We start from the raw sequence: 72,089 nt of genomic DNA on the forward strand, positions 1-72,089 counted from the left end.
GGAATCTTCTCAGGTTTTTGCCTGCCATATGAGTTCTGTTATACTCACAGACACCATTCAAACAGTTTTAGAAACTTTAGGGTATTTTCTATCCAAAGCCAATAATTATATGCATATTCTAGTTACTGGGCAGGAGTAGTAACCAGATTAAATCGGGTACGTTTTTTATCCGGCCGTGTCAATACTGCCCCCTAGCCCTAACAGGTTAACACGGTACTTCATTTTGTTTATCTGTCGGCCCCAGCCTCGAACTCAGGCCGGCCCTGTATGTAGCTAACTGACCCTCTCGGCCCATTCATTGCCATTTACCCGTTGATGTTGTCCTAGCTGTTTACCCGTTGTTGTCTCACCCGTTGTTGTCTTAGCTCTCCCAATGAACACCTTATGCCTTTCTCTAGTGTCAATATGTATACTGTTGTTTAGGGCAGCACTCATTGTTTTATTTTACTGCAGAGCCCCTAGTCCTGCTCAACATGCCTCAGATAGCCCCCTTGTCCCACCCCCCACACATGCGGAGACCGCACCTAGCTTAACTGGTGCCTCCAGAGATGTAACCTCTCTCATCGTCACTCAATGCCTAGGTTTACCCTCACTGTACACTTACCCTACCATACCATTGTCTATACACTATGCCCTGAATCTACCCTACCACGCTCAGAAATGCGCTCCTTTTATTCTCTGTTCCCAAAGCACTAGACGACCAGTTCTTATATCTGTCAGGTCGCGTCAATTCGAATCTGGTATCAGAACAAAGAGAAACTCTGGTCGCTAGTACTGTTTCACAGCTGTTTATTAAGCTATGTAGATAGTGATAAATGCAATGTTCGTATATACGGGCTCACTGTAACACCTCGCAGGGCAGACAGAGAACTGAGTGACACACCCTTTTCTTTTCATTAAATACTCTGACAGAGTATTATTATTACATTCTCCTCTTCTGTCTCTGCTGCTAAAGCCACTTTCTACCACTCTAAATTCCAAGCATCTGCCTCTAACCCTAGGAAGCTCTTTGCTACCTTCTCCTCCCTCCTGAATCCTCCTCCCCTCCCCCCCCTCCTCCCTCTCTGCGGATGACTTCGTCAACCATTTTGAAAAGAAGGTTGACGATATCCGATCCTCGTTTGCTAAGTCAAACGACACCGCTGGTCCTGCTCACACTGCCCTACCCTGTGCTTTGACCTCTTTCTCCCCTCTCTCTCCAGATGAAATCTTGCGTCTTGTGACGGCGGCCGCCCAACAACCTGCCCACATGACCCTATCCCCTCCTCTCTTCTCCAGACCATTTCCGGAGACCTTCTCCCCTTCCTCACCTCGCTCATCAACTCATCCTTGACCGCTGGCTATGTCCCTTCCGTCTTCAAGAGAGCGAGAGTTGCACCCCTTCTGAAAAAACCTACACTCGATCCCTCCGATGTCAACAACTACAGACCAGTATCCCTTCTTTCTTTTCTCTCCAAAACTCTTGAACGTGCCGTCCTTGGCCAGCTCTCCTGCTATCTCTCTCAGAATGACCTTCTTGATCCTAATCAGTCAGGTTTCAAGACTGGGCATTCAACTGAGACTGCTCTTCTCTGTGTCACGGAGGCTCTCCGCACTGCTAAAGCTAACTCTCTCTCCTCTGCTCTCATCCTTCTAGACCTATCTGCTGCCTTTGATACTGTGAACCATCAGATCCTCCTCTCCACCCTCTCCGAGTTGGGCATCTCCGGCGCGGCCCACACTTGGATTGCGTCCTACCTGACAGGTCGCTCCTACCAGGTGGCGTGGCGAGAATCTGTCTCCGCACCATGCGCTCTCACCACTGGTGTCCCCCAGGGCTCTGTTCTAGGCCCTCTCCTATTCTCGCTATACACCAAGTCACTTGGCTCTGTCATATCCTCACATGGTCTCTCCTATCATTGCTATGCAGACGACACACAATTAATCTTCTCCTTTCCCCCTTCTGATAACCAGGCGGCGAATCGCATCTCTGCATGTCTGTCAGACATATCAGTGTGGATGACGGATCACCAGCTCAAGCTGAACCTCGGCAAGACGGAGCTGCTCTTCCTCCCGGGGAAGGACTGCCCGTTCCATGATCTCGCCATCACGGTTGACAACTCCCTTGTGTCCTCCTCCCAGAGTGCTAAGAACCTTGGCGTGATCCTGGACAACACCCTGTCGTTCTCCACTAACATCAAGGCGGTGACCCGATCCTGTAGGTTCATGCTCTACAACATTCGCAGAGTACGACCCTGCCTCACACAGGAAGCGGCGCAGGTCCTAATCCAGGCACTTGTCATCTCCCGTCTGGATTACTGCAACTCGCTGTTGGCTGGGCTCCCTGCCTGTGCCATTAAACCCCTATAACTCATCCAGAATGCCGCAGCCCGTCTGGTGTTCAACCTTCCCAAGTTCTCTCACGTCACCCCGCTCCTCCGCTCTCTCCACTGGCTTCCAGTTGAAGCTCGCATCCACTACAAGACCATGGTGATTGCCTACGGAGCTGTGAAGGGAACGGCACCTCCATACCTTCAGGCTCTGATCAGGCCCTACACCCAAACAAGGGCACTGCGTTCATCCACCACTGGCCTGCTGGCCCCCCTACCTCTGAGGAAGCACAGTTCCCGCTCAGCCCAGTCAAAACTGTTCGCTGCTCTGGCACCCCAATGGTGGAACAAGCTCCCTCACGACGCCAGGACAGCGGAGTCAATCACCACCTTCCGGAGACACCTGAAACCCCACCTCTTTAAGGAATACCTAGGATAGGATAAAGTAATCCTTCTAACCCCCCCCCCCCCCCCCTTAAAAGATTTAGATGCACTATTGTAAAGTGGTTGTTCCACTAGATATCATAAAGTGAATGCACCATTTTATCCATAACAGGTTAATGGCTGAAAGGTAATTGTTAATGTGACTGACTTAGGTTTGAAAGCACAGGAGAAAATGTTTAACCTCATAGCACCTATAACTGATGTAGGGTGGGCTAGTACCAGCAAAGGACGCATACGACAGAAATTACCACAAAGGGTGGTTAGGAGCTTGCGCCCTGGGGTTATAGGTCCAACCAATTCAAGTTAGTCATCAGAGGCCAGTTATAGGAGGCTAAAGTAGGCACAGGAGGAGTTTTGACCAGGATGGGAGTAGGTTTGTCTAGATGGATGCTATTGGCATCCTCAGGGAAGTTACAGATGAATACAAAGGTTTGAATCAAATATGTGAAGGCTTTAACACTACATTATTTTGGTGGTTGACAATAAATAAAAATGTGGATTGGATTAATGACTTAATATTTTACAATCAACAGAGATTCATGAATGAAACCGGGGATGCAGTAAAGAGGTTCTCTGACCAATTATCCGCCACCTCCCTCATGACCTGATAAAATAGACTGACTCTCGATATGTTACTGGTAAAAGAGGATGGTGTAGGTAGAATGATTAGGTTCATTGCTGTACATACATTCCTGATAACACAGCTCATGTTTGGGAAATGGAAAAGTGTTGTAAGAACTGTATTATGGGCTGCTTTCACCTGTATGAGTGTGTTTGCGTTGTGTGGTTGTTGTTTGGTCCCTTGTGCGAGAGGTCTCATTTCCAGAACTCTAGAGAGATCGATAACGGAGCAGATGGTGAGATAAGGACCGAGTCAAAGTTCAGACCAGTGGGACGACAAATACCTACCGCCAAGCCTGGTGGAGGATTTATTAAATTATGAGGAGCCCATGATAAGATGAGACTATCTTTAGAGTTTCCTGAATTAGTTTGATTTTGTGTGAAAATTTCTGAATCCAATAAAAATAGATGTGTTATAATGTATGTGAAATATTTAGCCAATCGGGTGGATGTAATGAAAGGTTAGACTAAAAGATTTCACTCAGAAACCTTACAACCTGTTGAAATGTATTTGAAATACAGCTATAATAATGGGTTAAAAACTATATTCCAATACTGTGTGAGTAAGACACTGTTACCAGAATCAGCAGGGCAGAGTTGATAAGACGACCTTGAGAAGGGAACAGGAGAAGAAGCCTCCCTAAATTAGGGAGAGTAACAACGGCCTGGGAACGGCTAGTGGGCAGGAGATTAGAAGACAGGTGGCAAGGTTGTTAAGGAATGTATGTGTACTGTGGGAAAAATACAGCCGCCTAAAGCTGGGTTGAGTTCTTTACTGATGTGTGTGTAACAGAGATTTGTTAACTATACTCGCACTGCACTGACAGGTATGGCTGAGCAACTAGAGGCTACCACTAGAACCGCTAGACAAAATAGATTGGAGTTGGATATGATATTGGCTAATAATGGGGGGTGTATAAAACGTTTGGTGAACAATGCTGTACTTTTATCCCTAATAACACCAGCCCTATGGTAGCATTACCAAAGCCCTACTGGGACTTGACAAGCTATCTGCTGAAATGAAGGGTGTAGCGGGGGTATACGAGGAGAATTGGCTGAATACCTTTTTTGGTAAGTACACATCTATGGTGGTTACTGGATTTCTGACCCTAGTGCTTGTGTTCTTATTATTGTTGTGTTGTGTTGCCTGTATAATCCTTTTTTGGTAAGTACACATCTATGGTGGTTACTGGATTTCTGACCCTAGTGCTTGTGTTCTTATTATTGTTGTGTTGTGTTGCCTGTATATCTTACAGAAGTTGTCAGAGCAACCGGAATGATGTCTTTGATGGAAGTGACCCCAGTGGATACTGAATCAACCTCTGGGCAAAAGACGGGTCTGTCTGAGGATGATCCTTGGTTTACTGTTGAGGAAGTGGTCGAATAAACCTTATCTAAAATGTACTCATATGTAATGTAGTGGCAGGTGGATGTGAAGGTTTTAAGTACTGGGACAAAAAGTCTGTCCCATACATGTTAGGTGTAGCCACTGTCGCAGGAAGGTCTTATTTTTCTAAGTTTTTTAATTAGTATGTTCTGAATGAATCCTGTGTACTATTTGTCTTTCCTTATGTGAAGGTTTGAAGTTCCTGGGTGGCTGGTAGTCAACCTAGTACAAGTGAGGTGTAGCCGGAAGGACTTGAGGGTTTTTTAAACTAATCATTTAATCATTAAAATGTGAATTTATAATTGTGTTGAGTGACACCCTAGGGGGTGTCAAAAGGGGGAATCTCAAAATTTCCCTGAAATTTTAAGAAATTATGTATTCACACCTATCAGGTGTGAAAAGGGGGATTGTTAGGGTTTGACCAACTATTTGTTTGCATAACCTATATAATATAACAAAGAAGCTATGCTATAATATTAAGTTTATACTCTATATGATAAGAGCATACTGCTGTGTGAGAGGAAGGGGCTCATGGGATGTTGAGTCATATGGAAAGAATGCAGATGCTGTAAATCAGGGATATGGAAGAGCTTGTTAAAAGATAAGGGCAGGATATGGGTGAAATGTATATGCAGAGGGGTGTCGGGGTTTTAGAGAACTGTGCATTGTGCAGTCACAAGATAAATCGACTGCCAAAGATAATAACTACGCCCGGCAACAGGAGGCGTCTCGAAGTTGGGACCAACCTGCACGCCAACGATAGGATGAGTAAGTTTAAACCACGCTCATCCTCCCTCTGACAGGCCAGCAGTGAGCGGGAACTATCTCTGTCAGAGTATTTAATGAAAAGCAAAGGATGTGTAACTCAGTTCTCTGTTTGCCCTGCGTGGTGACACAGCGACCCCGTATATACTAACCACATATTTACCATTCAAGTGTTTGCATTAATTAAAGTACAAAGAAATCAGAAGTTACTATGTGCTGACTATTTTGTTCTGATACCAGATTCGAATTGACGCGACCTAACACTAAGTTTGCTTTATTCACTGCTTTAGCACACTCCGCCAACCCAGATGTCCTAGCCGTGTCTGAATCCTGGCTTAGGAAGGCCACCAAAAATTCGGAAATTTTCATCCCCAATTACATTTTCCGTCAAGACAGAACTGCTAAAAGCAGCGGAATTACAATCTACTGTAGAGATAGCCTGCAGAGTTATTTCATACTATCCAGGTCTATGCCCAAACAGTTCAAGCTTCTACTTTTAAATATCCATCTCCCCAGAAATAAGTCCCTCACTGTTGCAGCTTGTTATAGACCCCCCTCAGCTCCCAGCTGTGCCCTGGACACCATGTGTGAATTGATTGCCCCCCATCTATTGTCAGAGTTCGTTACTGCTAGGTGACATAAATAAGGATATGTTTAACACCCCGGCCGTCGTACAATCTAAGCTAGATAACTCAATCCAAGATGGCGTAGCAGTGCAGATGTGTTTTTGTTCGACCTCTAGTGTACTTTTGTACATTTCATGAATTTGTACGATGTAGCCAGTAGCCACGATTTTGACTTTGTGGCTGTGGTATAGAGTGACAACCGTTGAGGAACGAGGACGTTAAACGATGGCCAAAACTCTCCAGCACAGTAGGTGTCGGTAATGCGCCATTATGTTGGATGCCAACCGCCCCAAAAAAACACCTAGGAAGAAGAATTACCACTGACATCATTCAGCGTCAACTTGGTAACAGGTTGTCACTGAGTGGCCTATTAGTACTGCATGTAGCGGTGGCTATCGTAATAGAATAATTCAAAAATATAGTTACATCATTCACTATGCCTCCGAAGAAACCAGTTCAAGCTGCCGCGGGTAGTAAAAAAACGCAAGAAAAGAAGAAGGAAAAGATCATTGAGGTGAAATCCCATTTGCGCACGAGATCCAAATTACATGGGATAATGCTAAGCTAGTTTACTAGCTACCGGTAGTTAGTTAAGTTACAGTAACGTTCAAATGTTATTTTGTGAAGCTAGTAAGTTAGACGCTAGCTAGTTATACCAAGTATTGTTGAAAGCAGAACACTTTCCAACCGTTGTATTTGCTAGGTACCAACCTAACGAACGTTAGCGTTCTTATGCTAACCCCTTTTTAAGAACGTGGTAGCTACTGGTAGCTAACTTGTGCTTGCATGATGTAGCTTGTTAGCTGCAGACAGTAGTTAGCAAAGGTTACAATCGTATTTATTCAAATTAATGTTAAGTGTAGATAAGTTGTGTGATCGTCTGGCCACGGCTTGAATGAACTGCTTAGTTAGTAGTTGTAACACAGATGAAAGGTTGGCTAGCTAGTTATCATCTATAATCTTTGTCGGTAAAGTAAGTTATCTAGTTAGTCAGGTACTGTAACTACTTAGATAGCTAGCGCCAGAAATCTTATTATTTTGTCGTTGAGGTTTCTTCTTGGTAGCCTGCCAACTAACGTTAACGTTATGTCCATTATTCAATTGCTGATATTCAATTTGTTTATCTATATAGGACAAGACATTTGGTTTGAAGAACAAAAAGGGTGGAAAACAACAGAAATTTATCAAGAATGTCTCTCAGCAAGTCAAGCAAGTTCCTGGTAGTAAGGTAAGATTGAGCAGCTAGGCCTACAGTCTTATTGTTTCTGTTAATTGTCCTAATGACCACTGGTTTGACTTGTAATTTCTACAGAGATGTTTGCCACATCAACCTAAAGCCATAATAACCCGGCTTTTGTTCATGTCTTCTCTCTAGTCAGAATGTACCCAATTCATAGACATTAATTGCTTTAGCGCCTATTGACAATAGTATCTTGTCACAGGGGGAGTTTTGTTAAGAGCCCGGCGCTTGCTGTAAACATTAACACACATCGCTTGTGGTACTGTTTTGGAAACATAACGAACATATCGTGTATATCAGCTAAGAAAAATAAACTAAATGTTGAAAAAATACACACTTTTTATATGGTTAGGGTTAGTGTTCCCACACAGCCATTTCTCCATGTTACGGCACTTGTTTATTGAAGACGGGCTTCTGTCCAAACACTTAAAAGACACACCCTCGCCCACTTACCCTCACCTTATGCCCTTGGGGAAATCCCTGTTGCCGTCTTGGAGTGGTGTCCAAATGATTAGCCAAGCAAGGGAACTTTGCAACGTAAGCCCCTCAGCCCTTGTTTTTAGTCGGCTTTGCTAGTGTACAATTATGTTCACTCTGGGGCCTGAAACTCCCAATAATTCAATTTGTGACAATTATACATCTGATAAGAAATCTGTGAAAACTTAAACAACATCAATGGAGAAGTCAACATACAAGTGTAAGTAAAAACGAATGCAAATAAGTTAGAAATTGTGCTACTAATGCACATGACGGCCCAAACACATCTCGTAAAATGTAAATATGCTTTTGTTTGGTTATCTTTTGGAAATTGTAGAAGTAAAACATTTTCCTGCAGAAGTTCTAGCTAGGCAGTCTAACGTTAGTTAGCAAATTAATTTGCTAGCTATCATACAGTAGGTGTACATTAACAATTATATATTTAATTTAAATAGACATGCACTCATAATTGACAGTAGGGCATATAAATAACCCACAAGCTACTGATGGCTGAAAACACAATCATCGCGGGATGAATGAGTGACGAATTTCTGACCAAGGGTGGTCCATTTAAAATTCATTCCTTCCTCCCTTGCCCTGCAAGTGTATACTCATCAGACGTCATGATACGTCATCAGAAGTGTCCACTTAATTTGAGGGCTGAGGGGATAGGGTGGGTCTTTTAAGTGTTTGGACTGCAACCACAGACGCGACCACCTGTGCTAATTAGCTATCTAGCGTGCTCCAAACACTTGTGTGTAAGCGTAACTCAGGAGGTGTAGTTAGGTCGGATGGAGCCACACATAGCTGTATGGATCTGTGCAACACTGCTTAAGTAATTGCATATTTTTATTTGAATGATTCTTTCTCACTAAGGGCTAAATGTTTCGAAAGCTGTATCGCAAGCAACGATTATTTACGTTTCTAAACTTCAAAACAGTCGGGATTGTAGGTCACACGAGCCAGTTGTGGGTGACGCTGAAAACTGTAAGGAGAAGGCAAAATGCTTCCTAGAGTTTTTGAGAGCTAGTCGGAACACTGTGTTATGCCAGAATGTGGACAGCTAATGTTAAAGCAACCCGTTGGATTTTACAACACTTAAGGTAGCTACTACTCACCCCAATGCTAAGCGTTGCATTTTCTTGGGATTCAATGGACTGCTATAGCATTTTTGTAGCCTATCAGGCTGACGAAAAAGGCAGTTTAATACAAAATGGGCAATATTTCAATCTTATCAATTAAACATTTATCATTTTTGGGAAATTAAGAGTACAGCGACATATTCTATTCCTGGATTGAGGTATATTTTCCTAGCCATATTACGTGCTGTCCACGTTCTGGCATAGCTCTGTTCCAACTAGAGAAGAAATTTTCGTAAGTCAGATTCTTATGGCGAAATCAATCTATATATGTTTCCTCGCTAATTTACTTTGAATTGACACATCTAGCCTAATTTCTGCCTGGATCTAGCATCTTAATTCTGAGTGTGGACTTCCCACTCTAGTTGCTAACAATAACATATAGATTCCAGAAGACTGAACAGTCCCTTTACAAGTCAGAATGTTGAATAAACTTCAGTTGATCTTACTCTGCTGGTTGTCCTCTGAGTTCGTCCTTATTACAGGCTAACTACACCGCTCACGTCACGTGCACGAGCGTTGTAAAATAAATTTTGAAATCTATATTATTCAATTATTGCACCCACATTGCTCGCGCGCGCCAATGAGCGTCTGCCTCTCCCATCTCATTGGTTTATAGAAGCAGGTACCCACGTGCCATCTCCTTGGTTATACCGATGTGGGTGACTGAAAGATGAAATAGGTCAGAGGCGGTAATCCACCTAATTTATGAAAGTTGCCAATCGCAATATAAAGTCAAGAGAAGAAGAAGCCTGGAAGGAGGAGAGATGACTAGAAATGATTTGGTTGACCATTTTATGTTTAGATTAATTGGTGGAGTAGAGGACCTTGTGCATTTCAGGTAAAATAACTCAATGTTTATATCCCAGGACAAATTAGCTAGCAACAGCAAGGTAGCTAAATAGGACGAATTAGCTAGCAAGTGCAAGCTAGCTAGCTAAATTGCCATAAATGTTTAATGCTTTTCGACCTGTCCCCAAATTAATATAATTGGTTGAGTTTGTTTTGATATTTTAACCTGTGTGTTGTGATCGCGTTTGGTGTGGGGTGACAAAATACATTTATGCACGATAGCGCACGCGCGTACCCGGTTTGGGTTCCGTGTTATGCTGTTGGAAATTTGAGACAGAATATCCACAGAAAAGTATTAAAGACATGCTCCGGAACTTTGGCGAAACCTCCCACTTTAGGCTGGATGTGTCAATGTGCAGTTCATGCATGCATAATAAATAAGCAGAATAAGTCTTACCTCAATTAGCCACGAAATGCCTAGTTTGAAAGACACTTTTCTGGAAGCTGGGCAGTGCCGTTTTCCCCCACCTAGGCCAGCCCCCTAGCAATCGAGCTTCAGCCCTCAGTTTTGAGTGACAGCTAGCAAGATGCACAGACAGCAGAGCGAGAGAGCAATGATGGGGTACACGTGACGTAGTATGACCTTTTTGCGGCCATTTTTGGCTCGTGAGCATTACCTTCAGAACTATTGGCTAAAAAGTATACAACAGCTCATGAAAATCCAGCAAAAGTCATGGAATTTTGAAATGGTGTTGTCAAGGCCTGAAAGTCATGGACATTTCTGTTAATGTAATTTATTTAGTCAGTTTTTAAAAATATTTTATCAATCAAATAAAAATCTACATATCAGCCAGGATCGGCATGTCACTTTAGCGTGTTTGTGGGCATCACTTGTATCTGTGCGAGACGAGTGGGCCGTTGCTCAAGGAGAGCGAGACAGTCGGACATTGCAGAAGCAGGCCTAACATATAAAATAGGATAAAGAACAGACTAGTAACTAAGTACCCAATTCAAACATATATTGTACCCTCTAGGTAACTGTTTAGCTATTATTAGCATGTATTAATTTTGGGGGGAAATGACCAAAACCTTTCCACTGCCTACACTCACGAATATGGCGATACAAGTTGATTTACGGTTTTGAACGATTCATGTGATTAATTTAAACTATTCTTTGACAAAACAAATGATTGTATTAGTTGGTATTTGGTTAAATCGTGGTGAATGGAATTATGTGAATCAAAATAATTGGAACTGCGAACTGCAATTTTAGGAAAAAATATTAATGTAGGCTTTTGGTTTATGTGGTTTCAACTTGTTTAGTAGATACTTCCATTTTAATTGTATCATCCAATGTCGGGACATTGCATCTCTAGATGCTAGTCAGCCTGCAAATTAAATACTTCTAAGGAAGCTAAGATGAATGACTAAACTAGAAAATGTTAATTTACTGAATTTGTGGGCTTGCTTCAGTTGAATAAAAATATTTGTAACTAGGGTTGCACATTTTGGGGAATATTCAGAGGTGGCACTTTCCGTGGGAATTAAAGGGAATATATGGGAATTAACGGAAATATATGCAAATTAATATTAATACCATTTAAATGTAGATGTTTTTTGCGTTGTATATATTTACCATATAATATGGAGACATAAACCTTTTACCTTATCATAAGTAGACATAATTGCAAATTATTAAATCCTTCCAATAGAAATAAGTAAATGTAGTTACAAATTGAACTTGAATTGAGTTGACTCTTCACATGGGATGATTTCACTGAACAACAAAAGGGAATATTGAATAGAGGTCGCCCAATTATGATTTTTCAATACCGATTATTGGGGGATCAAAAAAGCCGATACCGATTAATCGGCCGATTATTATTATGCATTTTTTTGTTGTGTGTGTATGCAGGAAATCCTATTTTAATAATGGGCATGGTAAGAATTGACTACCAAAGTGCGAGTCACAATTCCCATGACACCTTCTAGCAAAATCTGAAAAGCGGTTCCTTCATTTATTCCATAGGATATTTTTAGATTAATTTAAAATAAGGTCTGTGTTTGGTTTAGGCTTACACCACCTTGCCAATTTTATAACTGTGTAGATATCCATAGGATATAACTCTGATCAATATAAGCAAAGATAAAAAAAATTTGGAGAGTGGATTTATGAAAATATAATGACAAACGTTAGCTAGTAAGATTTACACGGGTATCAAAATGCTGAGGCGGTTTAAGCACAAAACACAGACCTTATTTGAAGTAGATCAAGACATTCTCTATGGAAGACATGAATGGTAAAATAACGAAGGAACCCCTTTCAAGTTCAGCCGCAAGTTATTACAGGAATTATGACGCGTCGAATATTTCTCTCTAAACCATATACCTTTGACTATTACGAGCCTGCTTCTGCCTACCACCGCTCAGTCAGACTGCGCTATCAAATATCAAATCATAGACTTAACTATAATATAATACACCTTAGGTCATTAATATGGTCAAATCCGGAAACTATCATCTCGAAAACATTATTCTTTCAGTGACATACAGAACCGTTCCGTATTTTATCTAACGGGTGGCATCCATAAGTCTAAATATTCCTGTTACATCGCACAACCTACAATGTTATTTCATAGTTCCGTACAATTCTGGCAAATTAGTTCGCAACGAGCCAGATTCTGTATACCCTGATTCTGCGTGCAACGAACGCAAGAGAACTGACACAATTTCACCTGGTTAATATTGCCTGCTAACCTGGATTTCTTTTAGCTAAATATGCAGGTTTAAAAATATATACTTCTGTGTATTGATTTTAAGAAAGGCATTGATGTTTATGGTTAGGTACAGTCGTGCAACGATTGTGCTTTTTTTCACAAATGCGCTTTTGTTAAATCATCCCCGTTTGGCGAAGTCTGCTGTCTTTGTTAGGAGAAATAGTCTTCACAGTTCGCAACAAGCCAGGCGGCCCAAACTGCTGCATATACCCAGACTCTGTTTGCAAGAGAAGTGACACATTTTCTTTCCCTAGTTAAAAGAAATTCATGTTAGCAGGCAATATTAACCTGTTATGGCTAGGGGGCAGTATTTTCACAGCCGGATAAAAAAACGTACCCGATTTAATCTGATTATTACTCCTGCCCAGAAACTAGAATATGCATATAATTATTAGCTTTGGATAGAAAACACTCCAAAGTTTCTAAAACTGTTTGAATGGTGTCTGTGAGTATAACAGAACTCATTTGGCAGGCCAAAACCTGAGAAGATTCCATGTAGGAAGTGCCCTGTCTGACAATTTCTTGCCCTTCTTGATTATCTCTATCCATTACAGAGGATCTCTGCTGTTACGTGACACTTCCTATGGCTCCCATGGGCTCTCAGAAGGCGGCAAAAAGCTGAATCGTGGCTTTGCAGGCTCTGGCTGAAAAAAAGTAGCGCGTTTGGATAGTGGCTGGTTACAGTACTGTGAGACTCAGGCTCGTGCCCGCGTCGACCCCATGCTTTGTTTTCTTTCGTCTGTTTACCTAAACGCAGATTCCCGGTCGGAATATTATCGCTTTTTTATGAGGAAAAATGGCATAAAAATTGATTTTAAACAGCGGTTGACATGCTTCGAAGTACGGTAATGGAATATTTAGAAATCTTTTGTCACGAAATGCGCCATGCTCGTGACCCTTCGGATAGTGTCTTGAACGCACGAACAAAATGCCGCTGTTTGGATATAACTATGGATTATTTTGAACCAAACCAACATTTGTTATTGAAGTAGCAGTCCTGGGAGTGCATTCTGACGAAGACAGCAAAGGTAATAAAAATGTTCTTATAGTAAATCTGACTTTGATGAGTGCTACATTTGCTGGGTGTCTAAATAGCTAGCCGTGATGGCTGGGCTATCTACTCAGAATATTGCAAAATGTGCTTTCACCGAAAAGCTATTTTAAAATCGGACACCTCGATTGCACAAAGGAGTTCTGTATCTATAATTATTAAAATAATTTGTTTTTTGTGAACGTTTATCGTGAGTAATTTAGTAAATTCACCAGAGGTTTGCGGGGGGTATGCTAGTTCTGAACGTCACATGCTAATGTAAAAAGCTGGTTTTTGATGTAAATATGAACTTGATTGAACAAAACATGCATGTATTGTATAACATAATGTCCTAGGTGTGTCATCTGATGAAGATCATCAAAGGTTAGTGCTGCATTTAGCTGTAGTTTTGTTTTTTGTGACATTATATGCTAGCTTGAAAAATGGGTGTCTGATTATTTCTGGCTTGGTACTCTGCTGACATAATCTAATGTTTTGCTTTCGCTGTAAAGCCTTTTTGAAATCGGACAGTGGTTAGATAAAGGAGAGTCTTGTCTTTAAAATGCTGTGAAATAGTCATATGTTTGAAAAATGGAAGTTTTTGTATTTTAGAGGAATTTGTAATTCGCGCCACGCCCATCATTGGATATTGGAGCAGGTGTTCCGCTAGCGGAACGTCTAGATGTAAGAGGTTAACTAAATATGCAGGTTTAAAAATATATACTTGTGTATTGATTTTAAGAAAGACATTGATGTTTATGGTTAGGTACGCGTCGGAGCAAAGACAGTCCTTTTTCGCGAATGCGCACCACATCGATTATATGCAAAGCAGGACAGGCTAGATAAACTAGTAATATCATCAACCATGTGTAGTTAACTAGTGTTTATGATTGATTGATAGTTTTTTTTATAAGATAAGTTTAATGCTAGCTAGCAACTTACCTTGGCAACGTAAAGCAGGTGGTTAGAGCGTTGGGCTAGTTAACCTGTTATGGCTAGGGGGGCAGTATTTTCACGGCTGGATAAAAAACCGTACCCGATTTAATCTGGTTACCACTCCTACCCAGTAACTAGAATATGCATATAATTATTGGCTTTGGATAGAAAACACCCTAAAGTTTCTAAAACTGTTTGAATGGTGTCTGTGAGTATAACAGAACTCGTATGGCAGGCCAAAATCTGAGAAGGTTTCATTCAGGAAGTGGCCTGTCTGACAAGGTGTCGTTCTTCTTGTCTCTGTTTATTGAAGAGTGAGGATCTTAGCTGTCCCGTGACACTTCCTACGGCTGCCATAGGTTCTCAGAAGGCGGTAAAAAGCTGAATCGTGGCTTTGCAGGCTCTGGCTGAAACAAAGTAGCGCGTTTGGGTAGTGGCTGGTTACAGTACTGTGAGACTCAGGCTCGTGCCCGCGTCGACCGAAAGCTTTGTTTACTTTCCTCTGTTTAGCTAAATGGACATTCCCGGTCGGAATATTAGCGCTTTTTTACGAGAAAAATGGCATAAAAATGGATTTTAAACAGCGGTTGACATGCTTCGAAGTACGGTAATGGAATATTTAGATTTTTTTTGTCACGAATTGCGCCATGCGAGCGACCCTTATTTACCCTTTCAGATAGTGTCTGGAACGCACGAACAAAACGCCGCAATTTGGATATAACGATGGATTATTTTGGACCAAACCAACATTTGTTATTGAAGTAGCAGTCCTGGGAGTGCATTCTGACGAAGACAACAAAAGGTAATCAAACTTTTATAATAGTAAATCTGATTTTGGTGAAGGCTAAACCTGCCGGGTGTCTAAATAGCTAGCCCGTGATGCCTGGGCTATATACTTAGAATATTGCAAAATGTGCTTTCACCAAAAAGCTATTTTAAAATCGGACATATCGAGTGCATAGAGGAGTTCTGTATCTATAATTCTTAAAATAATTGTTATGCTTTTTGTGAACGTTTATCGTGAGTAATTTAGTAAAATGTTAGCAAATTCCTCCGGAAGTTTGCGGGGGGTATGCTAGTTCTGAACGTCACATGCTAATGTAAAAAGCTGTTTTTTGATATAAATATGAACTTGATTGAACAAAACATGCATGTATTGTATAACATAATGTCCTAGGTGTGTCATCTGATGAAGATCATCAAAGGTTAGTGCTGCATTTAGCTGTCTTCTGGGTTTTTGTGACATTATATGCTTGCTTGAAAAATGGGTGTCTGATTATTTCTGGCTTGGTACTCTGCTGACATAATCTAATGTTTTGCTTTCGCTGTAATGCCTTTTTGAAATCGGACAGTGTGGTTAGATAAAGGAGAGTCTTGTCTTTAAAATGCTGTGAAATAGTCATATGTTTGAAAAATGGAAGTTTTTGTATTTTTGAGGAATTTGTAATTCGCGCCACGCCTATCATTGGATATTGGAGCAGGTGTTCCGCTAGCGGAACGTCTAGATGTAAGAGGTTAACGTAAGGTTGCATCCCCAAGCTGACAAGGTAAAAATCTGTCGTTCTGCCCCTGAACAAGGCAGTTAACCCACTGTTCCTAGGCTGTCATTGAAAATAAGAATGTGTTCTTAACTGACTTGCCTAGTTAAATAAAGGTAAAAAAAACAAAAAAAAAAGCAAATCGGTGGCCAAAAATACCGATTACCGATTGTTATGAAAACTTGAAATCGGCCCTAATTTATCGGCCATTCCGATTAATCGGCCGACCTCTAATATTGAATGATCCATCGCATCTCCCAAAAACGTTTTCAACATGCATCTGTCAAATTATTGTCTAGAAACTAAAGCTTTGCTTCTCTTCCACTCAGGCTTTCATGTCTTCTCCCTGGACCGCCTCAATGTCCACCTCTTGAACATCAGACTCTGAGGCCTCATCTTCACTGTCACTTTCCAACCTTTCTGAGGATGGCTCGTTGTCAGGCTCAAAAAGTGCAAATTTGCCTGGATGGCCACCAATTTTTCAACCCCTGTATTGGTCAGCCTGTTGCGTGCTTTGGTGTGTGTGTTCCCAAACAAGGACCAGTTGCGCTCTGAGGCGGCTGATGTTGGTGGGAATTGGAGGGTGTTGGAGGCAACAAGGGAAAAGAGTCTCAGATACAGTGCCTTCCACCAGGGGGCTGATGAGATGTTGGCACGACTGCAAAAAATGAGTAGAAAAACAAACAAATACAATTCCATGTACAGATAAATAGTTTAGCAGTTAGATTAAACAACTCTTAAACAACTCTTTGTAAGATAAATGTTTTAAAATGAAACATGTATGGAAACAGGTGAATTAACACTTCTCAGTTAGCAGGCTCAAGCAAGCTAAAACCCACATGGTAGTAGAAACTAACTATCAGAAATTGTTAACAAGTTAGAAATGAATTAAACACACTTTTCTGTAGGCTACTATTTACTAGTTAACAAAAAATCATGTTTGTCATATAAAATAAATTCACCCCACCCAGTATTGCAATCAAAACTTACCATAAGGCATGGAGTCCTTGGCTCAGACAGTGTAGTACTGTGAGAATCAGCTGCACGTGATGGAAGAATGCACTGTGCATGCAGAGGGTTGCAATTCCATTGAATTGGGGATAGTTTAACCCAAATATGCCATAAGACCTAGTATTGCCTTATGTATATCCCACAAAAAAGGTTCACTGTTATAAGCTAACTTCCCATGGAAAATTTCCAGACAAATTCTGGAAATTTACTGGAAAGTTTCCAACCCTTTGCAACCATATTTCTAACCTACCATAGCCATTTGATATATTGAATGAGATCATTATTTCAAGAGGTAAAACCTATTTGGTTGCAATGTTATACATCAGAGGTGGTCAAATCAAATGTTATTGGTCACATACACGTGTTTAGCAGATGTTATTGCGGGTGTAGCGAAATGCTTGTTTCTCTAGCTCCAACAGTGCAGTAATATCTAACAATTTCACAACAATACACACATCTAAGCAAAGGAATGGAATTAAGAATATATAGATATTTGGACGAGCAATGTCAGCGGTACATAGACTAGGATACAGTACAATAGAGTAGAGTACAGTATATACATATGAGATGGGTAATGCAAAATATGTAAACATTAAAGTGGCCAGTGATTTCAAGTCTGTATATAGGGCAGCAGCCTCTGTGCTAGTGATTGCTATTTAACAGTCTGATGGCCTTGAGATAGAAGCTGTTTTTCAGTTTCTTGGTCCCAGCTTTGGTGCACCTGTTCTGACCTCACCTTCTGGATTATAGCGGTGTGAACAGGCAGTGACTCGGGTGTCCTTGATCTTTTTGGCCTTCTTGTTACATCGGGTGCTGTTGGTGTCCTGGAGGGCAGGTAGTTTGCCTCCGGTGATGCGTTGGGCAGACCGCACCACCCTCTGCAGAGCCCTGCGGTTGCGGGCGGTGCAGTTGACGTACCAGGCGGTGATACAGCCCGACAATATGCTCTCAATTGTGCACCTGTAAAAGTTTGAGAGTTTTGGGTGCCAAGCCAAATGTCTTTAGCCTCCTGAGGTTGAAAAGGCGCTTTTGCGCCTTCTTCACCACGCTGTCTGTGTGGGTGGACCATTTCAGTTTCAGTGATGTGTACGCCAAGGAACTTGAAACTTTCCACCTTTTCCGCTGCAGTCCTGTCAATGTGGATAGGGGGGGTGCTCCCTGTGCTGTTCCCTGAAGTTCACAATCAGCTCCTTTGGTTGATTTTGAGTGAGAGGTTATTTTCCTGGCACCAAACACCCAGGGCCCTCACCACCTCCCTGTAGGCTGTCTTGTCATTGTTGGTAATCAGGCCTACTACGGTTGTCGTCTGCAAACTTGATGATTGAGTTGGAGGCGTGCCTGACCATGCAGTCATGGGTGTACAGGAGAGGGCTGAGCAAGCACTCTTGTGGGGGCCCAGTGTTGAGGATCAGTGAAGTGGAGGTGTTGTTTCCTACCTTCACCACCTTGGTGGGCCAGTCAGGAAGTCCAGGACCCATTTGCACAGGGTGGGGTTCAGACCCAGGGCCTCAAGCTTAATGATGAGCTTGGAGGGTACTATGGTGTTGAATGCTGAGCTATAGTTAATGAACAGCATCATTCTTATGTAGGTAATCCTCTTGTTCAGATGGGGTAGGGCAGTGTGATGGCAATTGCATAATCTGCGTCATTGGGGCGGTAAGCAAATTGAAGTGGGTCTACGGTGTCAGGTAAGGTAGAGGTGACGTGATCCTTGACTAGTCTCTCAAAGCACTTCATGATAGAAATGAGTGAGTGCTCCAGGAGAGCCAATGGGTGTGCAGGCTTTTATTCCAGTCCCCATCCAACAAACATTTTAGAAATAAGCTCCTACACTGGACCTTGATAAACTGGCTCTGTGTTTGAGCAGAGCTTGAACAAAAGCCTACACACCCAGTAGCTCTCCAGACTGAGGGTTGACCACGTGTTTTATACAGTTGCCTGACATGTTTTCTACTTTGGCGTGGGGGGTGTTAAGTGCCTTGCACAATGACAGAAGATGCTACATAGCATCAGAGAGTAGCCTTCCAGTGTCTACCACTTTATGCATTCTTTTTTTATACATGCGTAAAGACACCACCAATTGTTGGTCAAGGAAATTTGGTTAAAAGTCATAAACTTCCGTCTGTCAAAATGTGTATGAACCCTGATACAAAAGTACAGAAGAATCTCTTTAAACTGACTTCAAACCTCATGTCTCTGTGCCTAGCTCTCATGATTTGTTTTTTCATCCCGAGGCATGCGCGTAAGACATAAATACATGCACACGTTGCATGCATACTAACTGAGCTCGTGCAGGTGTTTTACATGTTTTTTTAAATAATTATTTATTACAAAAAACACAAGGAAGGGGTAACATTAAAGTATTAGAACATGAAGGACAAACAATACAGTATCAAGACACTATCAAACATGTATCGGTCTTTCAGCAACAGAGCCATCGTTGCATGAAAGTGATATAAAATATTTGTCATAGTTTCCTTTTTCATGATCACAATCTTGTGAAACCCGAACCCTCCAAGATCCCCCCACAGTTCCCCAATAGCTGTCCCTCAACCATTCGAGACCCCTCCCACAGCCCCAGGAAGAATACAATAAAATACAATTAATTCCATTCCCACCCCCAAGAACCCCCCAATGCACCAACAACCAAGAGAATGAACTAAAGAGAAAAAAGGAAAAGACAGAAGAAAACAACAATGCAAAAAATAAAACAAAATAATAAATTTAAAACAAAGGACATCAAGGACAACTGAAATCATAACAGTAATGCCTACTTTGTTTGTGTGCATGTCTGGCACTTACATGTATGTGTGTGTTCTTGTATGTGTTTATTTGAATGAGAGTGTGTGTATATTGTGACAGCCCTGAATTTGTCTGAACCGTCTGTGCTTCTCCTTCCAATAGGGCGCTTGCCCTTTAATTACCAATTAAATAGCCAGCCTCAGCTGGGCAAAAGTGGGGTTGTGATGGAGACGCGAACAAGGATGTGTTCAACCCTCAGTTCCGAAGCTTCTCGCTTCCGTTTGTTGTATTTAAGTGTGCTTTGTAGCCTAATAGCAAGTGTTCTTAGTGGCCTTTCTCAGCTGGAGATCTGTTGGCGGATTGTCTGACTGACTGACCGACTGACTACAACCTTTTTGTATACGGTATTTCATTTGTTTTGGTGTGATGTATACCGTGATGATTTATGTAGTTGAGGACTTATTAAGATTTGATACGCTTTATGGTTGTGTGGTAAAATAATTGTTATTTTGATTGTATGATTCATACTGGGTTTACGCTACACTTGTATGAACGGACAAACATTGCGTGACTAAGATCACTTGAGTTCCCTGAACTGTGATGTACTCTTTTAGGCCCGAGGTACAGGACTTTCTGGAGGAACCAGAGCTCATTAATTGTTATATTATTATGTGTGTGGGATCATTTGTTGGGAATACAACCCACGCAAAATAATAGTTGTTTTGAAGTTATTTCCAATGTTTTAAGGGTTTATGAAAAGTGTATGTCCATCCTGACTTTTACATGAGTCCTTTGTATCGGTGTAGACTTGACAGACCAGATAAGACCCATTAGGCCCCAGTGGCCTAATGGATAAGGCACTGTCCTCCTAAGCCAGTGATCGTGGGTTCAAGTCCCATCTGGGGGGTCTTCCCTGTGGCTCAGTTGGTAGAGCATGGTGTTTGCAACACCAGCATGGTGTGTGCAATGCCAGGGTTGTGGGTTAGATTCCCACAGGGGCCAGTACAGAAAAAAAGGCATGAAATGTATGCATTCACTACTGTAAGTCGCTCTGGATAAGAGCGTCTGCTAAATGACTAAAATATAAATGGGGTGCCATTTTTTTATGTAACAGTTTTGACTTGAGGTTATTGTTTATAGGGGTGCCAGGTAGGTTGTGCCTACCAGAGAAAATATTGATTTCTCCTTTTGGTTTGGGAGGGAATGAGTCCTTGCTACTTAGTGTCATTCAAATGTACTTTTATTATGTTTTATTTTAACTTTTTTTACCCTTTATCTTTTGACCATCGTTCTCTCTCTGACACAGCAACTCCACTCCCACTTGTCTCCAATTCCACATACCAACACTCAGCTTCCCTCAGCCCATCCCATCTATCTCTGCTGGCCACCCATTTCGTGTTTCTATGCAACACACATCTTTCAACTGTGCTATGATGTTTAATCTACAATTTCAATCTATCTAATCGAATAGAATCTACAGATTGCGTGTTGAAGATAAATACTTTTACTAAGAGTATTAGTATATTAGTAATTGACTGACCCGGTCTCTCCAGATCTCCTAACAGTACTATTTCTAGGGTCAATTTTAGATCAATGCTATGCATTTTCAGCCATTCCTGAACCTGAGACCAGAAACAGGCTACCTGAGGGCAATACCAAAATAAATGGTCTATTGATTCTGTATCCTCACAACAAAATCTGCAGAGCTTCGATGATTTTATGCCCCAAATATTCAAAATTTTTGTGGTGGCAAGAATTCTATATAATTATTTTAGCTGAAAAGCACGAAGTCTTGAATCTTGCGTTTTTATATATCAACTCATACACCCTGTACCATGGAATTTGGTAATACTTTCCTGTGGATATTTTGTCAAAAATGTCCAATGGCATAGGACCAACAAAGTGGACAATTGGCAGAGTAAGTCCAAATGACAGTACATTCAACATTCTGGCAAAACAAGGCACCTTCTGGAAAATGTAAATGTATGTAAAGCTGACCTAAACAAATCACAGTTTGTCACGTGCGCCGAATACAACGGGTGTAGACATTACAGTGAAATGCTTATTTACAGGCCCTAACCAACAGTGCAATTTTTAAGTAAAAAATAGGTATTAGGTGAACAATAGATAAGTAAAGAAATAAAAAACAACAGTGAAAAGACTGAAAAATAGCAGTAGGCGATATACAGTAGCTAGGCTATATACAGGCACCGGTTAGTCGGGCTAATTGAGGTAAGCTTAAGCTATAAGCTATAGCTTGCTATTAGGTCAGGAGACCAGCAAACCTGGTTCCTGTTGTGGACTTGTGACTAACTAGATCCTGTTTCCTAGGTTGCTGCTGAAGGGGACAAGAACAGAAAGGGTGACAAGAAGAAAGAGTTAGATGAGCTGAACGAGCTTTTCAAGCCAGTGGTGGCTGCTCAGAAAGTCGCTAAAGGTGAGGATGGAAATGTCTTCTGTATTCAGCTACAAAGTTTCCTCTGGTACATATTCTGAAAAATGCTCTGTTTAATATGAAAGGACATTTTGCAACCTTACCCTATTGAATGCTTAGCTAACTCCTATTGTCAGGCTTAATCACTGATTAGGCCTATATGGACTTCCCACTACTGTTTGTCAAGAATTAGAACAGGGCAAAGGTGCAAAAAGTATTATGATATAAACTGAGCAATTTCAGACAGTCTTTGTGCACCAGGCAAACTACTGTGTTTATCCTCAATCTAGAAAAGCCATCAAGTGTGCATAGAGTTGCATCATTGCGGTCTTGTATCGGAGATACTATAAGATATTTTATTTTTAAGTTCTTATTTACAATGACTGATGTTAAAATTCTAAATTATTCATTCCATTAGTGAATAGTTTTCTCTGGAGGGTTATATCAGGTTTCAATTAACACAATTTGCGATGTTTGCTCTAAGTTGTCTCTGAAGAAAAGTTTATTGCAATGCATCAAATTACAAGATTAACGCTAACATGTAAAAGCGTTTGTAACACCTTTAACAAATGAGATATTTACTGTTATGTTAAATGAAGTTCTTACAGATTGTATTGCATGTTTCAATGAATGAGTTTGTAATGAATGTTAATGTTTATGTTGTACAGTACCAGTCAAAGGTTTGGACACACCTACTCATTCAAGGGTTTTTCTTTATTTTGACTAGTTTCTAAGTTGTAGAATAATAGTGAAGACATCAAAACTATGAAATAACACATGGAATCATGTAGTAACTAAAAAAGTGTTAAACAAATCAGATATATTTTAGATTCTTCGAAGTAGCCACCCTTTGCCCTGATGACAGCTATGCACCCTCTTTGCATTCTCTCAATCACCTTCATGGGGCTGTCACCTGGAATGCATTTCAATTAACAGGTGTGCCTTGGTAAAAGTTAATTTGTGGAATTTATTTTCTCCTTAATGCGTTTAAGCCAATCAGTTGTGTTGTGACATGGTAGGGGTGGTATACAGAAGATGGCCTTATTTGGTAAAAGACCAAGTCCATATTATGGTGTGAACAGCTTAAATAAGAACTTTGAAAGGTTCTTCAAGTGCAGTCGCAAAAACCATCAAACACTATGATGAAACTGGCTCTCATGAGGACCGCCACAGGAAAGGAAGCACCAGAGTTACCTCTGCTACAGAGGATAAGTTCATTAAAGTTACCAGCCTCAGAAATTGCAGCCTAAATAAATGCTAGAGTTCAAGTAACAGACACATCTCAACATCAACTGTTCAGGGGAGGCTGTGTGAATCAGGAATTCATGGTTGAATTGCTGCAAAGAAACCACTACTAAAGGACACCAATAAGAAGAAAATAATTGCTTTGGCCAAGAAACACAAGCAATGGATATTAGACCAGTGGAAATCTGTCCTTTTGGTCTGAGTCAAAATTTGAGATTCTTTGTTCCAACCGCATTGTCTTTATCAGATGCAGAGTAGTTGAACGGATGATTTCCGCATGTGTGGTTCCCACTGTGAAGTGTGGAGGTGGTGGTGTGGGGGTGCTTTGCTGGTGACACTGTCGGTGATTTATTTAGAATTCAAGGCACACTTAACCAGCATGGCTAGTACAGCATTCTGCAGCGATATGCCATCTCGTCTGGTTCGGGCTTAGTCCCACTATCATTTGTTTTTCAACAGGACAATGACCCAACACATCTCCAGGTTGTTTAACCTGTTAGGGCTAGGGGGCAGTATTGACACGGCCGGATAAAAAACGTACCCGATTTAATCTGGTTACTACTCCTGCCCAGTAACTAGAATATGCATATAATTATTGGCTTTGGATAGAAAACACCCTAAAGTTTCTAAAACTGTTTGAATGGTGTCTGTGAGTATAACAGAACTCAAATGGCAGGCCAAAACCTGAGAAGATTCCATGTAGGAAGTGGCCTGTCTGACAAGTTGTGTTTCATCTTGGCTCTTTTTATTGAAGACTGAGGATCTTTGCTCTAACGTGACACTTCCTACGGCTCCCATAGGCTCTCAGAGCCCGGGAAAAAGCTGAACGATATCGAGGCAGCCTCTGGCTGAAACACTTTATCGCGTTTGGCAAGTGGCCGATCAGAGTACTATGGGCTTAGGCGCGTGCCCGAGTCGACCCCATGCTTTATTTTCTTTCGTCTGTTTACCTAAACGCAGATTCCCGGTCGGAATATTATCGCTTTTTTATGAGAAAATGGCCTAAAAATTGATCTTAAACAGCGGTTGACATGCTTCGAAGTACGGTAATGGAATATTTAGAATTTTTTTGTCACGAATTGCGCTATGCTCGTGACCCTTATTTACCCTTTCGGATAGTGTCTTGAACGCACGAACAAAACGCCGCTGTTTGGATATAACTATGGATTATTTTGAACCAAACCAACATTTGTTATTGAAGTAGAAGTCCTGGGAGTGCATTCTGACGAAGACCGCAAAGGTAATAACATTTTTCTTATAGTAAATGTGACTTTGCTGAGTGCTAATCTTGCTGGGTGTCTAAATAGCTAGCCCTGTGATGCCGGGCTATCTACTGAGAATATTGCAAAATGTGCTTTCACCGAAAAGCTATTTTAAAATCGGACATATCGAGTGCATAGAGGAGTTCTGTATCTATAATTCTTTAAAAAATGGTTGTGCTTTTTGTGAACGTTTATCGTGAGTAATTTAGTAAATTCACCGGCAGTGTTCGGTGGGAATGCTAGTCACATGCTAATGTAAAAAGCTGGTTTTTGATATAAATATGAACTTGATTGAACAAAACATCCATGTATTGTATAACATAATGTCCTAGGCTTGTCATCTGATGATCATCAAAGGTTAGTGCTACATTTAGCTGTGGTTTGGGTTTATGTGACATTATATGCTAGCTTGAAAAATGGGTGTCTGATTATTTCTGGCTGGGTACTCTGCTGACATAATCTAATGTTTTGCTTTCATTGTAAAGCCTTTTTGAAATCGGACAGTGTGGTTAGATTAATGAGAGTCTTGTCTTTAAAATGGTGTAAAATAGTCATATGTTACAGCAGAGATCCCCTGTTTTGGATAGAGATGATCAAGAAGGCCATGAAATGGTCAGAGAGGGCGCTTCCTGTTTGGAATCTTCTCAGGTTTTGGCCTGCCAAATGAGTTCTGTTATACTCACAGACACCATTCAAACAGTTTTAGAAACTTTGGAGTGTTTTCTATCCAAAGCTAATAATTATATGCATATTCTAGTTTCTGGGCAGGAGTAATAATCAGATGAAATCGGGTACGTTTTTTTATCCAGCCGTGAAAATACTGCCCCCTATCCATAACAAGTTAATGTGTAGTTATTCTATTAAATCCACCTAACTGGCAACAGTGGCAGGAAAGACCCTGAGGTAATGAGCGCAAGAAGAAATATTCAGTACTTATTATGTTTTCCTCTTAATTCTGCAGGGGTGGACCCAAAGTCAGTTCTCTGTGCTTTCTTCAAGCAAGGCCAATGCACCAAAGGAGACAAGTGCAAGTTCTCCCACGATTTAACACTCGAGAGGAAGTGTGAAAAACGGAGCCTCTACGTCGACAAGAGAGATGACGAGCTTGAGAAAGGTTAGTGTCTTCTAACCATTAGTGTTGTCAGCAGTGAAGAAACAGCTGATATCTCTGCTGGGTTTTGTAGAGCTGATTATTTATCCTGTTTTGTATAGACACCATGGATAATTGGGATGAGAAGAAGTTGGAGGAGGTTGTGAACCAGAAGCACGGAGAAGCTGAAAAGAAAAAAGAAAAAAGCTCAAAAACTCAAATTGTATGTTTTGGCACATCCCTCTAAGAGCTAATATTCATCACTACTATATAATGCATTCAGAAAATGTTCAGACCCCTTCCCTTTTTCCACATTTTGTTACAGCCTTATTCTAAAATGGATTCAATTTAAAAAATCGTCATCAATTTACACTCAATACCCCATAATAACAAAGCGAAAACAGGTTTTTCAATTTTACATAAGTATTCAGACCCCTTGCTGTGAGACTCAATTGAGCTCGGGTGCATCCTGTTTCCATTGATCATCCATAAAATTATTCTACAACTTGGAGTCCACCTGTGAAAAATGATATTGATTGGACATGAAAGGCACACACCTGTCTATATAAGGTCCCACAGTTGACAGTGCATGTCGGAGCAAAAACCAAGCCATGAGGACGAAGGAATTGTCCGTAGAGTTCCGAGACAGGATTGTGTCGAGGCACAGATCTGGGGAAGGGTACCAAAACATTTCTGCAGCATTGAATGTCCCCAAGAACACAGCGGCCTCCATTGTTCTTACATGCAAGAAGTTTGGAACCACCAAGACTCTTCCTAGAGCTGGCTGCCCGGGCCAAACGAAGCAATTGGGCGAGAGGGCCTTGGTCAGGGTGACCAAGAACCTGATGGTCTCTCTGACAGAGCTCTAGAGTTCCTCTGTGGAGATGGGACAACCTTCCAGAAGGACAACCATCTCTGCATCACTCCACCAATCAGGTCTTTTTATTGTAGAGTGGCCAGACGGAAGCCACTCCTCAGTAAAAGGCACATGGCAGCCCGCTTGTAGTTTTCCAAAAGACACTAAAGGACTCTCAGAGCATGAGAAACACGATTTCCCTGGTCTGATGAAGTTTGAACTCTTTAGCCTGAATGCCAAGTGTCACATCTGGAGGAAATCTGGCAGCATCCCTACGATGAAGCATGGTGGTGGCAGCATCATGCTGTCGGGATGTTTTTCAGCGGCAGGGACTGGGAGACTAGTCAGGATCGAGGGAAAGATGAACGGAGCAAAGTACAGAGAGATCCTTGATGAAAACCTGCTCCAGAGCACGCAGGACCTCAGACTGGGGTGAAGGTTCACCTTCCAACAGGACACCGACCCGAAGCACACAGCCAAGACGAGTGGCTTTGGGACACGTCTCTGAATGTCCTTGTGTGGCCAAGGCAGAGTCCTGATTTTAACTCAATCGAACATCTCTGGAGAGACCTGACGCTCCCCATCCAACCTGACACAGCTTTGATGATCTGCAGAGAAGAATAGGAGAAATTCAGACGTGCCAAGCTTGTAGCGTCATTCCCAATAAGACTAGGCTGTAATCGCTGCCGAAGATGCTTCAACATAGTACGAGTAAAGGGTCTTAATACTTATGTAAATGTAATATTTCAGTATATTTTCCATCAATTTGCAAAAATGTCTAAATCTCTTTTTGCTTTGTCAGTATGGGGTATTGTGTGTAGATTGAGGGGGGAAAACGATTTAATCTATTTTAGAATAAGGCTGTAAAGTAACAATGTGGGAAAAGTCAAGGGGTCTTAGGATACATTGACTTTAGACTGACTTCTGCTTTTATCGTCTTGTAGGTTTGCAAGCATTTCCTTGATGCCATTGAAAACAACAAATATGGTTGGTTTTGGGTATGTCCTAGTGGAGCTGACACTTGTATGTACCGCCATGCATTGCCTGCTGGGTTTGTGCTAAAGAAAGACAAGAAGAAGGATGAAAAGGAAGATGAAATCTCAATGGAAGAGTTGATAGAGAATGAGGTAGATATGACCATTTTTTGACAAAAATTCAAGTTCCTACTTGAGATATTTGAGTTTGTTGTTGTTATTATTATTATTTGGCCCATATGCTTAAAGCCACAGTGTTCGTTTCAATCGGCAGCCTCACTACTTTATCCACTCTGAAATGCATAAAGAGCTATGGATGCCAGGACTGGCTGTTAACTCTGTTAATGTTTGCGATCACTCTGACCAACATACTGTTTTTTTTTTTTTTTTTTATCTAACTTGTGACTTATTCAATAACATAGTGCTGAGATTGAGATCCTGTGAAGTTTCCGTGGGCTTTTACTGTTTAAGAAATGTTACCAAACAATTACTTTGTCTATCAGCGATCTGCCCTTGGACCAAATGTCACCCGAATAACTCTGGAGACCTTCTTGGCCTGGAAAAAGAGGAAAAGGCAAGAGAAAGTGGCCAAGACAGAGCAAGACATAGAGAAAAAGAAAGCTGACTTCAAAGCTGGCAGGTCCTTTGGGGTGAGCTTTGATTTTGTTTTCTACCAGAGGATGACGCCAAAGCTCAATAATCATTTATTTTGATTGCAGTATCACATCTTACAGATAAGTTGAAAACATTTTAATACTAACACGAGTTGTTGTTGTGTAGGTTAGCGGCCGTCAAGTATTTGAGTTTTGCCCTGATCTGGCTGATGATGACGATGAGGAGGCTGATGACATAAAATATGTTGAGGACGATGATGACTTTGAGGTAAGCCTGATAAAGCACATTTTTCAATAGGCATGTATCTCTGGGGATACTCAGGAAATCTTTACTGAAGTAGCTTGAAGACGTGTTGGCGCTACACCAGATTTCATTATGAAGTGATACATATGTATAACATTGATACTAGAGGTTGACCGATTATGATTTTTCAACACCGATACCGATTTATTGGAGGACCAAAAAAAGCCAATACCAATTCATTGGAATTTAAAAAATATATATATTTTATTTATTTGTAATAATGACTATTACAACAATACTGAATGAACACTTATTTTAACTTAATATAATACAGAAATAAAATAAATGTAGCCTCAAATAAATAATGAAACATGTTCAATTTGGTATAAATAATGCAAAAACAAAGTGTTGGAGAAGAAAGTAAAAGTGCAATATGTGCCATGTAAAAAAGCTAATGTTTAAGTTCCTTGCTCAGAACATGAGAACATATGAAAGCTGGTGGTTCCTTTTAACATGAGTCTTCAATATTCCCCGGTAAGAAGTTTTAGGTTGTAGTTATTATAGGAATTATAGGACTATTTCTCTCTATACCATTTGTATTTCATATACCTTTGACTATTGGATGTTCTTATAGGCACTAACTAGCTATTTCACACGGTCACACCAGCCTAATCTCGGGAGTTGATAGGCTTGAAGTCATAAACAGCTCAATGCTTGAAGCACAGCGAAGAGCTGCTGGCAAACGCACCAAAGTGCTGTTTGAATGAATGCTTACGAGCCTGCTGCTGCCTACCACCGCTCAGTTAGACTGCTCTATGAAATCCTAGACTTAATTATAACATAATAAAACACAGAAATACGAGCCTTAGGTCATTAATATGGTCAAATCCGGAAACTATCATTTCGAAAACAAAATGTTAATTTTTTCAGTGAAATATGGAACCGTTACTTATTTTATCTAACGGGTGGCATCCCTAAGTCTAAATATTGCTGTTACATTGTACAACCTTCAATGTTATGTCATAATTATGTACAAGTCTGGCAAATTAATTACGGTCTTTGTTAGGAATAAAGGGTCTTCACACAGTTCGCAACAAGCCAGGCGGCCCAAACTGCTGCATATACCCTGACTGCTTGCACGGAACGCAAGAGAAGTGACACAATTTCCCTAGTTAAAATATAAATTCATGTTAGCAGGCGACAGTGCTTTTTTTTCACGAATGCGCTTGTTAAATCATCACCCGTTTGGCGAAGTAGGCTGTGATTCGTTGAGAAATTAACAGGCACCGCATCGATTATATGCAACGCAGGACACGCTAGATAAACTAGTAATATCATCAACCATGTGTAGTTAACTAGTGATTATGTTAAGATTGATTGTTTTTTATGTTTAATGCTAGCTAGCAACTTACCTTGGCTTCTTGCTGCACTTGCGTAACAGGTAGTCAGTTTGGCTGTGAATCTTATCCTTGTGGAGTGCAATGTAAGGCAGGTGGTTAGAGCGTTGGACTAGTAACCGGAAGGTTGCAAGATCGAATCCCCGAGCTGACAAGGTAAAAATCTGTCGTTCTGCCCCTGAGCATGGCAGCTAACCCACCGTTCCTAGGCCGTCATTGAAAATAAGAATGTGTTCTTAACTGACTTGCCTTGTTTGTTTTTTTTCCGGCCACAATCGGTGTCCAAAAATGCCGATTACCGATTGTTATGAAAACTTCAAATCGGCCCTAACTAATCGGCCATTCCGATTAATCGGTCGACCTCTAATTGATACTGGTTATCCCTCCCCACAGGTTGAAGATGTTCAGGAGTTCCAGGACATTGATCTAGCCAGGTTTGTTCCAAAGGAAGTTGATAACACCGGAATAACTGTTGCTGCAGTTGACAGATTCACAGCCAAATCGAAGCCAACAAAGGAAACGAATGGTGAGTGTTTGAACTTATTCTGCCAATAAAATGAATGGAAGCCACATTATCCTTGATCTCAATTTTTTTTTTTTAAAGCGTTTATCTTTCTATCCCAAATGTGTTTTCCATAACATGTACAGTACTGCGCAAAAGTTTTAGGCAGGTGTGAAAAAATGCTTTATTAAAGTCAGAATGCTTTCAAAAATAGACATGTTAATAGATTATATTTATCAGTTAGCAAAATGCAAAGTGAGTGAAAAGAAGAAAAATCTACATATTTATCAGTTAGCAAAATGCAAAGTGAGTGAAAAGAAGAAAAATCTACAAGTTAATATTTGGTGTGACCACCCTTTGCCTTAAAAACAGTATCTATTCTTCTAGGTTCACTTGCACACAGTTTTTGAAGGAACTCGGCAGGTAGGTTGGCCCAAACATCTTGGAACTAACCACAGTTCTTCTGTGGATTTAGGCAGCCTCCGGTGCTTCTCGCTCTCCATGTAATCCCAGACAGACACGATGATGTTGAGATCAGGGCTCTGTGGGGGCCATACTATCACTTCCAGGACTCCTTGTTCTTCTTTCGCTATATGTTTGGGATCGTTGTCATGCTGCAGAATAAATGTGGGGCCAATCAGATGCCTCCCTGATGGTATTGCATGATGGATAAGTATCTGCCTGTACTTCTCAGCATTGAGGAGACCATTCATTCTGACCAAATCCCCTAATCCATTTGCAGAAATGCAGCCTAATCCATTTGCAGAAATGCAGCCTAATCCATTTGCAGAAATGCAGCCCCAAACTTGCAAGGAACCTCCACCATGCTTCACTGTTTCCTGCAGACACTCATTTGTGTACCGCTCCTCAGCCCTTCGGCGAACAAAACTGCCTTCTGCTACAGCCAAATATTTCCAATTTTGACTCATCAGTCCAGAGCACCTGCTGCCATTTTTCTGCACCCCAGTTCCTGTGTTTTCAGGAATATTTGAGTCGCTTTTGGCCTTGTTTCCACGTCGGGGAATGGCTTTTTGTCCGCAGGTCTTCCATGAAGGCTGCATGTCTTTCATGAAGGCCGCTTCTGACCAGACTTCTGGGTGTACCAGGGTCCCACTGTTTTCTGCAAGTTCTGAGCTGATGGCACTGCTGGCCATCTTCCGATTGCAAAGTGAAGTAAGCATGATGTGTCTTTTCATCTGCTGCAGTAAGTTTCCTTGGCCAACCACTGCGTCTACAGTCGTGGCCAAAAGTTTTGAGAATGACACAAATATTAATTTCCACAAAGTTTGCTGCTTCAGTGTCTTTAGATATTTTTGTCAGATGTTACTATGGAATACTGAAGTATAATTCCAAGCATTTCATAAGTGTCAAAAGCTTTTATTGACAATTACAGGAGGTTGATTCAAAGAGTCAATATTTGCAGTGTTGACCCTTCTTTTTCAAGACCTCTACAATCTGCCCTGGCATGCTGTCAATTAACTTCTGGGCCACATCCTGACTGATGGCAGCCCATTCTTGCATAATCAATGCTTGGAGTTTGTCAGAATTTGTGGGGTTTTGTTTGTCCACCCGCCTCTTGACCACAAGTTCTCAATGGGATTAAGCTCTGGGGAGTTTCCTGAAAAAAAAGAAACGCACACCTATTAAGGCGAGGTGCTGGCTAGCGGAGTAGAAAACTTGAAAATAAGGGAAAGCCGCACACTCTAAGAGCTCAGATGCAAAAATGTAATAACCTTATAACCAACGTTTCGACAGCAAAGCTGTCTTCATCAGGGTATCATCACAAACACTGCGAGATGACTCATTTATATAGTGTCAGAAGACACACAGGTGTCTGTAATCATGGCCAAGTGTGGCCTAATATCATTGGTTAACTCGAATATAAAAAAAAATGGCATACAAAGAACATACAAAAAAAACGAATGGATAGCATACGATCATAGATACATTTTAGACTACACAAGCTTACAAACAATTACAATGGCAAAGTCACAATCACAAGAATGGCTTCAGATCAAAGTCTATGTTGAGACTGAAGGGAGGAAGGGTCTTTTTAAATTAAAGATCCAGGCAGCCTCTCGTTTTAACAATAAATGATCAATGTCACCCCCTCTCCTAGGGAGGGTGACATGTTCGATGCCAATATAACGCAGAGACGAAATCGAATGGTTTGCTTCCAAAAAGTGGGCCGCAACTGGGTAAGTCAAGTTTTTGCACCTAATAGGGAGTTTCCTGGCCATGAACCCAAAATATCAATGTTTTGTTCCCCGAGCCACTTAGTTATCACTTTTGCCTTATGGCAAGGTGCTCCATCATGCTGGAAAAGGCATTGTTCATCACCAAACTGTTCCTGGATGGTTGGGAGAAGTTGATCTCGGAGGATGTGTTGGTACCATTCATTATTCATGGCTGTGTTCTTAGGCAAAATTGTGAGTGAGCCCATTCCCTTGGCTGAGAAGCAACCCCACACATGAATGGTCTCCGGATGCTTTACTGTTGGCATGACACAGGACTGATTATAGCGCTTACCTTGTCTTCTCCGGACAAGCTTTTTTCCGGATGCCCCAAACAATCGGAAAGGGGATTCATCAGAGAAAATGACTTTACCCCAGTCCTCAGCAGTCCAATCCCTGTACCTTTTGCAGAATATCAGTCTGTCCCTGATGTTTTTCCTGGAGAGAAGTGATTTCTTTGCTGCCCTTCTTGGCACCAGGCCATCCTCCAAAAGTCTTCGCCTCACTGTGCGTGCAGATGCACTCACACCTGCCTGCTGCCATTCCTGAGCAAGCTCTGTACTGGTGGTGCCCTGATCCCGCAGCTGAATCAACTTTAGGAGACGGTCCTGGTGCTTGCTGGACATTCTGAAGCCTTCACAACAATTGAACCGCTCTCCTTGAAGTTCTTGATGATCCGATAAATGGTTGATTTAGGTGCAATCTTACTGGCAGCAATATCCTTGCCTGTGAAGCCCTTTTTGTGCAAAGCAATGTTGACGGAACGTGTTTCCTTGCAGGTAACCACGATTGACAGAGGAAGAACAATGATTCCAAGCACCACCCTCCTTTTGAAGTTTCCAATCTGTTATTTGAACTCAATCAGCATGACAGCGTGAACTCTAGCCTTGTCCTTATCAACACTCACACCTGTGTTAACGAGAGAATCACTGACATGTCAGCTGGTCCTTTTGTGGCAGGGCTGAAATACAGTGGAAATGGGTTTTGGGGATTCAGTTCATTTGCATGGCAAAGAGGGACTTTGCAATTCATCTGATCACTCTTCATAACATTCTGGAGTATATGAAAATTGCCATCATACAAAATGAGGCAGCAGACTTTGTGAACATTAATATTTGTCATTCTCAAGACTTTTGGCCACGACTGTACAGTCCTCAATGTTGCCCGTTTCTTTGTGCTTCTTCAAAAGATCTTGGACAGCACGTCTGGAAATCCCTGTCTGCCTTGACATTTATGCCTGGGAGAGACCTTGCTGATGCAGTATAACCACCTTGTCTTGTTGCTGTGCTCAGTCTTGCCATAGTGCATTGTCAAAAGTCATACACCGTCTTCACCAACCTCACCTTGTTAGCTGAGTTTGGCTGTTCCTCACCCAGTTTTATTCCTCCTACACAGCTGTTTCAGTTAATGACTGTTTCAACCTACCGTAATTTCCGGACTATTAAGCGCACCTGAATATAAGCCGCACCCACTGAATTTTTTTAACATAAATAAGCCGCACATGTCTAAGCCGCAGGTGCCTACCGGTACATTGAAACAAATGAACTTTACACAGGCTTTAACGAAACACGGCTTGTAACAAAAATGAATAGGCTTTAACGAAACACGGCTTGTAACAAAAAATAAAAAATTAGCAGTAAGCTTTAGTTGTCTTTTTGCACTTAGTCAATTCCTCACGCTGCTGTTTCCAACGTCTTATCATCGACTCATTAAGACCAAGCTCCCGTGCAGCAGCTCTATTTCCTTTTCCAACAGCCAGATCAATCGCCTTCAACTTGAAAGCTGCATCATATGCATTTCTCCTTGTCTTTGCCATGAGGGTGACAAAATGACTACCGTAATCAGAATGATGGGAAGTTTGAGAGCGCTCGATTTAATCTAAACAGTAAACAAAAAAGTTGTTTGACCTTAACCCGTTCGGCAATTTAATTGGTCTAATGAAAGCTTCATGCTGCCAAAAAACTGAGCACGTCACAGAATGGGTTTTAAATTTTTTTTTAAAAAATGTTGAAAGCAGGAAAAATCCATATTAGCCGCGTCATTGTTTAAGCCGCGAGGTTCAAAGCCTGGGAAAAAAGTTGCGGCTTATAGTCCGGAATTTACGGTACATATTGAATTGATGATCATTAGCACCTGTTTGGTATAATTGTTTAATCATACACCTGTTATATGCCTACAAAATCCCTGACTTTGTGCAAGCGTACCTACAAGAATTGATTCTGTTTTGAAGGCAAAGGGTGGTCACACCTAATATGGATTTGATTAAGCTATTTCTTCTGTTCACTCACTTTGCATTTAGTTAATTGATAAATATAATCTAATAACATGTCTATTTTTGAAAGCATACTTTTAAAGCATTTTTTTCACACCTGCCTAAAACTTTTGCACAGTACTATATGACTTTAAACCTCTTTCTATCATACAATTGGCCCTCAGCCTTTAAAGGGGCAATCTGAGATTCACTTGTTTCTGTAAACAGCCGGTAAACTCTCATTCGTAGACAAACCTAATGATACAACAGCTGACCAACCATGAGATCAAAATTATAGTTTAAGGGACAATCTGTAGTTGGTACATCTACTTTCAGGCTTATAAATGAATAATATGTACCCATTGACTTCTGAAGAGTAATACTTATAAATGCCTCATGAGCTTAGCTCAGCTGTCGTACCACATCAGAATCCAAAATATAAGCTTGTCTTACTCCTATGTTTGTAAGCAAAGCAAAACATGGTTAAAATGGCACAAGATGTGACTGACATTTTACAGATGGGGAGAGCGTGAAGAGAGGCTTGACGCACTAGGCATCTTGTTATGACATGCATTATCTCAATTTGGTGCACAGAATTATACCTAGGAGGAGCAGCTTCTATGAAGGAACTTTGAATGTCCTTTGAGCTAGCTTACAAGCGTGTGTGTGTGTGTACAGCGGCACCAGAAATAAAAACACGTCTTACCTTTTTTGTAATGAATAAATCCAATGTGAAATGTAGTAACTAGGCCTACAGTAATCCTTAAATAGCATTCAAAAAGTTAATCCATTCTTTTCGAGCTAATAAAAAATCCTCCCGATCTTCTCACGGTTTTAACATCAGTACAGTAGCCTATACTTTGGAGGGGGAAGGGCAGGGAGCCTGCGCGCACACAATGACAAATATTTTCAGTTTGTGGGACTAGAAAAAAATCCCTGGAACGTAAAATAATGTAATAAACTGATTTCCATGCTTTCTAAAATAACGGTTCTGTTCCGGAGTATGGATCACTTTTGTTCCCGGTTCCAATTCTGTTACTCAATTATATTTTTCTGATCTGTTCCCTGAAGCGGTTCCAACCCCTGTTTTAAAACTATCATTTTGATATCATGGATGGTCAGTCCTTGAATCCATAGCTCTGTTTATGAATTTGAGTGAATTCCAGCCCCATCCCATAGCTTTTTGCTGAAATGGGCAGGGAGAATGCTTTGTTTCAACTGAGGATTTCCACTTTAAGCGTATACAGTGTTTGTTTGTAGGCAATGTAATTGTAAACAATGGAGTAAAACAAGCTTATATTTTGGGTTCTGATGGGGTATGACAATTTAACTAAACTCATGAGGAATTTATAAGTTATATTCTTCAGGAATCAATGGCTATATTAAATTTATTTTTTTGTCCAAAAATGTCCATTCTAATCCCGGATGCCCCTTGAACAAAGTTGAATGACACCCTTGCCACGTCACCTACCATTGCAATTTCATTCATGGGTCACAGCACAGATGCTGCGTATATATCTGATGCCTTTGACTGAACAGATGTGATGTTCTGAACCTGTGCCTTGAACGCTCTCCCAGATGACCAGCTGAATGGGGCTTGTGGAGGTGTGGAGGAGAACGGTCACGATGGGGAAGACGAGACTCTTGACGACAAGGAAGCGGAGCCCGTGCCTGTGGACGAGAACCTTTTCACTGGCGAGGATCTGGACGAACTGGATGAGGAACTCAACACACTGGACCTGGATGACTGACCATGATGACTTCTAGTAGAACAGTGCCTCATGGACTATGAATAAGAGATGACTAAAACAGATTCACAATAAAACATCCTGATGCTCACATCTTGTTGCTGCTGCGGTTTCTTTTCCCCCTCAGTGGTCCTGATTGCTAAGAGAGTGAAAAGGATTTGAGAGGGGGTACATCTTGAACTGTATGGTCTTGAAACTGGTTCATGTGAAATCACCAGTTCTTTCTGGCTGTCCTGAATCCTGTATATTGATGTTGGGTTCTATCGCATAAGCATCCTCCTGACTTGTATTATTTGACCATACAATGACAGATTGTGCAACTCCTTTCGAGCATATACAAGGGGGTTGTAGTGTAAAAACCCCTGATTGAATTAAGTACAATTCCATATTCATGCAATTATTTTACACTTTTGGAATCTGCATATATTGAGTTTTACAGAATAATGACCCATGACGTAGAGACCTCGGGGAATTACATCCTGGGCCCGGTTTCCCGACAGCGATGGAATTTAGGCTTATGAGTGTTTTTAACAATGCGTCTTTTCTACAACGGCCAACAATGTAACATGGTTTCCCAAAGCACCACACAAAGAGAAAGTTTGCTAAGTGTGTCGTTGAGGCATGTGTCGGTATTGATAGGAGCGAAAGAAAGGCAAACGCTGCTCTCGGATCGGCTTTTTCCATTCAAAATTTACCTTAACATTAGAAAGATCTTACCAATGGCTGCAAATATTAAAGTAGCTTACTCTAATGCTTACCGTATAATGCACTAAATCAAGATTTAGCACTTTGCACACATGAAATATTGAGGCAATTACAGACAGTAGCCTACAATTAGCAAAATAGAACTCTCTTGAATGAACATGACAAAGTATTCAGATCCCTTAACTTTTTCCACATTTTGTTGGTCTTATTCTAAAATGGATTAAGTTGTTTTTTTTACCTCCTCAATCTGCACACAATACTCCATAATGGAAAAAAAACGTGTTTTTATTTTAGCAAATGTATTAAATAAACTTTTACATAAGTATTCAGACCCTTTACTTAGTACTTTGTTGAAGCATCTTTGGCAATGATACAGCCTTGAGCCTTCTTGGGTATGACGCTACAAGCTTGGTACACCTGTATTTGGGGAGTTTTCCCATTCTTATCTGCAGCTCTCAAGCTCTGTCAGGTTGGATGGAGAGCATCGCTGCACAGCTATTTTCAGGTCTCCAGAGATCGGGTTCAAGTCCGGCCTCTGGCTGGGCCACTCAAGGACATTCAGAGACTTATCCCGAAGCCACTCCTGCATGACTGTGAAGGTGAACTTTCACCACAGTCTGAGGTCCTGACTTTTCATCAAGGATCTCGGTACTTTGACCCGTTAATTTTTAACCCGATCCTGACTAGTCTCACAACGGCGCCGCAGAAGGGGCAGACGAAGCGGCCACCTGGTCAGGCTCCGTAGACGTGCACATCGTTTACCGCTCCCGAGTGTACTACTAGCCAATGTCCAGTCTCTTGACAACAAGGTAGATGAAATTCGAGCAAGGGGTTGCCTTCCAGAGAGACATCAGAGATAGTAACATTCTCTGTTTCACAGAAACATGTCTCTCCCGGGATATGTAGTTGGAATCGGTTCAGCAACCGGGCTTCTCCATGCATCGCGCCGACAGAGAGAATCACCTCTCTGGGAAGAGGAAGGGCGGGGGGTGTATGCTTCATGATTAACGACTCATGGTGTAATCATAACCGCAAACAGGAACTCAAGTCCTTCTGCTCACCCAACGTAGAATTCCTTACAGTCAAATGCCGGCCATTTTACCTACCAAGATAATTCTCGTCAGTTATAGTCACAGCTGTGTACATTCTCCCTCAAGCAGACACCAAAACGGCCATCAAGGAACTTCAATGGACTATATGCAAACTGGAAACCATATATCCCGAGGCTGCATTTATTGTAGCTGGGGATTTTAACAAAGCAAATTTGAGAACAAGGCTACCTAAATCCTACCAGCATATAAATTGTGCATGGGCAATATCCTCGACCACAGCTACTCGAACTTCCGCAATCCATACAAAGCCCTCCCCTGCCCTCCGTTCGGAAGATCCAACCACGACGCCATCTTGCTCCTACCGTCTTATCGTCGGAAACTCAAACAGGATGTACCAGTGACGAGAACCATTCAATACTGGTCCAACCAGTCGGAAACCACGCTTCAAGATTGTTTTGATCACGCGGACTGTAATATGTTCCGATCAGCCTCAGAGAACAACATCAACCTATACACTGACTTGGTGGGTGTGTTTTATAAATAAGTGCATTGGAGATGTCGTACCCACTGTGACTATTAAAACCTATCCTAACCAGAAACTGTGGATGGATGGCGGCATTCGCGCAAAACTGAAAGCTCGATCTACCTCATTTAACCATGGAAAGAGGTCTGGGAATATGTCTGAATATAAACAGTGTAGTTATTCCCTCTGCAAGGCAATCAAATAAGCAAAATGTCAGTACAGAGACAAGGTGGAGTCGCAAATCAACGGCTCAGAAACGAGACGTATGTGGCAGGGTCTACAGGAAATCACGGACTACAAAAAGAAAACCAGCCACGTCACGGACACCGTCACGCTTCCAGACAAACTAAACTCCTTCTTTGCCCGCTGTGAGGATAATACAGTGCCACCTTTGCAGCCCACTAACAAGGACTGTGTCCCCCCTCCTCCTCCGTGGCTGACGTGAGTAAAATATTTTAAACGTGTTAACCCTCGCAAGGCTGCTGGCCCAGACGGCATCCCTAGCCGCGTCCTCAGAGCATGCGCAGACCAGCTGGCTGGTGTGTTTACGGACATTCAATCACTCCCTATCCCAGTTTGTTTGTTCTCATATGCTTCAAGATGGCTACCATTGTTCCTGTACCCAAGAAGGCAAAGATAACGGAACTAAATAAGCACTCACTTCTGTCATCAAGTGCTTTGAGAGACTAGTCAAGGATCATATCACCTCCACCTTACTGGCCACCCTAGACCTACTTCAGTTTGCATACCACCCAAGAGATCCACAGACGACGCAATCGCCATCACACTGCACACTGCCCTATCGCATATGGACAAAAGGAATACCTATGTAAGAATGCTGTTCATTGACTACAGCTCAGCATTCAAAACCATAGTACCCTCCAAGCTCATCATCAAGCTGGAGGCCCTGGGTCTCAACCCTGCCCTGTGCAGTTGGGTCCTGGACTTTCTGGTGGGCCGCCTCCAGGTGGTGAAGGTAGGAAACAGCATCTCCACTTCGCTGAGCCTCAACACTGGAGCCCCACAAGGGTGCGTGCTCAGCCCCCTCCTGTACTCCCTGTTCACCCATGACTGCGTGGCCATGCACGCCTCCAACTCAAGCATCAAGTCTGCAGATGACACAACAGTAGTGGGCCTGATTACCAACAACAACGAGACCGCCCACAGGGAGCAGGAGAGGGCACTCGGAGTTTGGTGTCAAGAAAACAACCTCTCTCAACATCAACAAAACAAAGGAGATGATCGTGGACTTTAGGAAACAGCAGAGGGAGCACCCTCCTATCCACATCGAAGGGACAGCAGTGGAGAAGGTGGAAAGTTTTAAGTTTCTCAGCGTACACATCACAGACCACCACACAGACAGTGTGGTGAAGAAGGCGCAACAGCAACTCTTCAACATCAGGAGGCTGAAGAAATGTGGCTTGTCACCCAAAACCCTGACAAACTTTTATCGATGCACGATCGAGAGCATCCTGTTGGGCTGTATCACAGCCTGGTACGGCAACTGCACCGCCCTCAACCGCAAGGCTGTCCAGAGGGTGGTGTGGTCTGCACAACGCATCACCGGGGGCATACTACCTGCCCTCCATGACTCCTACAGCACCCGATATCACAGGAAGGCCAAAAAGATCATCAAGGACATCAACCACCCGAGCCACTCTGTTCACACCGCTACCATCCAGAAGGCGAGGACAGTACAGGTGCATCAAAGCTGGGACCAAGAGACTGAAAACCAGCTTCTATCTCAATGCCATCAGACTGCTAAACAGCAATCACTAACTCAGAGGCTGCTGCCTACATTGAGACCCAATCAATGGCGACTTTAATAAATTAGTCACTAGTCACTTTATACAATGCCACTCTAATGTTTACATATCTTACAGTATATAAATGTGATATGAGTAATGTATTTTATACCATCTATTTCACTTTGCCTATGCCTCTTGGCCATCCATATACTTACATGTACATATTCTCATTCACCCCTTTTGGATTTGTGTGTATTAGGTAGTTGTTGGGGAATTGTTAAATTACTTAGATATTACTGCACTGTTGTAACTAGAAGCACAAGCATTTCACTACACTCGCATTAACATCTGCTAACCATGTGTATGTGACAAATAAGATTTGATTTGGTTTGACTAGAGAATCTTGTTTCTCATGGTCTGAGAATCTTTAGGTGCCTTTTGGCATACTCCAAGCGGGTTTTCGTGTGTCTTTTTACTGAGTGGCTTCCGTCTGGCCGCTCTACCATGAAGGCCTGATTTGGTGGAGAGATGGTTGTTCTTCTGGAAGGTTCTACCATCTCCACAGAAGAACTCTGGCACTCTGTCAGAGTGACCATCTGGTTCTTGGTCACCTCCCTGACAAGGCCCTTCTCCCCCGATTGCTCGGTTTGGCTGGGTGGCCAGCTCCAGGAAGAGTCTTGGTGGTAACGAACCTTCCATTTAAGAATGATGGAAGCCAATGTGTTCTTGAACCTTCAATGTTGCAGAAATGTTTTTGGTACCCTTTCCCAGATCTGTTCCTCAGCACAATCCTGTCTTGGTTTTCAACGGACAATTCCTTCGACCTCATGGCTTGGTTTTTGCTCTGACATGCACTGTCAACTGTGGGACCTTTAATATAGACAGGTGTGTGCCTTTCCAAATCATGTCCAATCAATTGAATTTACCACAGGTGGACTCCAAGTTGTAGAAACATCTCAAGGATGATCAATGGAAACAGGATGCATCTGAGCTCAATTTCAAAAAATCTATTTTCACTTTGTCATTATGGGTTATTGTGTGTAGATTAAGGATTATACACTGCTCAAAAAATAAAGGGAACACTTAAACAACACAATGTAACTCCAAGTCAATCACACTTCTGTGAAATCAAACTGTCCACTTAGGAAGCAACACTGATTGACAATACATTTCACATGCTGTTGTGCAAATGGAATAGACAACAGGTGGAAATTATAGGCAATTAGCAAGACACCCCCAATAAAGGAGTGGTTCTGCATGTTTTGGTCACTTTTGAATGCTGGCGGTGCTTTCACTCTAGTGGTAGCATGAGACGGAGTCTACAACCCACACAAGTGGCTCAGGTAGTGCAGCTCATCCAGGATGGCACATCAATGCGAGCTGTGGCAAGAAGGTTTGCTGTGTCTGTCAGCGTAGTGTCCAGAGCATGGAGGCACTATCAGGAGACAGGCCAGTACATCAGGAGATGTGGAGGAGGCCGTAGGAGGGCAACAACCCAGCAGCAGGACCGCTACCTCTGCCTTTGTGCAAGGAGGAGCAGGAGAAGCACTGCCAGAGCCCTGCAAAATGACCTCCAGCAGGCCACAAATGTGCATGTGTCTGCTCAAACGGTCAGAAACAGACTCCATGAGGGCCCGACGTCCACAGGTGGGGGTTGTGCTTGAAGCCCAACACCGTGCAGGACGTTTGGCATTTGCCAGAGAACACCAAGATTGGCAAATTCGCCACTGGCGCCCTGTGCTCTTTACAGATGAAAGCAGGTTCACACTGAGCACGTGACAGACGTGACAGAGTCTGGAGATGCCGTGGAGAACGTTCTGTTGCCTGCAACATCCTCCAGCATGACCGGTTTGGCGGTGGGTCAGTCATGGTGTGGGGTGGCATTTCTTTGGGGGGCCGCACAGCCCTCCATGTGCTCGCCAGAGGTAGCCTGACTGCCATTAGGTACCGAGATGAGATCCTCAGACCACTTGTGAGACCATATGCTGGTGCGGTTGGCCCTGGGTTCCTCCTAATGCAAGACAATGCTAGACCTCATGTGGCTGGAGTGTGTCAGCAGAAGGCATTGATGCTATGGACTGGCCCGCCCGTTCCCCAGACCTGAATCCAATTGAGCACATCTGGGACATCATGTCTCGCTCCATCCACCAACGCCACGTTGCACCACAGACTGTCCAGGAGTTGGCGGATGCTTTAGTCCAGGTCTGGGAGGAGATCCCTCAGGAGACCATCCGCCACCTCATCAGGAGCATGCCCAGGCGTTGTAGGGAGGTCATACACACTACTGAGCCTCATTTTCACTTGTTTTAAGGACATTACATCAAAGTTGGATCATCCTGTAGTGTGGTTTTCCACTTTAATTTTGAGTGTGACTCCAAATCCAGACCTCCAAGGGTTGATAAATTGGATTTCCATTGATTATTTTTGTGTGATTTTGTTGTCAGCACATTCAACTATGTAAAGAAAAAAGTATTTAATAAGATTATTTCTTTCATTCAGATCTAGGATGTGTTGTTTAAGTGTTCCCTTTATTTTTTTGAGCAGTATATATATAAAAAAAATTAAATCATTTTTAGAATAAGGCTGTAACGTAACAAAATGTTTAAAAAGTGAAGGGGTCTGAATACTTTACAAATGCACTGTATTTAGCCTAAAGGCTACTGTAGGCTATTTTAATGCGGTCATCTCAGTTTTCACTTGAACTATCTTTTTTTTTCATCCTTTGCTTGTTTGTAACAATTGGAAAGACATTGGCAACTTTGTATTTGTAGTCAACTTCAACCAGAAGTTAAACATCTTGATTCTACAGTCGTGGCCAAAAGTTTTGAGAATGACACAAATATTAATTTCCACAAAGTTTGCTGCTTCAGTGTCTTTAGATATTTTTGTCAGATGTTACTATGGAATACTGAAGTATAATTCCAAGCATTTCATAAGTGTCAAAGGCTTTTATTGACAATTACATGAGGTTGATTCAAAGAGTCAATATTTGCAGTGTTGATCCTTCTTTATCAAAACCTCTGCAGTCCGCCCTGGCATGCTGTCAATTAACTTCTGGGCCACATCCTGACTGATGGCAGCCCATTCTTGCATAATCAATGCTTGGAGTTTGTCAGAATTTGTGGATTTTAGTTTGTCCACCCGCCTCTTGAGGATTGACCACAAGTTCTCACTGAGATTAATGTCTGGGGAGTTTCCAGGCCATGGACCCAAAATATCGATGTTTTGTTCCCCGAGCCACTTAGTTGTCACTTTTGCCTTATGGCAAGGTGCTCCATCATGCTGGAAAAGGCATTGTTCATCACCAAACTGTTCCTGGATGGTTGGGAGAAGTTGCTCTCGGAGGATGTGTTGGTACCATTCTTTATTCATGGCTGTGTTCTTAGGCAAAATTGTGAGTGAGCCCACTCCCTTGGCTGAGAAGCAACCCCACACATGAATGGTCTCAGGATGCTTTACTGTTGGCATGACACAGGACTGAAGGTAGCGCTCACCTTGTCTTCTCCAGAAAGCTTTTTTTCCGGATGCCCCAAACAATCGGAAAAAGAGAGAAAATTACTTTACCCCAGTCCTCAGCAGTCCAATCCCTATACCTTTTGCAGAATATCAGTCTGTCCCTGATGTTTTTCCTGAAGAGAAGTGGCTTCTTTGCTGCCCTTCTTGACACCAGGCCATCCTCCAAAAGTCTTCGCCTCACTGTGCTTGCAGATGCACTCACACCTGCCTGCTGCCATTTCTGAGCAAGCTCTGTACTGGTGGTGCCCCGATCCCGCAGCTGAATCAACTTTAGGAGACGGTCCTGGCGCTTGCTGAACTTTCTTGGGTGCCCTAAAGCCTTCTTCACAACAATTGAACCGCTCTCCTTGAAGTTCTTGATGATCTGATAAATAGTTAATTTAGGTGCAATCTTACTGGCAGCAATATCCTTGCCTTTGAAGCCCTTTTTATGCAAAGCAATGATGACGGCACGTGTTTCCTTGCAGCTAACCATGATTGACAGAGGAAGAACAATGATTCCAAGCACCACCCTCCTTTTGAAGCTTCCAGTCTGTTATTCGAACTCAATCAGCATGACAGAGTGATCTCCAGCCTTGTCCTCGTCAACACTCACACCTCTGTTAACAAGAGAATCACTGACATGTCAGCTGGTCCTTTTGTGGCAGGGCTGAAATGCAGTGGAAATGTTTTTTCAGTTCATTTGCATGGCAAAGAGGGACTTTGCAATTATTTGCAATTCATCTGATCACTCTTCATAACATTCTGGAGTATATGCAAATTGCCATCATACAAACTGAGGCAGCAGACTTGTGAAAATTAATATTTGTATCACTCTCAAGACTTTTGGCCACGACTGTATATGGCCCAGGAGGCCTGTAAACAGTAGCAATAAAAAGTGATTGAGTTGGCTGCATAGATTTCATGACTAGAAGCTCAAAAGACGAAAACATCGGGTTTCTTTAGTAAATTGGAATTTGCTATCATAAATGTTAGCAACACCTCCGCCTTTGCGGGATGCGCGGTGGATATGGTCACTAGTGTAACCAGGAGGTGAGGCCTCATTTAACACAGTAAATTCATCAGGCTTAAGCCATGTTTCAGTCAGGCCAATCACATCAAGATTATGATCAGTGATTAGTTCATTGACTATAACTATAACTTGGAAGTGAGGGATCTAACATTGAGTAGCCCTTTTTTGAGATGTGAGATATCACAATCTCATTCAATTATGGCAGGAATGGAGGAGGTCTTTATTCCAGTGAGTTTGCTAAGGCAAACACCGCCATGTTTTGTTTTTCCCAACCTAGGTCGAGGCACAGACATGGTCTCAATGGGGATAGCTGAGCTGACTACACTGACTGTGCTAGTGGCAGACTCCACTAAGTTGGCAGGCTGGCTAACAGCCTGCTGCCTGGCCTGCACCCTATCTCATTGTGAAGCTAGAGGAGTTGGAGGCCTGTCTATGTTCGTAGATACGATGAGAGCACCCCTCCAGCTAGGATGGAGTCTGTCACTCCTCAACAGGTCAGACTTGGTCCTGTTTGTGGGTGAGTCCCAGAAAGAGGGCCAATTATTGTGGTGGAATATTGACTCAGAATCATAACACTCTTACGAGAACTTGTGAATTCAAAATAGACTTTATTACAAAGTAGCAAAGCCGAGCCCTTCCATGGAAAGACTATTTTTACAAACGTAACAGAGCCAGGACCCTCCATGGAAAAGACTAAATTCTCATATCACAGAGTCCTGCCTTTATAGTATTCAGCCTTTTCAAAACATATAGAGTCCCCTCCCTCTATATGAAAATAGCTTCATAATCTTTCCATCTCAGTTCTTGCTTGTTAACACCCACATCTGACAACTGTATAGGTTATAATGGTAGCAGGCCCTGGTCCTATATGTTTAATTCCTTATATAGCCATTCTGTCTTAGCTCTTCAAACTGGACAGCCTAGATGCTGCTAATAATGGAAATGTAATCGTAGTCATGAGTTTAGCTCTCACATAAGTCCCTTTGGGACTAAACAGTCCCAAACAAAAACACACAAATAAATCAAAGGCAAGGGAGCATCAATCATCAAACACTGGGCAAACTTCCCCCTATCTAGCCTAACGATTGGAACCCCATAAACTCAAAGAAGACCGGATCAAACATCTCCATTCATAAACAATGGAAAGAAGTAAAAAATCCAATCTACAAATACAACGTAAAATCAAACTGAAATTACAATGTAAAAGCATTAGCATGTAATACTAATGAGGAAGCACAGTTCCCGCTCAGCCCAGTCAAAACTGTTCGCTGCTCTGGCACCCCAATGGTGGAACAAGCTCCCTCACGACGCCAGGACAGCGGAGTCAATCACCACCTTCCGGAGACACCTGAAACCCCACCTCTTTAAGGAATACCTAGGATAGGATAAAGTAATCCTCCTTCCCACACTATTCAAAAGCCAGTGAAATAGCGTGGCGCGAAATACAAAACAGCAAAAATCTCAATTTCATTTTCTCAAACAATCAACTATTTTACACCATTTTAAAGATAAGACTCTCGTTAATCTAACCACATTGTCCGATTTCAAAAAGGCAATACGGCGAAAGCATAAAATTAGATTATGTTAGGACATAAACTTCACAAGAAAAACCACACAGCCATTTTCCAAGCAAGGACATGCATCACAAAAACCAAAAGTACAGCTAAAATATTCACTAACCTTTGATGATCTTCATCAGATGGCACTCATAGGACTTCATGTTATACAATACATGTATGTTTTGCTCGATAAAGTTCATATTTATTTCCAAAACAGCATTTTACATTGGTGCGTGATGTTCAGAAAATGTATTCCCACCAAAACCACCGGTGAATGTGCACATCAATTTACAAAAATACTCATCATAAAGGTTGATAAAATTTACAACAGTTATTGAAAGAATTATAGATACACTACTCCTTGACGCAACTGCTTTGTCAGATTTCAAAATAACTTTACGGAGAAAGCACACTTTGCAATAATCTGAGTACGGCGCTCAGAAAAATACACCAGGCAATACAGATACCTGCCATTTTGGAGTCATCTAAAATCATAAATAGCATTATAAATATTCACTTACCTTTGATCTTCATCAGAAGGCACTTCCAGGAATCCCAGGTCCACAATAAATGTTGTTTTGTTCGATAAAGTCCATAATTTATGTACAAATACCTCCTTGTTGTTAGCGCGTTCAGTAAGCTACTCAAATGTAGGAAGCTCGCCCAACATTTCACGACGAAAAGTCCCAAAAAGTTATATTTACTTCCGTTGAAACATGTCAAACGTTGTATAGCATCAATCTTTAGGGCCTTTTTAACATAAAACTTCAATAATATTCCAACCGGACGATTCCAATGTCTTGAAAAATGAGCTACCTCATCACTTGAATGCGCGCCACAAAACTCATGTCATTTTCTGAGTCACCAACTTCCCGGCCCTCTTGTTCGCTCTCTGTTCACTGCAAAAGCCTGAAACTAGGTTCTAAAGACTGTTGACATCTAGTGGAAGCCTTAGGAAGTGCAAAATTAACCCTAAGTCACTGTGTGTTAGATAGGCAATGACTTGAAAAGACTACAAGCATCAGATTTTCCACTTCCTGGTTGGATTTTTCTCAGGTTTTTGCCATATGAGTTCCATATGAGTTCTGTTACACTCACAGACATCATTCAAACAGTTTTAGAAACTTCAGAGTATTTTCTATCCAAATCTACTAATAATATGCATATTCTAGTTTCTGGGCCCGAGTAGTAGGGCGTTTAATTTGGGTACGTTTTTCGTCCGACCGTGAAAATACTGCCCCCTACCCAAGAGAGGTTAAGGACATGGTCCGTGGACACTTGTAACCGGAATTTCCCTATGTTACCTACAAGTTTAACTAAACAAAATTCTGAAGTTCTAACTTCATTTATCCATTGTCAAAGGTAGAAAGGAAATAGAAAATACACTCCATAGTAAGTGATTACAAGGTTATACATATTGCGGCAGTCCAGTTTTCAATCAAGCACATTAGAGTCAGGTGCTTTACTAAAAACAGGAAAACCTTGATCACCATAATCATATCCTCCTGGAGTAACCCCATAGAGACAATCTGGGTTACCAAAAGGACAATCAAGTGGTCCTCCAAGAGCATTAAGCTACACCATGTCTATTTGTATATTGTCCAGGAGCCCCAGGTACCGTGTTAACAACCAATGGAGGGTGGTATTGACCTAAACCTGCATTGTCCTGCATTGTCCTAAACCTCTTGTCGCAGTCCCTTCAGTTTGGTCATAGCTAAAGAAAAAGATCCATCTAGTGCAGTGTTATTGGGAATAAAAGTACAACATTCATCTCCAAACATCACACAGACGCCACCTTTCTCAGCTAAATGCCAATTTAAAGCTTGTCTATTCTGCCATATCATTTTGCTAGTCGCCTGTACCTGTTTCCTAAGGCTGTTAACCTCTACGGGATTACAGCCAGTGTAATCCCGTGGCGCGATATTCAAATACCTTAGAAATGCTATTACTTCAATTTCTCAAACATATGACTAATTTACACCATTTTAACCTGTTATGGCTAGGGGGCAGTATTTTCACAGCCGGATAAAAAACGTACCCGATTTAATCTGATTATTACTCCTGCCCAGAAACTAGAATATGCATATAATTATTAGATTTGGATAGAAAACACTCCAAAGTTTCTAAAACTGTTTGAATGGTGTCTGTGAGTATAACAGAACTCATTTGGCAGGCCAAAACCTGAGAAGATTCCATGCAGGAAGTGGCCTGTCTGACAATTTCTTGCCCTTCTTGATTATCTCTATCCATTACAGAGGATCTCTGCTGTTACGTGACACTTCCTACGGCTCCCATGGGCTCTCAGAAGGCGGCAAAAAGCTGAATCGTGGCTTTGCAGGCTCTGGTTGAAAAAAAGTAGCGCGTTTGGTAGTGGCTGGTTACAGTACTGTGAGACTCAGGCTCGTGCCCGCGTCGACAGAATGCTTTGTTTCTTTCGTCTGTTTACCTAAACGCAGATTCCCGGTCGGAATATTATCGCTTTTTTACGAGAAAACTGGCATAAAAATTGATTTTAAATAGCGGTTGACATGCTTCGAAGTACAGTAATGGAATATTTAGAAATCTTTTGTCAGGAATTGCGCCATGCTCGTGACCCTTATTTACACTATTTGCACGAACAAAACGCCGCTATTTGGATATAACGATGGATTATTTTGGACCAAACCAACATTTGTGATTGAAGTAGCAGTCCTGGGAGTGCATTCTGACAAAGACAACAAAGGTAATCAAACTTTTGTAATAGTAAATCGGAGTTTGGTCAGGGCTAAACTTGGTCGGTGTCTAAATGGCTAGCCGTGATGGCTGGGCTATCTACTGAGAATATTGCAAAATGTGCTTTCACCGAAAAGCTATTTTAACCTCTCTAGGGTAGGTGGCACCAAATCGTCCCACCTACGCAACAGCCAGTCTAATCCCGTGGTGCGATATTCAAATACCTTAGAAATGCTATTACTTCAATTTCTCAAACATATGACTATTTTACACCATTTTAAAGACAAGACTCTGCTTTATCTAACCACACTGTCTGATTTCAAAAAGGTTTTACAACGAAAGCAAAACATTAGATTATGTCAGCAGAGTACCCAGCCAGAAATAATCAGACACCCATTTTTCAAGCTAGCATATAATGTCACATAAACCCAAACCACAGCTAAATGTAGCACTAACCTTTGATGATCTTCATCAGATGACAACCCTAGGACATTATGTTATACAATACATGCATGTTTTGTTCAATCAAGTTCATATTTATATAAAAAAACTGCTTTTTACATTAGCATGTGAAGTTCAGAACTAGCATACCCCCCGCAAACTTCCGTGGAATTTACAAACAATTTACTAAATTACTCACGATAAACGTTCACAAAAAGCTTAACAATTATTTTAAGAATTATAGATACAGAACTCCTCTATGCACTCGATATGTCCGATTTTAAAATAGCTTTTTGGTGAAAGCACATTTTGCAATATTCTAAGTACATAGCCCAGCCATCACGGGCTAGCTATTTAGACACCCAGGAAGTTTAGCCTTCACCAAAATCAGATTTACTATTACAAAAGTTTGATTACCTTTGATGTTCTTCGTCAGAATGCACTCCCAGGAGTTCTACTTCAATAACAAATGTTGGTTTGGTCCCAAATAATCCATCGTTATATCCAAACAGCGGCGTTTTGTTCGTGCGTTCAAGAAACTATCCGAAATGGTAAATCAGGGTTACGAGCATGGCGCATTTCTTGACAAAAAAAATCTAAATATTCCATTACCGTACTTCGAAGCATGTCAACCGCTGTTTAAAATCAATTTTTATGTCATTTTTCTCGTAAAAAAGCAACAATATTCCGACCGGGAGTCGTTGTTTTCGTTCAAAGAGAGAGAAAGTAAACATGGTGTCGGCTCGTGCACGCGCCTCCAATCTCATTGTCCTCAGATCGACCACAATCCAAATGCGCTAATGTTTTTCAGCCATGGCCTGCAAAGCCACCATTCATCGTTCTGGCGCCTTCTGAGAGCCTATGGGAGCGTTAGAAAATGTCACGTTATGCCAGAGATCCCCTGTTTTGGTTAGAGATGATCAAGAAGGCCAAGAAATAGTCAGAGAGAGCGCTTCCTGTTTGGAATCTTCTCAGGTTTTAGCCTGCCAAATGAGTTCTGTTATACTCACAGACACCATTCAAACAGTTTTAGAAACTTTAGGGTGTTTTCTATCCAAATCAAACAAATTATATGCATATTCTAGTTACTGGGCAGGAGTAGTAACCAGATTAAATCGGGTACGTTTTTTTTATCCGGCCGTGCAAATACTGCCCCCTATCCCCAACAGGTTAACCTGCATGTATGTATTGTATAACATAATGTCCTAGGAGTGTCATCTGATGAAGATCATCAAAGGTTAGTGCTGCATTTAGCTGTGGTTTGGGTTTATGTGACATTATATGCTAGCTTGAAAAATGGGTGTCTGATTATTTCTGGCTGGGTACTCTGCTGACATAATCTAATGTTTTGCTTTCGTTGTAAAGCCTTTTTGAAATCGGACAGTGTGGTTAGATTAACGAGAGTCTTGTCTTTAAAATGCTGTAAAATAGTCATATGTTTGAGAAATTGAAGTAATAGCATTTCTAAGGTATTTGAATATCGCGCCACGGGATTACACTGGCTGTTGAGTAGGTGGGACGCAAGTGTCCCACCTAGCCCATAGAGGTTAATGCAGAGTCAGTATAGTTAATGAATCTCTGTTGATTATAATTGATCCATTCTAAGTTTTTATTAGGCGTTATCCAAAGAAATATTGATTCAAACCCTGATTTAACCTGATCTCTTGCTTTGTATTCACCAGGAACTCCTCTCGGCTGTCCAATTGCATCTAGGTATAAATACTTTTGGATGTTATTCGTAGGCTCTCCTTACTCTATGCTTAAAATACTCATCCTGCTGTGATTTAATGATAGACACCTGTTGTATCAGTCTAACTAAAACACAGAGACCTGTTCAGTCTTTTGGGAAGACATTCAAGAGTTAGTTTCTGGATGTGTTGGCAGAACAAACAGCTATACCTTTATCCAGATTTTTTAACATTGTAAGAGATAGTGTTACTTGAGTTATATTACCACATTTACCTTTGTGATTCATAATCATTCCTTTATCATCAAATTTACCAACTGCTGCAGCTCCTAACTCTTAACACCCAAACTGTAGTGTTTCCCACATTTATCCCATTATCTCCATAGCTATAGAAACATGCATATTTACTTTTTACAATAGTAAACCTATCATTATGAGGACCATTTAATTCAGTTCTTATGTCATATGTTGCACATTCATGTTCTCCCAACATATTTTTGTTTAATTCACTTCTGCCTTTAGTGCTACCTAATGCCAACCTGCATTCTATGTTACACAAAGGAACATAATACTTTCTGTGAGCACATTGAACATTTTTCCACTTAGCACATTCCTAAACTGATGCAGGTTCAGGTATACTTAACCTCCCTGGGCAAGGTGGGACGTTTGCGTCCCACCCTAGTCAACAGCCAGTGGAATCGCGTGGCGCGAAATAAAAATACCTCAAAAATGCTATAACTTCAATTTCTCAAACATATGACTATTTTACACCATTTTAAAGACAAGACTCTCGTTAATCTAACCACATTGTCCGATTTCAAAAAGGCTTTACAGCGAAAACAAAACATTAGATTATGTCAGGAGAGTACCCTGCCAAAAATAATCACACAGCCATTTTCAAAGCAAGCATATATGTCACAAAAACCAAAACCACAGCTAAATGCAGCACTAACCTTTGATGATCTTCATCAGATGACACTCCTAGGACATTATGTTATACAATACATGCATGTTTTGTTCAATCAAGTTCATATTTATATCAAAAAACAGCTTTTTACATTAGCATGTGATGTTCAGAACTACCATACCCACCGCAAACTTCCAGTGAATTTACTAAATTACTCACGATAAATGTTCACAAAAAACATAACAAAACATAAAAATTACTTTAAGAATTATAGATACAGAACTCCTTACTGCCCCCTATCCCAAACAGGTTTTAAACACCTCTCTATCAAGTATTTTAGCTACTTTTCAGATGCATTTTATACCTCAATTTCGCTATTTTTCCCTTGTCCCTGACCCAGACTTTTAAGCTTCTACTATGTTTTTCTATGAGAACATTAATAATTACACATTATATAATGTTATGTACTACAGAAAGAGTCAATTAAATTAAATCTATATCAATATTTATTGTCAGTATGCCCTTTATATTGTTTTTTTACACAAAATATAGTGTTGTCATTTCCACCACTGAGGACAAATTCGTCATTAATAAAGTTTTTTCAAGAGAATGTTAATTTAGTTACCATGGAAACATACTGTGACACTGAAGCACGTGGACAGTTGTTCCAGATGTGATGTCCAGAAGTTGAAGAAAATTCTAGGTAAATATTGCTTGTGTAGAGAATATTTTAATTGTCAGTCATTTCCAAACAGGCTATAATTTCTTTAATTTGTGGTAGAACTTTTGAAATGTTTTTATATTTTATGTATTTAGTGTAAACTATATGCTAGCAATAATACAAACCAAAGCATGCTAAGCATTTACATTTACGTCATTTAGCAGACGCTCCAAATTGGTGCATTCACCTTATGATATCCAGTGGAACAACCACTTTACAATAGTACATCTATATTTTTTTTGGGGGGGGGGGGGGGGTAGAAGGATTACTTTCTTATCCCAGGTATTCCTTAAAGAGGTGGGGTTTCAAGTGTCTCTGGAAGGTGGTGATTGACTCCGCTGTCCTGGCGTCGTGAGGGAGCTTGTTCCACCATTGGGGTGCCAGAGCAGCGAACAGTTTTGACTGGGCTGAGTGGGAACTGTGCTTCCGCAGAGGTAGGGAGGCGAGCAGGCCAGAGGTGGATGAACGCAGTGCCTTTCTTTGGGTGTAGGGACTGATCAGAGCCTGAAGGTACGGAGGTGCCGTTCCCCTCACAGCTCCGTAGGCAAGCACCATGGTCTTGTAGCAGATGCGAGCTTCAACTGGAAGCCAGTGGAGTGTGCGGAGGAGCGGGGTGACGTGCGAGAACTTGGGAAGGTTGAACACCAGACGGGCTGCGGCGTTCTGGATGAGTTGTAAGGGTTTAATGGCACAGGCAGTGGGCCCCGCCAGCAGCGAATTGCAGTAATCCAGACGGGAGATGACAAGTGCCTGGATTAGGACCTGCGCCGCTTCCTGTGTAAGGCAGAGTCGTACTCTGCGAATGTTGTAGAGCAAGAACCTACAGGATCGGGTCACCGCCTCGATGTTAGCTGAGAATGACAGGGTGTTGTCCAGGGTCACGCCAAGGCTCTTAGCACTCTGGGAGGAGGACACAATGGAGTTGTCAACCGTGATGGCGAGATCATGGAATGGGCAGTCCTTCCCCGGGAGGAAGAGCAGCTCCGTCTTGCCGAGGTTCAGCTTGAGGTGGTGATCCGTCATCCACACTGATATGTCTGCCAGACATGCAGAGATGCGATTCGGCACCTGGTTATCAGAAGGGGGAAAGGAGAAGATTAATTGTGTGTCGTCTGCATAGCAATGATAGGAGAGACCATGTGAGGATATGACAGAGCCAAGTGACTTGGTGTATAGCGAGAATAGGAGAGGGCCTAGAACTGAGCCCTGGGGACACCAGTGGTGAGAGCACGTGGTGCAGAGATGGATTCTCGCCACGCCACCTGGTAGGAGCGACCTGTCAGGTAGGACGCAATCCAAGAGTGAGCCGCGCCGGAGATGCCCAACTCGGAGAGGGTGGAGAGGAGGATCTGATGGTTCACAGTATCAAAGGCTGCAGAAAGGTCTAGAAGGATGAGAGCAGAGGAGAGAGTTAGCTTTAGCAGTGTGGAGAGCCTCCGTGACACAGAGAAGAGCGGTCTCAGTTGAATGTCCAGTCTTGAAACCTCACTGATTTAGATCAAAAAGGTCATTCTGAGAGAGATAGCAAGAGAGCTGGCCAAGGACGGCACGCTCAAGAGTTTTGGAGAGATAAGAAAGAAGGGAAGACTGGTCTGTAGTTGTTGACATCGGAGGGATCGAGTGTAGGTTTTTTGAGAAGGGGTGCAACTCTTGCTCTCTTGAAGATGGAAGGGACATAGCCAGCGGTCAAGGATGAGTTGATGAGCAAGGTGAGGTAGGGGAGAAGGTCTCCGGAAATGGTCTGGAGAAGAGGAGGGGATAGGGTCAAGCGGGCAGGTTGTTGGGCGGCCGGCCGTCACAAGTCGCAAGATTTCATCTGGAGAGCGAGGGGAGAAAGAGGTCAAAGCATAGGGTCGGGCAACGTGAGCAGGATCAGCTGTGTCGTTTGACTTAACAAACGAGGATCGAATGTCGTCAACCTTCTTTTCAAAATGGTTGACGAAGTCATCTGCAGAGAGGGAGGAGGGGGGGGGAGGATTCAGGAGGGAGAAGGTGTCAAAGAGCTTCCTAGGGTTTGACGCAATCTAAGCAGTCTGTTCATTTTCTCCAGAAACTGTAGAAGTGTCATTTCCATCAAAGTCATTTCCATCACAAAGTTAAGTGTGGTGGAAATGACAGAAAGTGTTGGCAATGACACAAATCCATTATCTTACTTGTTTTTAACTTTACTTTTTTTTAACTTTAGGCTTATTTAATCATGTTTTAAATGAATTGAATCTAGAAAATGCTCCAAGGTGTGCACAAGTTGAAAACTAAGTAGTGTGTCTTTATTCTTAGAAATATAAAACAGCACAGAGGTCACAAACATATAGAAACAAAATAAAAAAATTATCCTATACAATACCAGGAACATCTGCAAAAAGACAGGGAGAGATACTGAAAGAAAAAAGAGAAGGGAGAAGTGAAATCTCTCTCTGAGCTTACAAAGCGAGAACAAAGAAACAAGAGAAGGCAATGGAAATGTAACCAATGGAATAGAAGACAGACTTTAAAGAGAACGGTTGCAATGGAGACCTACCTATCAGGCAACACCACCTCAGTCATCAGATGACTTGCAGCCAGAACATGAGGCTAACATACCTGCCCCTAACTTACCTGTCCCTGATGCACACCCTGATGCCCCTTCCTTATCGTCTGCAACAGGAATGAGAAGTCGAATACTTGCTGGAAGGAAAAAGGTTGAAAGAGGTCGCTCAAAAGCATACAGAGATCTTAGTATGACAAATGTCAAACTTGATAATGCTTTACGGAAAGCTGAGAAAAACAAAAAAAAAGGTATTATCAACTGATGAACAAAATGGAGAGACAAGATTCCCCAAAGACAAAGACAAAACAGCAAATGAAGGGAACTCCGAAGAACTTGACAAGGATTTTATCATTTCAAAATGCCATCATTGCAGAGTTAAAACAAAAGTATACAAAAATGTGCAGTGCCAAGGACAAACAAGTGGCTTCAAAAATGCTCAGAGGCAACATCCTGAGAAAGTATGGCCTGGTCAAAGCCACAAACAAAGAATTAGGATTTTCAGCAAAAGCAATGAGGGCAAATGAAAACAGGCCATCAAGTCTTCAATACTCCAGGAAAAATCAGTGTAACAGAATTAGCACTGCCACAGAAGAGATAATCACTAGATTCTATGAATGTGATGACAACAGCAGAGCAACAACAGGGTAAAAGGACACACTAACGAGGAACAGAGAAGAAAAATCAGAAGCGCTTCTTGAATAGCACAATTAAGAACCTTTATCAGAAGTTTAATCTGTTTGGGATAGGGGGCAGTATTTTCACGGCCGGATAAAAAACGTACCCGATTTAATCTGGTTACTACTCCTGCCCAGAAACTAGAATATGCATATAATTAGTAGATTTGGATAGAAAACACTCTAAAGTTATTAAAACTGTTTGAATGGTGTCTGTGAGTATAACAGAACTCATATGGCAGGCCAAAACCTGAGAAGATTCCATACAGGAAGTGCCCTGTCTGACAATTTGTTCTCCTTCTAGGGCATCTCTATCAAAAATACAGCCCGGCGCGTTTCGTGACATACAATTTCAAAATATTCCATTACCGTACTTCGAAGCATGTCAACCGCTGTTTAAAATCAATTTTTATGCGATTTTTCTTGTAAAATAGCGATAATATTCCAACCGGGAGACATCTTTTTCGTTCAAAGACTGAAAATGTAAAATGGACTCTTCACGTGCACGCGCGCCAGTCTCATTGTTCTCAGATCGACCACTTACCAAATGCGCTACTGTTTTTCAGCCATGGCCTGCAAAGTCATCATTCAACGTTCTGGCGCCTTCTGAGAGCCTATGGGAGCATTAGAAAATGTCACGTTACAGCAGAGATCCCCTGTTTTGGATAGAGATGATCAAGAAGGCCAAGAAATGGTCAGACAGGGTACTTCCTGTACAGAATCTTCTCAGGTTTTGGCCTGCCATTTGAGTTCTGTTATACTCACAGACACCATTCAAACAGTTTTAGAAACTTTGGAGTGTTTTCTATCCAAAGCTACTAATTATATGCATATTCTAGTTTCTGGGCAGGAGTAATAACCAGATTAAATCGGGTATGTTTTTTATCCGGACGTGAAAATACTGCCCCCTATCCATAACAAGTTAACCTGTGGTGAGTTATTCACAATTTTTATTATTTTATTATTATTTTATTATTATTATTCGTGCCCTGGTCCTATAAGAGCTCTTTGTCACTTCCCACTGTTAGGTTCTTATTTTTCAGAGTAAATAACTCACAGACTCTAGAGAAGCTTCAACCAAGTTTAATTCTGCCCAAGGGGTCTGTACAGCTGTAAATTCAGGCAGACAAACATTTCTCACCATCACACTTAAGACACTCCTTCTCTCCAATCCTTACATATTATGGTTCCACAGGGAGAGGGTAACAGGATACTAAACCCATATTACTCCCTTAAGGGGATCTGACCTCACCTCCTGACTTCAACCCCTCCTTCGCCTAGTCCACAGATGTCCTGCTGCCTCCCCTAGAGCAATCCTTTGATCTCCTCCCGTCCACCCAGCACATTCCACAGCCACTCTGTCTTTCTACAGATCTCACTCCTTAATAGACTATGCGTCTGATCTATCATGTCTTTAATATCTCAATGTTCAAAATGTAGAATCCAACAGTCCCTTCTCTGGAACAATAGCACCATAATGTTCAATTTATATACATTTGGAAATTACTAATAATTGGATAAACAATGATAATAAAACATGAATAAAAAAACGAACAAATGATTATAAAACATGAATTAAACAAACTAACAAATGATTATAAAACATGAATTAAACAAACAAATGGAACAAGCAATGAACAAACATTAACCGCAAGGTTTACAAATTCAGAGACTTATGGCCTCTGTACTATGATCTCACAATTTTATTTCCATCTATCATCACACAACAAAATGCCATTCCAGCTGAATCTGCTGTCTTGTTCTATTTCAGATCGAGCAGCTTTTAGTTTCTCCACTTCCCCTTTCTGGTTCCTAAGAGAGTAATAGCATAAGACTTGGAAAGCAACAAAAAAACACAAAACATAACAGTATTAACCTCTATGGGCTAGGTGGGACGCTTGCGTCCCACCTACGTAACAGCCACTTGCAGCCTGTGGCGCGATTTTCAAAACCTTAAAAATCCTATTACTTCAATTTCTCAAACATATGACTATTTTACAGCTATTTAAAGACAAGACTCTCATTAATCTAACCACACTGTCCGATTTCAAAAAGGCTTTACAACGAAAGCAAAACATTAGATTATGTCAGCAGAGTACCAAGCCAGAAATAATCAGACACCCATTTTTCAAGCTAGCATATAATGTCACAAAAACCCAGAAGACAGCTAAATGCAGCACTAACCTTTGATGATCTTCATCAGATGACACACCTAGGACATTATGTTATACAATGCATGCATGTTTTGTTCAATCAAGTTCATATTTATATCAAAAACCAGCTTTTTACATTAGCATGTGACGTTCAGAACTAGCATACCCCCCGCAAACTTCCGGGGAATTCGCTAACATTTTACTAAATTACTCACGATAAACGTTCACAAACAGCATAACAATTATTTTAAGAATTATAGATACAGACCTCCTCTATGCACTCGATATGTCCGATTTTAAAATAGCTTTTTGGTGAAAGCACATTTTGCAATATTCTAAGTACATAGCCCAGGCATCACGGGCTCGCTATTTAGACACCCGGCAAGTTTAGCACTCACCATAATCATATTTACTATTATAAAAGTTTCATTACCTTTTGTTGTCTTCGTCAGAATGCACTCCCAGGACGTCTACTTCAATAACAAATGTTGGTTTGGTCCAAAATAATCCATCGTTATATCCGAATAGCGGCGTTTTGTTCGTGCGTTCCAGACACTATCCGAAATGGTAAAGAAGTGTCGCGCGCATGGCGCAATTCGTGACAATAAAATTCTAAATATTCCATTACCGTACTTCGAAGCATGTCAACCGCTGTTTAAAATCAATTTTTACGCCATTTTTCTTGTAGAAAAGCGATAATATTCCGACAGGGAATCTCCTTTTCGGCAAACAGAGGAAAAAATCACAAAGGTGGGGGCGGTCGGGTCACGCGCATAAGCCCAGAGTCCCTTGATCGGCCACTTGAGAAAGGCGATAATGTGTTTCAGCCTGGGGCTGGAATGACGACATTCTGTTTTTTCCCGGGCTCTGAGCGCCTATGGACGACGTGGGAAGTGTCACGTTAGAGCAGAGATCCTTAGTAAAAGATAGAGATGGAAAAGAAGTTAAAGAAATGGTCAGACAGGCCACTTCCTGTAAAGGAATCTCTCAGGTTTTGACCTGCCATTTGAGTTCTGTTATACTCACAGACACCATTCAAACAGTTTTGGAAACTTTAGGGTGTTTTCTATCCATATGTAATAAGTATATGCATATTCTAGTTACTGGGTAGGAGTGGTAACCAGATTAAATCGGGTTGTTTTTTATCCAGCCGTGTCAATACTGCCCCCTAGCCCTAACAGGTTAATGATGCGCTAAGCTATACATAATTATATATGCAAGAAAACCAAAGTCTGAGATCATGACAATTCCCACTCTCTCTTCACCTGACTCTATGCCTCCAGGATACTTTCCTGCTGGGTTCCACAAAAATGAAAGTTCTAGAAAGCTTCCTCATGCTTTCGCCCAGTCTTCCCCTTTAGGCCCCAGGTTCCGAGAGATGTTCCCAAGTCATGTCATTTTCACTTTGTTCCCCATTTCCTCCATTTCACCTGATAGGCATGTCACCTGATATGCAAGTGCGTATTCCTAATCAACGTTACATCCTCTGGAGGTAACTCAGCACTGTATATGCTTTCACATCAATGCCTTCAACATTTTGTTCAGAGTATAAATACCCCACTATCCTCTATCATATGAAGCAATCATCCAATAAAGCAGCTAACCCCAACCCAACTATGATGTAGAAAGTAGCTCCCAGACCCAACCCATCTGTAGATTATGGGGTTATTATCTACATACATGCTACGGCATCCACACTTAAATCGCTGGATGCGACTTATCATTGTGCACTTAGGTTTATCACGGGTGCTAGCTACAGAACTCACCACTGGGTTTTATATAAAAATATGGGTTGGACTTCACTGTCCATGAGACGAGAACAACATACTCTTGTGTTTGTCTATAAAGCACTTCTGAATGAACTACAGTGGGGGGAAAAAGTATTTGATCCCCTGCTGATTTTGTACATTTGCCCACTGACAAAGAAAGGATCAGTCTATAATTTTAATGGTAGGTTTATTTGAACAGTGAGAGACAGAATAACAACAAAAATATCCAGAAAAACGCATGTCAAAAATGTTATAAATTGATTAGCATTTTAACCTGTTAGGGCTAGGGGGCAGTATTTGCACGGCTGGATAAAAAAAATGTACCCGATTTAATCTGGTTACTAATCGTACCCAGTAACTAGAATATGCATATACTTATTATATATGGATAGAAAACACTCTAAAGTTTCTAAAACTGTTTGAATGGTGTCTGTGAGTATAACAGAACTCATTTGGCAGGCAAAACCCTGAGACATTTTCTGACAGGAAGTGGATACCTGATGTGTTGTATTACCTTTAAACCTATCCCATTGAAAAACACAGGGGCTGAGGAATATTTTGGCACTTCCTATTGCTTCCACTAGATGTCACCAGCCTTTACAAAGTGTTTTGAGTCTTCTGGAGGGAGACCTGACCGAACAAGAGCCATGGAACGATGATGTCCCATTAGACACCTGGCGCGTGAGTTCATGTTGGGTACCCTCGTTCCAAAACGTTATAAAAGAGTATGCATTCGTCCACCTTGAATATTATTCATGTTCTGGTTAAAAAAGGCCCTAATGATTTATGCTATACAACGTTTGACATGTTTGAACGAACGTAAATATATTTTTTCCCCCGTTCATGACGAGAAGTCCGGCTGGCTTAGATCATGTGCTAACAAGACGGAGATTTTTGGACATAAATGATGAGCTTTTTTGAACAAAACTACATTCGTTATGGACCTGTGATACCTGGAAGTGACATCTGATGAAGAGAATCAAAGGTAATGGATTATTTACATAGTATTTTCGATTTTAGATCTCCCCAACATGACGTCTAGTCTGTATCGCAACGCGTATTTTTCTGGGCGCAGTGCTCAGATTATTGCAAAGTGTGATTTCCCAGTAAGGTTATTTTTAAATCTGGCAAGTTGATTGCGTTCAAGAGATGTAAATCTATAATTCTTTAAATGACAATATAATATTTGACCAATGTTTTCTAATTTTAATTATTTAATTTGTGGTGTTGACTTGACTGCCGGTTATTGGAGGGAAACGATTTCCTCAACATCAATGCCATAGTAAAACGCTGTTTTTGGATATAAATATGAACTTGATAGAACTAAAAATGCATGCATTGTCTAACATAATGTCCTAGGAGTGTCATCTGATGGAGATTGTAAAAGGTTAGTGCATCATTTTAGCTGGTTTTATGGTTTTGGTGACCCTGTCTTTGAATTGACAAAACATTACACAACTCTTGTAAATGTACTGTCCTAACATACTCTAAATTTATGCTTTCGCCGTAAAACCTTTTTGAAATCGTAAAACGTGGTTAGATTAAGGAGATGTTTATCTTTCAAAGGGTGTAAAATAGTTGTATGTTTGAAAAATTTGAATTTTGACATTTATTTGGATTCAAATTTGCCGCTCTTGAAATGCACCTGCTGTTGATGGAGTGCACCACGGGGGGGACGCTAGCGTCCCACCTAGCCCATAGAGGTTAATGAGGGAAATAAGTATTTGACCCCCTCTCATTCAGAAAGATTTCTGTCTCCCAGGTGTCTTTTATACAGGTAACAAGCTGAGATTAGGAGCACACTCTTAAAGGGAGTGCTCCTAACCGCAGCTTGTTACTTGTAAAAAAGACACCTGTCCACAGAAGCAATCAATCAATCAGATTCCAAACTCTCCACCATGGCCAAGACCAAAGAGCTCTCCAAGGATGTCAGGGACAAGATTGTAGACCTACACAAGGCTGGAATGGGCTACAAGAACATCGCCAAGCAGCTTGGTGAGAAGGTGACAACATTTGGTATTATTGTCAATCTCCCTCGGCCTGGGGCTCCATGCAAGATCTCACCTCGTGGAGTTGCAATGATCATGAGAACGGTGAGGAATCAGCCCAGAACTACACGGGAGGATCTTGTCAATGATCTCAAGGCAGCTGGGACCATAGTCACCAAGAAAACAATTGGTAACACACTACGCCGTGAAGGACTGAAATCCTGCAGCGCCCGCAAGGTCCCCCTGCTCAAGAATACATATACATACCCATCTGAAGATTGCCAATGAATATCTGAATGACTCAGAGGACAACTGGTGAAAGTGTTGTGGTCAGATGAGACCAAAATGGAGCTCTTTGACATCAACTCAACTCGCCGTGTTTGGAGGAGGAGGAATGCTGCCTATGACCCCAAGAACCCCATCACCACCATCAAACATGGAGGTGGAAACATTATGCTTTGGGGGTGTTTTTCTGCTAAGGGGACAGGACAACTTCACTGCATCAAAGGGACGATGGACAGGGCCATGTACCGTCAAATCTTGGGTGAGAACCTTCTTCCCTCAGCCAGGGCTTTGAAAATGGGTCGTGGATGGATATTCCAGCATGACAATGACCCAAAACACACAGCCAAGGCAACAAAGGATTGGCTCCAGAAGAAGCACATTAAGGTCCTGGAGTGGCCTCGACAGTCTCCAGACCTTAATTCCATAGAAAATCTGTGGAGGGAGCTGAAGGTTCGAGTTGCCAAACGTCAGCCTCGAAACCTTAATGACTTGGAGAAGATCTGCAAAGAGGAGTAGGACAAAATCCCTCCTGAGATGTGTGCAAACCTGGTGGCCAACCTGGTGGCCAACTACAAGAAAAGTACTTGGTGGCAAAACAAGGGTTTTGCCACCAAGTACTAAGTCATGTTTTGCAGAGGGGGTCAAATACTTATTTCCCTCATTAAAATGCAAATCATTTTATAACATTTTTGACATGCGTTTTTCTGGATTTTTTTGTTGTTATTCTCTCTCACTGTTCAAATAAACCTACCATTAAAATTATAGACTGATCATTTCTTTGTAAGTGGGCAAACGTACAAAATCAGCAGGGGATCAAATACTTTTTTCCCCCACTGTACCTTCTTATTTATCATCACTCATCAACATTAGAATTTTAATTCCTAAAACCAGGTCTCAAGCATGGATTACACTTGAGGCCCATGCGATTTCCACAGAGTTGGGTATGGCTGCCTTTTCCTGTTATGCTCCTTGCCTATGGAATAGCCTGCAGACTAAACTTAAACTTGAGACTCTTATCCCCCTTGCCCATTTTAAACATTTATTGGAGGATTTTTATTTTTGTATTGCTTGTAACTGTTTCAGGGAATGCAAGTTCTTGTGCTGTTAAGTGAATAACCTATGTGTAAATGTAACAATCTGCTGCTGTATTTTTTTGTGTTATCTGTGATCGTTTTGTTTGTCTTGTGTAGATTCTTAACCGTAGCTACCAAAAAGTCCCAGAAATGTGCAAATTGTGCCAGAGTAGATTCATTTGAGAACCTGAAACAATGTTCATCATGTAAAAAGACACTGTACTGTTCCAAAGTATGTCAAAACCAACATTGGACTAAACATAAGGAAAAATGCACTCACCTGAAAATTTACTCTACCAGTGAAAGGTTTTCCTGCACAGAGGAAAATGCCCACTCCTTACCATCCCTAGCTCAAGGTTGCCACCCCCATAAGGTCACCTCGCTAGTCGGCAGACAGTGCCTTATTTACATTTATATTTAAGTCATTTAGCAGACGCTCTTATCCTGTTATGGATAGGGGGCAGTATTTTCACGGCAGGATAAAAAAACATACCCGATTTAATCTGATTATTACTCCTGCCCAGAAACTAGAATATGCATATAATTATTAGCTTTGGATAGAAAACACTCCAAAGATTCTAAAACTGTTTGAATGGTTTCTGTGAGTATAACAGAACTCATTTGGCAGGCCAAAACCTGAGAAGATTCCAAACAGGAAGCGCCCTCTCTGACCATTTCATGGCCTTCTTGATCATCTCTATCCAAAACAGGGGATCTCTGCTGTTACGTGACACTTCCTACGGCTCCCATAGGCTCTCAGAAGGCGGCAAAAAGCTGAATGGTGGCTTTGCAGGCCCTGGCTGATAAACATTAGCGCATTTTGATAGTGGTCGATCAGAGACTGGAGGCGCGTGCACGAGGCGACCCCATGTTTTTATTCTTTTGTCTTTGAACGAAAACAACGACTCCCGGTCGGAATATTATCGCTTTTTTACGAGAAAAATAGCATAAAAATAGATTTTAAACAGCGGTTGACCTGCTTCGAAGTTTGGTAATGGAATATTTAGAAATGTTTTGTCACGAAACGCGTCGGGCGCGTAACCCTTCGTCACCCTTGGATAGTGTCTTGAACGCACGAACAAAACGCCGCTATTTGGATATAACTATGGATTATTTTGAACCAAACCAACATTTGTTATTGAAGTAGAAGTCCTGGGAGTGCATTCTGACGAAGAACAGGAAAGGTAATCAAACTTTTCTAATAGTAAATCGGAGTTTGGTGAGGGTCAAACTTGGTGGGTGTCAAAATAGCTAGCCTGTGATGGCATGCTATCTACTCAGAATATTGCAAAATGTGCTTTCACCGAAAAGCTATTTTAAAATCGGACATAGCGAGTGCGTAAAGGAGTTCTGTATCTATAATTCTTAAAATAATAATGTTTTTTGTGAACGTTTATCGTGAGTAATTTAGTAAATTCCCCGGAAGTTTGCGGGGGGTATGCTAGTTCTGAACGTCACATGCTAATGTAAAAAGCTGGTTTTTGATATAAATATGAACTTGATTGAACAAAACATGCATGTATTGTATAACATAATGTCCTAGGGTTGTCATCTGATGAAGATCATCAAAGGTGAGTGCTGCATTTAGCTGTCTTCTGGGTTTTGGTGACATTATATGCTGGCTTGAAAAATGGGTGTCTGATTATTTCTGGCTTGGTACTCTGCTGACATAATCTAATGTTTTGCTTTCGTTGTAAAGCCTTTTTGAAATCGGACAGTGTGGTTAGATTAACGAGAGTCTTGTCTTTAAATAGCTGTAAAATAGTCATATGTTTGAGAAATTGAAGTAATAGGATTTTTAAGGTTTTGAAAATCGCGCCACAGGCTGCAAGTGGCTGTTACGTAGGTGGGACGAATTCGTCCCGCCTAGCCCAGAGAGGTTAATCGTCCGCCTTGAATATTATTGAAGTTCTGATTGAAAAAGGCCCTAAAGATTTATGTTATACAACGTTTGACATGTTTGAACGAACGTAAATACATTTTTTTTGCACATTCGTGAGGACAAGTCCCGCGCGTTTCGTACATTATGAGTAGCCTTCGGAACGCGCTAACAAGAAGGAGCTATTGGGACATAAATTATTAATTTTTTCGAACAAAACTACATTTGTTGTGGACCTGGGATCCCTGGAAGTGCCTTCTGATGAAGATAATCAAAGGTAAGTGAATATTTACAATAGTATATTTGATTTTAGATGACTCCAAGATGGCGCTAACCTGTATCGCCTAGCCTATTTTTCTGAGCATAGCACCTCGTTTATTGCAAAGTGTGATTTCCCAGTAAAGTTATTTTTAAATCTGGCAATGCGGTTGCATTCACGAGAGGTTAATCTATAATTCTTTGAACGACAATATTATATTTTACCAATGTTTTCGAATAGTAATTTTGTAAATTGTAGCGCTGCTTCACCGGAAGCATTTGAGAGGGAAAATATTTTCTGAACGTCAGGCGCCGATGTAAAATGCTGTTTTTATATATAAATATGAACTTTATCGAACAAAAAAATGCATGTATTGTGTAACATGATGTCCTAGGAGTGTCATCTGATGAAGATTGTCAAAGGTTAGTGCTGCATTTAGCTGTGTTTTGGGTATTTGTGAGCATGCTAGTTGCTTTGAAAATGGCAGTGTGATTATTTTTGGCAGGGTACTCTCCTAACATAATCTAATGTTTTGCTTTTGCTGTAAAGCATTTTTGAAATTGGACGTGGTTCGATTCAGGAGAGGTGTATCTATAAAATGGTGTAAAATAGTCTTTGGTTCCAAATAATCCATAGTTATATCCAAATAGCTGCGTTTTGATCTTGCGTTCAAGACACTATCTGAAGGGTGACGCGCCGGCGCATATCGTGACAAAAAAGTTCAAAATATTCCATTACCGTACTTCGAAGCATGTCAAACGCTGTTTAAAATCAATTTTTATGCGATTTTTCTCGTAAAATAGCGATAATATTCCAACCGGGAGACCTAGTTTTCGTTCAAACACTGAAAATAGAAAATGGAGTCTTCACATGCACGCGCGCACCAGTGTCATTGTTTTCAGAACGACCACTTTCCAAAAGCCCTACTGTTTTTCGCCCAGGGACTGCAGAGTTATCATTCCCCGTTCTGGCGCCTTCTGAGAGCCTATGGGAGCCTTAGAAAATGTCACGTTACAGCAGAGATCCTCTATTTTCGATAAAGAGGCTACAGAAGGCCAAGAAATGGTCAGACAGGGCACTTCCCATATAGAATCTTCTCAGGTTTTGGCCTGCCATATGAGTTCTGTTATACTCACAGACACCATTCAAACAGTTTTAGAAACTTTAGGCTGTTTTCTATCCAAATCAAACAATTATATGCATATTCTAGTTTCTGGGCAGGAGTAATAACCAGATTAAATCGGGTATGTTTTTTATCCGGCCGTGAAAATACTGCCCCCTATCCATAACAGGTTAAAGAGCAAAAGGAATCCAGTCCAAAGACAAAATGCCTATTCAGAGAATGGGACAAATTGACAATGGACAGTGATGGCATTCTGTACAGAATCACTACAGCCCGCAAGCAGTTAGTTCTACCAGAGCAGTAAAAAGGTAAAGTGATGGAAGAGTTGCACAATAACATGGGACACCAAGGTACTGACCGCACTGTATCACTAGTACGTGACCGCTTCTTCTGGCCATATATGCAATCTGACATCGAGCACTATGTGACTAAAACTTGTAGCTGTGTCAAGCAGAAATAGCCAGCCCATGAAACAAGAGCTCCTCTGACAAACATTGTGACAACACAGCCATTTGAACTGGTATGTATAGACTTCCTTCATCTCGACAGATGCAAAGGGGGATATGAGTACATCCTCGTGATTGTTGATCATTTTACACGTTTCACTCAAGCCTACGCCACCACATCAAAGTCAGGTAAAACTGCTGCAAATCTCATCTTCAATGACTTTGCCCTGAAGTTTGGGTTCCCGTCCCGCATCCACCATGACCAAGGGGGAGAATTTCAAAACTTAGTGGCATGGCGGGGTCCAGAACAACACCCTACCACCCGATGGGGAACGGTCAAGTGGAACGCATGAACAGAACATTGTTGCAAATGTTAAATACACTTACTGAGACACAAAAGTCAAATTGGAAGGAGTCTCTGAACAAACTGGTTTATGCCTATAACTGCGCCCGTTGCGAAGTGGCTGGCTATTCATCATTTTATCTTCTGTTTGGGAGATCACCCAGGCTTCCAGTTGATATGCTCTTTGGATTGTGCACAGAGGCGGGTTCCAGTAACCAGCGAGACTACGTGGAGAACTGGAAACGAGGGATGGAAGAAGCATACGCTTTTGCAAATGAAAATGCTCAGAAAGCCGCTGAAAGAAGTAAGAAGTACTATGACACTAAAGTTAGGAGTTCAGTGCTTCAGCCTGGCGAGCGAGTTCTGATTAAAAACCTGACACCAAGAGGAGGACCAGGCAAACTCTGTAACTATTGGGAAGATACAATTCACACAGTAGTGAGACAAATGGCTTCAGACCTGCCGATTTATGAATTGAGACCAGAAAAGGGTAGGGGACGCTCCAGGGTCCTGCACAGAAACCTGCTCATGTCCGGTGACTACATACCTTTTGAGACACAACCAGAAATGACCAAAGATGACAGAAAAAAGGAGACATCAGCCTGCATCACAGCCTCTAAATTCTGATGAAGACAGCGGGGATGAATATGACCATCATGAGCCGCTACAGGTTCCCACATCTCCTACAGAACCTGAGGAAAGGAATGCTGAACCAGCGAGAGTGTGGGAACACAGGCCCCCACCAGTGAAACAGACAGTTGCGGTGCCAGTCCCTGATACGCTACCAGCACAGCCTCTTGTTGAAAAGTGGCTGGAGGAGACAACAACAGTTAACCTGTTGGGGATCTGATCCCGGTATTGGGATTTATTGTCAAGAGACCATGGCGGGAAATTCAAAACTGAAAGAATCTAATAATTTCAATTTCTCAAACAATCAACTATTTTTCACCATTTGAAAGATAAACATCTCCTAAATCCAACCACATTGGCCGATTTCAAAGAGGCTTTACGGCGAAAGCATAAAGTTAGGTTATGTTAGGAGAGTACATTGAAAATAGCTGTGTGTAATGTTTTGTCAATTCAAAGGCAGGTGTCACCAAAAGCAGATAACCAGCTAAAATGATGCACTAACCTTTGACAATCTTCCTCAGATGACACTCCTAGGACATTATGTTATACAATACATGCATTTTTTGTTACATCAAGTTCATATTTATATCCAAAAACAGCATTTTACAGTAGCGGTGAAATTCAGAATTTTTTTTCCCCTCAAATGCTTCCGGTGAATCAACGTTACAATTTACAAAATTACTATTCGAAAACATTGGTCAATTTTAACCTCTCTGGGCTAGGTGGGATGCTTGCGTCCCACCTTCTGAACAGCCAGTGTAATCCCGTGGCGCGATATTCAAATACCTTAGAAATGCTATTACTTCAATTTCTCAAACATATGACTATTTTACAGCATTTTAAAGACAAGACTCTCGTTAAACTAACCACACTGTCCGATTTCAAAAAGGCTTTACAACGAAAGCAAAACATTAGATTATGTCAGCAGAGTACCCAGCCAGAAATAATCAGACACCCATTTTTCAAGCTAGCATATAATGTCACAAAAACCCAAACCACAGCTAAATGCAGCACTAACCTTTGATGATCTTCATCAGATGACAACCCTAGGACATTATGTTATACAATACATGCATGTTTTGTTCAATCAAGTTCATATTTATATCAAAAACCAGCTTTTTACATTAGCATGTGACGTTCAGAACTAGCATACCCCCCGCAAACTTCCGGAGAATTTACTAACAATTTACTAAATTACTCACGATAAACGTTCACAAAAAGCATAACAATTATTTTAAGAATTATAGATACAGAACTCCTCTATGCACTCGATATGTCCGATTTTAAAATAGGTTTTTGGTGAAAGCACATTTTGCAATATTCTAAGTACATAGCCCAGCCATCACGGGCTAGCTATTTAGACACCCAGCAAGTTTAGCCTTCACCAAAATCAGATTTACTATTACAAAAGTTTGATTACCTTTGTTGTCTTCGTCAGAATGCACTCCCAGGACTGCTACTTCAATAACAAATGTTGGTTTGGTTCAAAATAATCCATCGTTATATCCAAATAGCGGCGTTTTGTTTGTGCGTTCCAGACACTATCCGAAATGGTAAATCAGGGTCGCGAGCATGGCGCAATTTGTGACAAAAAAAATCTAAATATTCCATTACCGTACTTCGAAGCATGTCAACCGCTGTTTAAAATCCATTTTTATGCAATTTTTCTCGTAGAAAAGCGATAATATTCCGACCGGGAATCTTCGTTTAGGTAAACAGAGGAAAGAAAACAAAGCTTTCGGTCGACGCGGGCACGAGCCTGAGTCTCACAGTACTGTAACCAGCCACTACCCAAACGCGCTACTTTGTTTCAGCCAGAGCCTGCAAAGCCACGTTTCAGCTTTTTGCCGCCTTCTGAGAGACCATGTGAGCCGAAGGAAGTGTCACGTAACAGCAGAGATCCTTTGTAATGGATAGAGATAATCAAGAAGGGGAAGAAATGGTCAGACAGGGTACTTCCTGTACAGAATCTTCTCAGGTTTTGACCTACCATTTGAGTTCTGTTATACTCACAGACACCATTCAAACAGTTTTAGAAACTTTGGAGTGTTTTCTATCCAAAGCCAATAATTATATGCATATTCTAGTTACTGGGCAGGAGTAGTAACCAGATTAAATCGGGTACGTTTTTTATCCAGCCGTGTCAATACTGCCCCCTAGCCCTAACAGGTTAATCTAACCACGTTGTCCGATTTCAAAAAGGCTTTACGGCGAAAGCATAAAGTTAGATTATGTTAGGAGAGTACATTGACAATAGCTGTGTGTAATGTTTTGTCAATTCAAAGACAGGCGTCACCAAAAGCAGAAAACCAGCTAAAATTATGCACTAACCTTTGACAATCTCCATCAGATGATACTCCTAGGACATTATGTTAGACAATACATGCATTTTTTGTTCTATCAAGTTCATATTTATATCCAAAAACAGCGTTTTACTATGGCGTTGATGTTGAGGAAATCGTTTCCCTCCAATAACCGCCAGTCAATCAGCACAACAAATTAAATAATTACTATTCGAAAACATTGGTAAAATATTATATTGTCATTCAAAGAATTATAGATTTACATCTCTTGAACGCAACCGGATTGCCAGATTTAAAAATAACCTTACTGGGAAATCACACTTTGCAATAATCTGAGCACTGCGTCCAGAAAAATACGCTTTGCGATACAGACTAACCGCCATGTTGGAGAGATCTAAAATCGAAAATACTATGTAAATAATCCATTACCTTTGATTCTCTTCATCAGATGTCACTTCCAGGAATCCCAGGTCCATAACAAATGTAGTTTTGTTCGAAAAAGCTCATAATTTATGTCCAAAAAGCTCCGTGTTGTTAGCACATGATCTATGCCCGCCGGACTTGTCTTCATAAACGAGGGGGAAAAAAATATTTACGTTCGTTCAAACATGTCAAACGTTGTATAGCATAAATCATTAGTGCCTTTTTCAACTAGAACATGAATAATATTCAAGGCGGACGATTGCATTCTCTTTTAAAACGTATTGGAACGAGAGTACCCAACATGAACTCGCGCGCCAGTCTAATCGGCCACCACCGTTCCAATGCTCTTGTTCGTTCAGTTCTCACAGTAGAAGACTCAAACCACTTTCTAAAGACTGGTGACATCTAATGGAAGCCATAGGAAGTGCTCAAAGATTAATAAGCCCCTGTGTGTTTCAATGGCATAGGCTTAAAGGTAATTCAACACATCAGGTATCCACTTCCTGTCAGAATTTGTCTCAGGGTTTTGACTGCCATATGCGTTCTGTTATACTTACAGACACCATTCAAACAGTTTTAGAAAATTCAGAGTTTTCTATCCAAACCTGAACAATAATATGCATATTCTAGCTTCTGAGTTGGTGTAGGAGGCAGTTAAAAATGGGCACATATTATTTTCAAAATTCTCAATACTGCCCCCTAGCCCCAACAGGTTAAACTCACAGACACCATTAAAACAGTTTTAGAAACTTTAGGGTGTTTTCTATCCAAAGCCAATAATTAAATGCATATTCTAGTTACTGGGCAGGAGTAGTAACCAGATTAAATCGGGTAAGTTTTTTATCCGGCCGTGTAAATACTGCCCCCTATCCCCAACAGGATAATATTGTCATTCAAAGAATTATAGTTTAACATTTCGTAAATGCTACTGCATTGGCAGATTTCA

The 72,089-nt window shown here is 41.4% G+C and overlaps 1 protein-coding gene across 1 annotated transcript; it reads left to right on the forward strand.

Annotated features, from left to right (window-relative positions):
- Window positions 1-6,480: 6,480 nt before the first annotated feature.
- Window positions 6,481-36,777, forward strand: zc3hf (Zinc finger CCCH domain-containing protein 15). Its single transcript, NM_001146374.1, is given in 10 exon segments — window positions 6,481-6,666; window positions 7,285-7,380; window positions 22,166-22,271; window positions 25,737-25,889; window positions 25,988-26,088; window positions 27,666-27,848; window positions 28,199-28,345; window positions 28,476-28,577; window positions 30,344-30,476; window positions 36,516-36,777. Coding segments are annotated over 10 exon segments (1,272 nt in total). The 5' UTR covers window positions 6,481-6,588; the 3' UTR covers window positions 36,689-36,777.
- The last annotated feature ends 35,312 nt before the right edge of the window (window positions 36,778-72,089 follow it).

The sequence above is a fragment of the Salmo salar genome, chromosome 17, assembly GCF_965601325.2.
Source record: "Salmo salar chromosome 17, fSalSal1, whole genome shotgun sequence".
Classification (NCBI taxonomy): Eukaryota; Metazoa; Chordata; class Actinopteri; order Salmoniformes; family Salmonidae; genus Salmo; species Salmo salar.